This window comes from Siphateles boraxobius, unplaced genomic scaffold, assembly GCF_051911475.1.
Source record: "Siphateles boraxobius isolate OS27281-9 unplaced genomic scaffold, OSU_SipBor_1 49, whole genome shotgun sequence".
In the NCBI taxonomy this organism is placed as follows: domain Eukaryota; kingdom Metazoa; phylum Chordata; class Actinopteri; order Cypriniformes; family Leuciscidae; genus Siphateles; species Siphateles boraxobius.
The window spans coordinates 4,434,699-4,506,787 of record NW_027509130.1 but is presented as its reverse complement, the minus strand read 5'-3'; the positions used below and the strand labels follow the sequence as shown (position 1 = coordinate 4,506,787).

At 39.6% G+C, this 72,089-nt stretch overlaps 1 protein-coding gene across 1 annotated transcript; it reads right to left on the bottom strand.

Annotated features, from left to right (window-relative positions):
* Positions 1-13,015: 13,015 nt before the first annotated feature.
* LOC143710920 (phospholipase A2 inhibitor gamma subunit B) lies at positions 13,016-64,958 on the bottom strand. The gene is made up of 5 exons (XM_077202163.1): positions 64,821-64,958; positions 64,622-64,738; positions 63,949-64,092; positions 13,530-13,637; positions 13,016-13,336 (listed from the first exon to the last, which is right to left on the bottom strand). The coding sequence occupies exons 1-5, from the start codon at positions 64,867-64,869 to the stop codon at positions 13,143-13,145; spliced, it is 612 nt and encodes a 203-aa protein (XP_077058278.1). The 5' UTR covers positions 64,870-64,958; the 3' UTR covers positions 13,016-13,142.
* Between the last annotated feature and the right edge of the window lie 7,131 nt (positions 64,959-72,089).

Genomic DNA, 72,089 nt, shown 5'->3' with positions numbered 1-72,089 from the left:
AGCTGACTGCTATTATTATCAAAGTGGAAATAAAAAAATAAAATAAATAAATAAAGTAAGTAATCAAAACAGCGGTAATGATCTGAATGTGAGAATAATCAGTAGCACTAGTGACTAAACTTTGGATTTGCCTGGGCCAACACTCCATAGTGGGTTACAGCGGTTGCGTGTTCAAGACCACACTGTGTGTGTCCCTCCAAAGGTTTAGTCAACATGCTGATGGAAATTCTCATTACTATACAAATTCTTCTCTAGCTACACAGTTTACATGTAGTTAAACTTAAGTTTAATTGACAGGGCATCTGCAAATTTAGCCTACAGCGCTCAGCCAGGACTATGCCTAACTAGTGAAGGCGAAATTTAGCTGAGAAGAATTGAAAGTACGGAAAGTGAAGAATTAGAAACCCTAACTGGGTTTAAAGAAAGTATTCTAGAATACTTTGCACTGTGTAAACAAAAGCTGTAATTAAGGCTTCAAGTGAATGATGCTAACTGCTAACTGTAGAAGTTATTATTTAGCTTAGCCTAAGCTGGATGAATGCTAGGTTAGGTTAGCTTAGCCTAAGCTGGATGGACGCTAGGTTAGCTTAGCTTAGCCACCTAGGCTGGTTTGTTTATAAAGTGACATCACAAGTTAGCACTTCCTGTGACCAGTTGTTGTCATGGGAACCAGAGCATGTCAGAACAATTCAACAGTACCTGAAGAATGTCTACACATTTTACTGAGTTATGCATGTTTAAACGGGTTAAAAGGGGGCGCCTATACTTTAAGTCTTTCAAGAACTTGATGTTACATTCAGTAAAATGCAAATGTGTTTTGGCATTTGCTAATTTTACTCATGGAACTCTTCTCTTTACTTTACACAACTTATTGTATTTGTTTACAGAGTAAGGAAATAGATTTGCAATTTTAGCAATACTGCAATTTGGATTTCTTTAACCAAAGCAGGATAGATATCGGTACAGTTTACAAGCTGCTGAGATGACATTCCTTTGTCAAACAGACTTACGCTTTAATACTGAACTTACTGATACCAGTTGGAAATCTAAGACTCTTTCACTTACAGTAGAGATGTAAATTCCAGCTTTCGTTTTATCTGCATTTAGACAAGCCAGCAACCAGTGTTCAAAATGCGTATCGCATGTCGTGTTCCAGTTGGACCGCAATGGTCAAATGCACGCCTGTAGGTTAACAGTAGTTTAAAGCTCAGGTGGTTTTCCTACACTCTGGCATCAAGGTGACGTAAGCCCTATTTGGAGCTAGTGTTTCCTGTAACCCTTCATTGTCATGGAAACTAATGTTTAGCAGTGCCAATTCAACCAGCATGTAGCAAATGTTTGTTTCAAAAGAGTCGTGCATAGTCTGTTGGCAGGTGAGGCTTACACGTCCATTCAAGATTTTCTTTATATCAGTAAAATTCTATTTTTACTAATGCAGAGTCTTGCTGCTCTTTGAGCACCCATTTTCATCTACTTTAAAATGTCCTATGCTGACCAGGGACTTTTTTAGCAGAGTCTTGCATTGTGTTCATGCTGTGTGCCTTCTGGTTTTGCAGTTCAGGATCAATGGGGTCTTAGGAACCCTTTCTGGGGAGGCCTTCTGTGTTAGAGGCCTTCTGCATCAGGTCACGCATCGTTGAGTGGGCATTGCGTGGGGGCAGGTGAAAATATGCTGACTAACTGGTTTTGGAGGAAAAGTTTTTTGAAGCTGGTGTCCTCCTCCGTCACAGGTTCGTTGTAAGTTCCACAGAAAACTCATTCGGAGTTGGTGGTGGTAGCAAAGGCCCTTCTAGGTCTGTCCTGCTTGGTGTATGGGCAGGGCCCAGCTGGGCTGGGTGTGTCCAGATCAGATGGAGTCTGTCTCGGTGTGCCACACCGGTTGGAGACTGCAGGTGAAAATCAATGTCTCGTAGATTGGCAGGGATGTTTCTGACCTTTCACTTGAGATTGTTGAGTGTCACTTCATGTGCCATTTCAGGGTTTGTCTGAGTTACCTTTTCCTCCTGCAGCTGCAGGGGCTCTCAGGACACTGACTGGTGAAGTGTTAAGCCGAGGGCTTTGGCTCCTCCCCCCTTTGTGCAGGGCTGGGGAAGCTTACGCTGCTAATGTGAAGGTAAGCAGGGTCCATCTTTCTTGTGTGGTCCATTTGCAGTGGGTTGGACTGTTGCAGCTCTCTTTGGACCACATGGAGTGCGTCAATAATGTTACAGCATCGCTAAGTCAGTGTTCGGACTTCCGCTGCACATTGATGGCTTTAGCTCTCTTTGAGTTCAACCATTTCTTTAAGTTCTTTGAGTGAAACAGTTCTTTACCCGTCGGTTTGCAGGTGCTCAGAGCTGTCGTCCGCCTGAAAACTGATGATCTCTTTCAGTTGCTCTGCTCTGTCAGGGTCCTTGCATCTGTCCTGTGCCTTCTCCCGTTGAGCAGGGTTCGTTCTCTGTGGAGTCCTGTGGCTGGCAGCATTAGTTCATTTACCTCCTGTTTGAGGCCTGCGGGAGCATGGCCAAGGAGAAGATAATGCTGGTCAGCTCTTGGTGGCTCAGGCTGGGTGTCAGACGTCTGCTTTCGTTGTTGCCTAACTGTTCCTTCCTCTGCCGTGGCAGGTCGTTGCCTGCTTCAGGCTGAAGGATGTCCATGACACTGCTCTGCCGGGTCTTCAGGTGGTCCTGGTGGCAGGGCTGGGTGTCTGAGGCCTACTGGAACACTTGTGGGAACACGAGAGAGAAATGGCAAAGGCAAATGCAAGTTTCTACAGAGGTGGTGAGCTATCTGTGTGGGAGAATGGCTATGTGGAGCAGCTAAAATTTAGTGTTGGTGAGCACACACAACAAAAAAAAAAGTTTTGAGTATCTTAGTTGACGTGCTTTAAGCAGCATCGACTGATGACTGGGCTCTTACATGTCATAACCTATTACTCAAAAATGCTGATGGTTCTTCTCACATGTTGTGCTACGAGAGTAACAGATAGAGCAAAACCAAAATAAAACGATAGGATGAAACCAGAAAAGAAGAGGAAGAAAGGAGTGTTTTACCTATTTAGGTTTAGCTAGGAGACATAGGTAAACAGGAGTCACTTATGCTGCTGTTAGACTAAGCTACCAGGGACACATCAGACATCTCAAGGTCCAAAAGAAGAAGAAGAAACAATGGGAAGTGTTTCCAGTTCTGTCTGGGGCCTACTGTGCGTTTGTGTTTAGCCGTACTTCATGTACTTAGCTTGGTGCTAAGGAGTGAGGATGGGTAAAACACAGACAGGAAGTAGGATATTAATGACCTGTGTAATCCTATAGAGAGAGAGAAGATGAGGATAGTGACTAGTGATCTAAAATAAGGTAAAGGTAAAGTTAGAACGTCCTTATAGCTCTGAGAAACTAAAAGGAAAGGGAAGCAAGTAATTTAATTAAATTTCAAATTTAGTTACGCTCTATTTAGCTGAATATGAGAATTCAGGTCGAAGCAAAGGTAAATAAATTGAAATAAAATCAAAATAAAAAGGTAAACATCGAGTGTTCTCATAGCTCTGGTAACTAGCGTGGAAATTGAATAAGCAAATTGATTTAATTAAATCCCAAATTCAATTAAATTCAACTTAACCGAATAGGAATATTCAGGCTCAACAGGTGTGAAGACACAGAATACGCTAGGGGTAGGTTTAGGTCGAAATAAAAGAAACACAAATGAAAACCACAGTATCTGGGTTTCAATCTGAAAGTGAAACCAAGAGGAAGGGGTCGAGAGAGAGAAAGAGAGAGAAAAGAGGGTGGTTTAACCCTCTTATGAGACGTGCTTCGTGAAGCTCTGACACCAGGGTGAATCATTCGTCTCAAATCATTCGGAGTGTATCACTGCTAAGGTCACGTAGTTTTATTAAACTGGGCTTCGTTACGCGTCATAGCTGTTTCGAAATTGTTTTAAATTTCAACGGTTCGTGAACCAGTGTGTATCTGGTCTCTATGTGATCTCGTATCACTTTATAGATTTGTGCACATTTAATGACGCATTTGATAAAGGGTCTGATTGACTTTCAAGTCAAGCTTTCATAAAACGAGCCCTACAGTTTACTAAGATATTGTGCCTTGAAAGACACCTCATATTAAACGATATTAGGTAGCTCGCGGATTGCCATTACCTGATTACACCTTTTGATAAAACCTTTGCGATTGGTTTGTAAAAGGTGTTCCGTTGATTTCTGTTTCCGCTACACTTCCACTGTTTTGACCAGCAGGGGTCGCCAGCGAGGGCGCTTCAAACAAAGAATCATTTGTGACGTAGTTGACTCCTTTGATTCAAAGCCTCGAAGAGCTTTGACTCTCATTACTCGTGTTCAAATCACTCAGTTCAAATCACGCAAAATCTATAGTCTTTGGTTTAAGGTTACACTTTACGCTCTAACGTGTCTAAGTTTTTAGGCGGTGCTAAAACTATCACTCGAGGTAGAGGGTTTTACTTGTAAGTTATGCGTGTAAGTTAGGATTGAGGGAGCTATTGGCTACAACCGTCGCTTGTTTACACGAGGGTCTGTGAGATTGGTGCTGTTGTCAGAAAAACTAGATAGGAACGCCTGCTCGCGTTCCGGACGCAATGCCAACCAGCAACACAGATCGGCCGGAGCAGCGGACGAGCTGTGCTGAAAGTTTGCACTGAGTCTCTCGCTTAGGCACATGACGTTGCATGTGAGTGACTCTTTCACAAATCAAACAGCACCGTTCTTTCCCAGACAATGGCAAATTACTAGTTAGCTAGGCTAGAATTTATACCACTAATTTGACGCGATTGTTTCATATGAGCGCTTCGGCGGTTTAATATGAATACAATGACGTAACGAACAACAAGGCCTTGATTGGTGACTGAGGAGCATCGCTCAGATCACCTTCAAAATGCTGAGAATGGAGTTTTCTTCGTCCATAATCAGATTAATTTGTTGTGGTACCATTTATATGCGCGGCTAATCTGGGATTTCTTCGTCAGAGAAGGCTTAACGTACGCTCGACTTCTATCTGAAATTAGGATTTCTTCGCTAATATCAGGAGTTTCTTATCGTACGATTTAAATATGCATTATAGCATTTGAGAAACTTTCTGCCATTCGTAGGAAGGCATATTCAGGCTATAGTTTTGCTGATTTCAGATACTTGTGCGTGTGTATGAGATGTATGAGATGTTAATAACAACTTATGGGACAACATATGATTGATTACTGTCTGCTTGCATACAATGTTTTATACGATGCCCTAAAATTCTCCACCAATATGTAAGGAACTCAGCTTTTTGGAAATATTAATAATCAATAATATCTTGTTATTATTAATTATAAATATTTGGGTCAGTTAATTGGATTAACTTGATGTGGCTGAATTAATATTACAATCAATTAATCAGTTCGTCCAACGAACTCTTTTGATTATTAATTTATTCTAAGAAAAGGGTATCTTCCAGGGCCACAGAAGAATAATTATTTCTTCGCCTGTACAGCACTTTGAGCCAGTAGCAAAAACCGTGATCGTAAAGTGACTTGTATTGCAAACAAAACAGAACCAAATACATATTATGTACAAGTTTTATTAATTAAATATAGATATTTATATGAATATAAATAAACTAAACAACATACACACATGAATACATAAATAGGTTAGTGATAGGATGAAATTGGAAACCGGAAGAGGGTCTATGAGAAGAACCATCAGAATTTCATTTTCACATTTCATTGAATTGAATACTTGCATTTGTAATGGGAACAATTCTTGAAGTTGTTGAAAATTGAAGTCGTTGATGGTTCCGGCAGTGTCAAGTGGAAGTTGGTTGAGCGTTCTCTTTCTCCAGGAACGCATGGCTGGTTTGGTCAAGGCCTGGGTCCCTGTTGAGGCCATGCCGAGCACCCAGGAGAAGTGAGGAAGTCGGAAGGATGGGTGATTGGAGTCGTTGTTGGTTGGAGTCTTTGTTCCAAAACTCTTGAGATTGTCCTTGGTTCTTTGTGAGAGAGTCTCCTCTCTTTTCCATGAGGCCGGATCTGGTTGGGATCCAGGCCTGCTGGGAGGCCTCTGAACCCCCATGGAGGGGGGAGGGGGGGTTTCCCCGTATCACCCGAAACAGTGTTTGCGGCAGGATGGAAACTACCAAGAGCGGGCGGTCACTGTTGCCTGCCTCTGATATAGCCTGAGAAAGAACCAACCCCTAAGGTTTGAATGGACCTATGAGTAAGGTGACATGTCCGAGAGGGGAAGCGGCTCTTAGTTGATTTATGGTCTTTGTCCCCAGCGTGCTTAGACTGTTCATTCAAGCTCAAATAGACATAACAAATTCACATTGCATTCTAAGAGAAGGTGATGTACATCAAAGCGTGTGTCATTAAATGAGGATTAATTAGGTAGGAAGCATGATACAGGTGAGGTTATATTGACCGTTGGGTGGTTGTTCAACCACATACACCCCAATCAAACATACCATGTTGTTATACCTAATAGTACACGAGACAGTAAATCATCACAGTTTCTGTGAGGCATGTTCCTTCATAAATCAGAGTAACACCGCAAAGTTTATTTAATTAAAGATTGTCTCTCTCTCTTAAGCATGTGGCGCATGTGGCCACATTCCTTTGAGGTCGTAAAAGTCTGTTATCAGTCTTAAAGTGTTCTGTAACCGGACACCCGGCTGACAAAGTAACTTCATTTGTGAGGTTAGTTTTGGGGGAGAGTTTCATAGACCTTTATATTCATTAAATATAGTGAATATGAATAATTAGTGTGTGTCTGATTGGTCCAGACCCTACACCATGATGTTGAAAACGCCGTGCGTGCTGGGATCCAACACCAAAGTCCCAAGGGTGGTAGCCCGGGGCTCATATACACTGTAAACCCTAACACTCAAAATAATGAATATGTTTGAGTAGGACAAACTTAAATTAAACTAATTAGTTCAGTCAAATTAACTTTTATGAGTAATTAGCACTTTCTTTTTCTTTCAAGTTCACAGAACAGATATATTTGCCTTTGTTGTGAACTATTTTCTTCTAAAGTTTAGGAACTCAGAAGTGAAGAACCAGGAGACTCGGGGTTGTATCTTTATGCAGGATTCTTTATTTGCTGTAGTCTGCTTCGTTCAAAATCTTACCCAAGTCTAACTAAGGCAGTATACATTTTAGTTCATATACCCTTTCAGGGGGAGGAGTTACATAAAGGTGGAGACACTCTGAAACAAAAGCATGTAAATGATGTAAACCGGTTTGGGAACTTGCCCTAGACTGAGAGTGTTACCAATCCTAATCCAATCAGCATAACTATTCAAACAGTGAGACTACCAAAGTTTCAGTACTCTGCTTACAATAGAGAGAAACAGGAAATATCAGGCTGGATAGAGCCAGATACAGAAAAACAGGATTTGCTGGACTCTCTTGCTGGAAAACTGTTTCACAGCAAATATCATCATCATCATCATAACCTTAAATGCTGCATTCAGTATACGAAACTGTCTCAGTTTATATACTATTGAATTGGAACCTAAATGAAAACATTTTAATAAATTTGTAACTCTACACCTTAATAGGAATGCCTTAATAGTTCAATGACAGCAGTAGCAGACATGATTTTCTCAGCTATAATCTATTAAATAAACATATATGTTACATTGTTTTGAGTTTTATGAAATTATTTCTTTTAATTTAGATGAACTTGAATTTAGATGAAACGGGTGGGATGTCTATTTCCCAGCATGCTTTGCCGATGGCACTTGAAATGGAGAGTAAATGCTAAAATTAAGTGTAATATAATGTTTTTTTTGTGTGCAAGATTAATATTAAGTGGCTTATCTGGTATAGTGATTAATGTTTTGTTATGCTAATTTAGAAGAATTTCTGTTAATGTTGGTTTTAGGATAGTTACCATCATGGTGACAAGTGGTGCATGCAGCTTGATTTGAGAGCAAATAAATACTTTATATTGCTACACTCATACAGCAAGTGTTACTGTATAACAAACTATTGTTTACATGTTAACAGCTTAGTATGTTAGCAAACTTGCTTGTTAAAGCTAGCTAAGTTTATATGAATAAAAGTGTTCACATTGAGATTACATGAAAGTTTTAAGATAAATGTATGAATTAGTGTACTCAAACATTTCAATTTAAGAACAATTAAAATGTACAAGTACAAAATAAAAATCTGCCAGTTCGGATTCCTTAAAGGGGTCATATAATGGTACATGCACTTTTTCAAGTTGATTGTACTGAAATGTGTGTTGGCAGTGCCTGTACACAACCATCATATAATGATAAAAATCTATCCAGTGTTTTTGTTTTAATCTCCTTATATGTTTTCCCCTGCCTCAAATTGAGCCGTTCGATTTTGTGACGTCACTAAATCGGACGCCCCTCCCACGATTGTTGATTGACAGCAGCGTTTCAACAGATCCCTGCCCTGAGCGAGCTGTCAGTCATCATAGTCCGTCATTGTTGATACGCTGGAGCAGAATGGCGTCTAAGCGATTGTGGTGTTCTGTTCTTGGGTGTAATAACGAACACAGCAGTAATTTTGATGTTCCTAAATCCGAACCGCTGAAGACACAGTGGCTGAGTTTTGTTTTCGAAGGGAATATTCCCCACGAGCAACGTCAATGCTTTCATGTTTGCGCGATTCGCAAATCTTTTCTCACCAGACTGCTTTATTAATGAAGGAAGTAACTTATAAAGCTGATTTTGATAAGAAGCTGCTCCTGAAAAAAGAATCGTTACCAACTATTCATGTCTCCCTGCTGAACCTCCAGAAAAAGTAAGTGTAAAATTTTATTAACCTTTATATTAATCTTTGCAAATCGCTTCACGATGAATGCGGCTAAGGTTTACACTCAGGGTACATACAGCATGTTTTCTATGTACGACGTTCTCAATATAATTCATAATCCCACGTTTATAATGAACAGCGCGTTATGGTTATTGTGTTATTACAAACTGAGTACGTATAACTTACATCAGTAAACACATAGCGTTCGTACATCTCACTAAGTTACTCTACCCTGCCAGTACACAAAGATAGATCAAAGTGACAATATAATAACCAACCATTCAGAAACGTCATGTTCGAGCCTTAATTGTCGAACTTCTTCGGGCCGTCATCTTGTTCCGACTCCGGTTCAAACTGATACGGTTGCACAGATGTGTCCTCCTCAGAGACTCCCGCTGCCATTTTTTTCCTATACCCTCAACTGTTGTCAAGGAAACACTCCATGTGCGGTGTGGTCATAACGCTGTTATGAACGCCCGCAGAACAGAGGGGCGGAGTGAGCGAAGCTCATTATCATGATATGCACTGAAATGGCGTGCTGAAAACAGAGCTGTTTTTGACCAGGTAAAATTAGTGTTTTCTTACAATACTAACGAAAATTTTTAATTAAAGTATATTACAACTTTTCATTTAGACCCTAAAGAATCAAATTAACTTGTATGAAAATGGCATTATATGACCCCTTTAAACTTTAAATTTTTTAACTTAAAAAATTTGAGGCAACTGATTGCCTTACATTTTTTGACTCACAGAGAGTCTGAGAAGAGAGGCTAGAAGCGTCATTCCCAATAAGTAGCATCTAGGGCTGGGCGACATATCGCATCACATTGTTATGCGCATCTCGTCAGTAAAGCCGGTTCCTTGATTAGTAGTAAATCGCCTTCACCTGCTTTCAGATGGAGCGGCATTTACTACAAAGAGCCGTAGTTAACTGACAAGCTGAGCCATATCGCATTAATATCACGGACGTATCGCCAGCGATAATTAATGCGATATGGCTCAGCTTGTTAGTTAACTACGGCTCTTTGTACACATTAAAAACTCCAGTGTTAAATTAACACTCCTGAGAGTGTATATGAGTCCACACTCAAGAGTGTTAAAGTTAATGAGATAATTAAGTGATTAATTGAGCATTATTGAAGACACCTAAAGCAGAATCACTGAAGGAGAAAATCTAAAATTGTAAGCCACCGTTATGGCGATCATTGTTTGCTTTAGTTGGGCTCTTGACCCTTATATTATTAACTTTAGATTTTGTTTGGCTGTTGTATCTGAGTTATAACTGCCAGATGAACAAAGAAAAAAAGTGATCTAATGGTGTTGGTTATGTTATGACAATCATCATTTGAACTTTATGTTTGTGATTTAAGCTGTACAGCATAACTGTGGTTCTGCATAAATATCCAGAATTTTAGATATAATATAAAGGATTTCTTAAAAGTTGTTTAAAAAAATCTTTCCTTTAGTCACACACAGACGTCAAGATTCAGTCAATGCATCTCAACAATGGCGACGAGCAGAATATTCAATTAGGAAAAGTAAATTACATAGACAATTCAGATCATAATTTATTCATACCGCAATGCATGATGGGAGCCATTTATGAGTTGTGATTGGTGGCAGCCACTGCAACATGCATTATTATTGTCACCATTGTTGAGATTCACAGGCTGATTATTGATGTCTGTGTTTCTAAATAAATTCAATTGAAAATGTTTTGATCAGAACAATGTTTATTAAATATTTTGGATTATAAAAAAAATACTGATAATCATATGCTGTAGAATCACAAAGCTATTGCTAACAAGTTAATCCAAGCTGTCTCAATAAGTTTCATTTTTCAGATCACAGCATGATCATGCCTAAACATAACCAACACTTTCAGATCACACTTTTCTTTGTTCATTTGACTGTTATAAATCAATAACAGCAGACAAACATAATTTAAATTGAAAGTATAAGGGTCAAGAGTCCAACTAAAGCAAACACTGATCACCATAACGGTGGCTTACAATTTGTGATTTTCTCCTTCAGTGATTCTGCTTGTTAACACCAGGTGTCTTCAATAATGCTCAATCATCACTAAATTAATCACTTAATTATCTCATTAACTTTAACACTCTTGAGTGTTAATTTAACACTCATATCTGCATCATATCTTATGATAGAATGAGATCTGAGCTCTGGCTGCAACAGTGTCGACTGGAGAGCTCCGGTGTGCTGTAACGTAAACACTGTGTTTGCAGCGTCTGAGGCAGGGGGCGCTGATCACAGCGGGCAGCCTGGCCGCGCTCGATTTCTCTATGGCAGGTTGTGGAGAGAGAGCGAGCGGGACAAAACCCCGTGGGGTTCAACATGTATGTGAGAGAATGTGGGCGCGGGACAGCGGGCACATTTTCTGCACTGAAAACACCGTCGGCCTGAGCTGACTGAATGTGTGTGCTGGTTTCGTTTTTACAGAAACCGTGGGACATGCATTGTGTAGTGTTTGTGGCCACTGAGTTGTGGGCACATTCACTACATGTAATGCACAATCGACATGAGTCGCTGGCCGCGCTCGATTTCTCTATGGCAGTTTGCGGAGAGAGAGCGAGCGGGACAAAACCCTGTGGGGTTCAACATTTCTGTGAGAGAATGTGGGCGCGGGACAGCGGGCACATTTACTGCACTGAAAACACCGTCCCACATAGCAACATTGTTTCGGCCCAGATCCGGCCCACATCTGGCACTTGTGGAATACTGATCTGGCCCACATGCAACATGGAATGACGGCCCTTGGGCGGGACAATTTGCCAATTTGTGGCAATATCAATTTGCCACATCTGGGCCACAAGCAGGCCATAGCAATGCCACATGTCAGCCAAGAGCAAAGAAATAAACCAGAACTGCACCTTATCTGAGCCACAAAGTCTGTGTATATTAAATATGGAGTCATCTCAGCCTTAATAAGCCTGTTGACAAGCAGAATCAATGAAGAGAATAAGAGAACAGAAAAAGAGACGAGCAGAAACACAAGAACTACAACTGACTTCAAACACAGCCTTAGATGAAATCAACTGAAGAGAAAAGAAGACATTAAATCTGTGAAGATCTCAGCAGAGGAGGAATAAACAACTCCACAAACAGCATTACCAGCTTCACTCATTACTAACCAGACTGACTTTATTTCTGTCAGATGTCTACAAAAGTTTTATTGAGAATTAACTGAGGTTTAACTCTAATGTGTGTCACCATAACAGTGATTGGTGTTTCCATTACTTGGGCTCTTAACTCTTATTTGATCTTTTGCCTCGGGGTCTATCTCAATCCTCGGCCGGGGCCCACGCGGAGGGGGGCGGCGGCTGGCAGAGCGAGAGCGCACGAGAGTGGTATCCTCTGTCTTTTGCACCGTCCACCACGGAGAATGCTGTTGAGACAGAAGGTGCGCACTCTGGCTGAGAAGGGGGGCGTTTCCAGGACTGTGCGCCTTCTTCATGAAGCTCAGGAAGAAAAAGCAGGAAACACCCGTCCAGCCGGTTGTGCGCGGGCTGCGCTGGTGCCTTCCACTCAAGGCCGAGACTCGCCGCGGCCTGTGAGAGCAGATGTATCAGCTCGGATTCGATGCTGGCCCGCTTCCCTGACGACTCGCGAGCAGAGGGGGGAGGTCCACAGGGCTCGCCCAATCCTCACTGTCCGACGCCAGGATATAGCAGCTGGCTTTCTCTACAGATGCAGCTATCTCGTCGTCATCAATGGCGGAAGCGGCGGCGGACGGCGGACGGCGGCCGCTGTCCGTCGGTGAGTGACTCGAGTGAAGCTGGCGAAGCTTCACTCTAAGCTTATTTATTTGGCTTTATTTAAAATAAATCCTTATTTTATTACTGATTTATTTCTATTTTTCTTTGAGAAATATACAGGTGAAACTCGAAAAATTTGAATATCGGGCACAAGTTATAATTTTGATGGTTATGGCTTACAGCTTATGAAACCCCAAATTCAAAGTCTCAGAAAATTAGAATATTACATGAAATCAATAAAAGAAGGATATTAAATACAGAAATGTCGGTCCTCTGAAAAGTATAATCATGCATATGTATCTAGTTATGTTAGTTTCACCTTTTAATTTGAATTACTGAAATACACAAACTTATACAGGATATTCTTATTTTTCGAGTTTCACCTGTAGGCTATCTTGATTCTGCTATTGACTGTCTAAAGACTTTTATTTTGACATTTTTATCTGCCGCAAAAGTTGAATTTGGTGTGTCAAAAGTTGAACCCCCAAATTCTTAAACTCTTATAAATAAAAATTATGTTCAGTGTATTTTCATGGTTAAGTGAAAAAAGCGTGGTAATGTGGCTGCTGTGGGGTCTTTCTGTAGAATCTGACATCAGTTCAGGAGAAAGTAAAATATCAGAGAACAGCAGAGAAACAAGAAGCTCTGAGAGATTCTCTGTACAGCGTTACACAGATTCCCCTCACAACATGTGACATTAGCATGAGGTGGTAACATGTGTCTTGACAACCCGCATGCAAATTCAGATGCACATCCTTTCATAATCATTGATGAGGGTGGAAAAAAATCTGTAAAAAAACAGAAGTTGAATCATTAACGGAAGACAACCTGAAGTGTCGTAGCTACACATTTAAACTGGCTTTGTCTTGTCTGGAATCATTGAATAAAGTAAAGTGTCCAATATATAGACATAAATCATATTTGATGGCAAAACAGAATAAACTACTATTTAATTTTCTTCATCCATCACTAACTTCTTACCGTTTGCAGTAAAGCAGTGATTCTCATTCTTCATACAATTTACTTTCTGTGAGCAGCTTTCCAAGTTACAAGAGTAACATTTCTTCCCATTGAGTTGAGAGTTCAAGTCTGTGAAAGAAACAAAAGAACATTTTCATGTTTCTGTGAATTATTGGAATCAAACAACAATTTCTCAGCTGTGGATCATGAATGGGAATTACAATAGAAAATAAACAATGTGAAAGTACAAAGGCAGCGTTCTAGAAGAGTTAAAAATATTAAATTACAATACAATACAATACAATTTGTATAGCACATTTAAAAACAACTGGTGTTGACCAAAGTGCTTAACAAGGCCAAAAAGACAAACAATACAAATAAAAATATAAACATAAAACACACATATCAAGATATATTAAAAGCTATTGAGAAGAAATGCGTTTTCAAAGTAGATTTAAAAATTGACAAAGTTTGGACAGATCTAATTTAAGCCGGTAGGCTATTCCATAGCTTAGGTCATTTTGGACTAATTGTAAATGAGTGATGCATTTCTGACCCACTGAGCAAAATGATGTCTAAAATATGTCTTTTCAACGTCTTTGTCACAAAAGTCGAACGTTGAAAAGACATCCACTGAGAAGCCAGTGTAGGGTATTCACCAATCAGACACATACTAATTATTCATTATACACAAAGGTTTATGAAACTCCTCACACAGCCCAAATGAACAAACACAAGGGCAGAAACAGTGTCATGTTACAGGGCATGATAAGGAGATTTTACGACCTCCGAGGAATGTGGCCACATACTCAAAGAAAGAGACTATGAAACAGAAACCCTCTTTAAAACAGACTTTGCTGCATTAATCATAGACTAACTGATCTATAAATGAACATGCATAAAACTGTGAAAGAAACAGTGTAAATGGTTTATTGTCTCGTGTATTATTAGGTATATATTATGGTATGTATCCTGGTATACAACCAACTAACGATCAATGTAACCTCACCTGTATCATGCTTCCTACCAAATTAATTCTCATTTAATGACACACACTTTGATGTACATCACCTTCTCTTAGAATGCAATGTGAATTTGTTATGTCTATTTGAGCTTGAATGAACAGTCTAAGCATGCTGGGGACAAAGACCATAAATCAACTAAGAGCCGCTTCCCCTCTCGGACAGGTCACCTTACTGATAGGTCCATTCAAACCATAGGGGTTGGTTCTCTCTCAGGGTATATCAGAGGCTGGCAACATAGACCGCCCTCTCTTAGTTCTTTCATCCAGCCGCAACACTGTTTCGGGTGATACGGGGAAACCCCCCCCCCCCTCCCCCCTCCATGGGGGTTCAGAGGCCTCCCAGCAGGCCTGGATCCCAACCAGATCAGGCAGGAGAGAGAAAACTCTCTCACAAAGAACCAAGGACAATCTCAGGAGTTTTGGAACAAAGACTCCAACCAACAACGACTCCAATCACCCATCCTTTTGACTTCCTCACTTCTCCTGGGTGCTCGGCGTGGCCTCAACAGAGTCCCAGGCCTTGACCAAACCAATCATGCGTTCCTGGAGAAAGAGAACGCTCAACCAACTTCCACTTGACGCTGCCGGAACCATCAACGACTTCAATTTTCAACAACTTCAAGAATTGTTCCCATTACAAATGCAAGTATTCAATTCAATGAAATGTGAAAATGAAATTCTGATGGTTCTCCTCATAGACCCTCTTCCGGTTTCCAATTTCATCCTATCACTAACCTATTTATGTATTCATGTGTGTATGTTGTTTAGTTTATTTATATTCATATAAATATCTATATTTAGTTAATAAAACTTGTACATAATATGTATTTGGTTCTGTTTTGTTTGCAATACAAGTCACTTTACGATCACGGTTTTTGCTACTGGCTCAAAGTGCTGTACAGGCGAAGAAATAATTATTCTTCTGTGGCCATGGAAGATACCCTTTTCTTAGAATAAATTAATAATCAAAATAGTTCTTTGGACGAACTGATTAATTGATTGTAATATTAATTCAGCCACATCAAGTTAATCCAATTAACTGACCCAAATATTTATAATTAATAATAACAAGATATTATTGATTATTAATATTTCCAAAAAGCTGAGTTCCTTAGAAAATGGTGGAGAATGCAGGCATCGTATTAAACATTGTATGCAAGCAGACAGTAATCAATCATATGTTGTCCCATAAGTTTTTATTAACATCTCATACATGCACGCACAAGCATCTGAAATCAGCAAAACTATAGCCAGAATATGCCTTCCTACGAAGGGCAGAAAGTTTCTCAAATGCTATAATGCATATTTAAATCGTACGATAAGAAACTCCTGATATTAGCGAAGAAATCCTAATTTCAGATAGAAGTCGAGGGTACGTTAAGCCTTCTCTGACGAAGAAATCTCAGATCAACCGCGCGTAAATGGTACCAGAACAAATTAATCTGATTATGGACGAAGAAAACTCCATTCTCAGCATTTTGAAGGTGATCTGAGCGATGCTCCTCAGTCACCAATCAAGGCCTTGTTGTTCGTTACGTCATTGTATTCATTTTAAACCGCTGAAGCGCTCATTTGAAACAATCGCGTCGGATTAGTGGTATAAATTCTAGCCTAAGCTAACTAGTAATTTGCCATTGTCTGTGAAAGAACAGTGCTGTTTTGATTTGTTAAAAAACAGTCACTCACACGCAACGTCGTGTCTAAGTGAGAGACTCAGTGCAAACTGTCAGCACAGCTGGCATTGTGTCCAGAACGCGAGCAGGCGTTCCTATCTAGTTTTTCTGACAACAGCACCAATCTCACAGACCCTCGTGTAAACAAGCGACGGTTGTAGCCAATAGCTCCCTCAATCCTAACTTGCACGCATAACTTACAAGTAAAACCCTCTACCTCGAGTGATAGTTCTAGCACCGCCTAAAACTTAGACACGTTAGAGCGTAAAGTGTAACCTTAAACCAAAGACTATAGATTTTGCGTGATTTGAACCGAGTGATTTGAACACGAGTAATGAGAGTCAAAGCTCTTCGAGGCTTTGAATCAAAAGGAGTCAACTGCGTCACAAATGATTCTTTGTTTGAAACGCCCTCGCTGGCGACCCCTGCTGGTCAAAACAGTGGAAGTGTAGCGGAAACTCAAATCAACTGAACACCTTTTACAAACCAATCGCAAAGGTTTTATCAAAAAAAAAAATGTAATCAGGTAATGGCAATCCGCGAGCTACCTAATATCGTTTAATATGAGGTGTCTTTCAAGGCACAATATCTTAGTAAACCGTAGGGCTCGTTTTATGAAAGCTTGACTTGAAAGTCAATCAGACCCTTTATCAAATGCGTCATTAAATGTGTACGAATCTATAAAGTGATACGAGATCACATAGAGACCAGATACACAATGGTTCACGAACCGTTGAAATTTAAAACAATTTCGAAACAGCTATGACGCGTAACGAAGCCCAGTTTAATAAAATCACGTGACCTTAGCAGTGATACACTCCGAATGACTTGAGACGAATGATTCACCCTGGCGTCAGAGCTTCTCGAAGCACGTCTCATAAGAGTGTTAAACCACCCTCTTCTCTCTCTCTTTCTCTCTCTCGACCCCTTCCTCTTGGTTTCAGATTGAAACCCAGATACTTTGGGTTTTTATTTGTGTTTCTTTTATTTTTACTTAAATCTACCCCTATTTTATTTGGTGTATTTACACCTGTTGAGCCTGAATAGTCCTATTCAGTTAAATTGAATTTAATTAAATTGGGAATTTAATTAAATCAATTTGCTTAGTCAAGTTCCCCTCTAGTTACCAGAGCTATGAGAACACACAATGTTTACATAATTATTTTTTTTGATTTTATTTCAATTTCAGTTATTTACTTTTGTTTCAGCCTGAATTCTTATATTCAGCTAAAGAAAAAAAAAAGGGCTTAACTAAATTTGAAATTTAATTAAATTACTTGATACGCTTCCCTTTGCTTTTAGTTTTCTTAGAGCTATAAGGACGTTCTAACTTTACCTTTACCTTATTTTAGATCACTAGTCACTATCCTCATCTTCTCTCTCTCTATAGGATTACAATATCTAGCGACTGTTGTTTCCATAGAGAGTTACACAGGTCATTAATATCCTACTTCCTGTCTGTGTTTTACCCATCCTCACTCCTTAGCACCAAGCTAAGTACATGAAGTACGGCTAAACACAAACACACAGTAGGCCCCAGACAGAACTGGAAACACTTCCCATTGTTTCTTCTTCTTCTTTTGGACCTTGAGATGTCTGATGTGTCCCTGGTAGCTTAGTCTAACAGCAGCATAACCCATAAGTGACTCCTGTTTACCTGTGTCTCCTAGATAAACCTAAATAGGTAAAACACTCCTTTCTTCCTCTTCTTTTCTGGTTTCATCCTATTGTTTTATTTTGTTTTTGCTCTATCTGTTACTCTCGTGGCACAACATGTGAGAAGAACCATCAGCATTTTTGAGTAATAGGTTATGACATGTAAGAGCCCAGTCATCAGTCGATGCTGCTTAAAGCACGTCAACTAAGATACTCAAAACCTTTTTTTTTTGTTGTGTGTGCTCACCAACACTAAATTTTAGCTGCTCCACATAGCCATTCTCCCACACAGATAGCTCACCACCTCTGTAGAAACTTGCATTTGCCTTTGCCATTTCTCTCTCGTGTTCCCACAAGTGTGCCAGTAGGCCTCAGACACCCAGCCCTGCCACCAGGACCACCTGAAGACCCGGCAGAGCAGTGTCATGGACATCCTTCAGCCTGAAGCAGGCAACGACCTGCCACGGCAGAGGAAGGAACAGTTAGGCAACAACGAAAGCAGATGTCTGACACCCAGCCTGAGCCACCAAGAGCTGACCAGCATTCTCTTCTCCTTGGCCATGCTCCCGCAGGCCTCAAACAGGAGGTAAATGAACTAACGCTGCCAGCCACAGGACTCCACAGAGAACGAACGCTGCTCAACGGGAGAAGGCACAGGACAGATGCAAGGACCCTGACAGAGCAGAGCAACTGAAAGAGATCATCAGTTTTCAGGCGGACGACAGCTCTGAGCACCTGCAAACCGACGGGTAAAGAACTGTTTCACTCAAAGAACTTAAAGAAATGGTTGAACTCAAAGAGAGCTAAAGCCATCAATGTGCAGCGGAAGTCCGAACACTGACTTAGCGATGCTGTAACATTATTGACGCACTCCATGTGGTCCAAAGAGAGCTGCAACAGTCCAACCCACTACAAATGGACCACACAAGAAAGATGGACCCTGCTGACCTTCACATTAGCAGCGTAAGCTTCCCCAGCCCTGCACAAAGGGGGGAGGAGCCAAAGCCCTCGGCTTAACACTTCACCAGACAGTGCCCTGAGAGCCCCTGCAGCTGCAGGAGGGAAAGGTAAATCAGACAAACCCTGAAATGGCACATGAAGTGACACTCAACAATCTCAAGTGAAAGGTCAGAAACATCCCTGCCAATCTACGAGACATTGATTTTCACCTGCAGTCTCCAACCGGTATGGCACACCGAGACAGACTCCATCTGATCTGGACACATCCAGCCCAGCTGGGCCCTGCCCAGACACCAAGCAGGACAGACCTAGAAAGCCTTGTGCTACCACCACCGACTCCGAACGAGTTGTCTGTGGAACTTACAACGAACCTGTGACGGAGGAGGACACCAGCTTCAAGAAACTTTTCCTCCATAACCAGTTAGTCACCATATTTTCACCTGCCCCCACGCAATGCCCACTCAACGATGTGTGACCTGATGCGGAAGGCCTCTAACACAGAAGGCCTCCCCAGAAAGGGTTCCTAAGACCCCATTGATCCTGAACTGCAAAACCAGAAGCCACACAGCATGAACACAATGCAAGACTCTGCTAAAAAGTCCCTGGTCAGCATAGGACATAAAACTTTTAAAGTAGATGAAAATGGGTGCTCAAAGAGTAGCAAGACTCTGCATTAGTAAAAATAGGATTTTACTGATATAAAGAAAATCTTGAATGGACGTGTAAGCCTCACCTGCCAACAGACTATGCACAACTCTTTTGAAACAAACATTTGCTACATGCTGGTTGAATTGGCACTGCTACATTAGTTTCCATGACAATGAAGGGTTACAGGAAACACTAGCTCCAAATAGCTTATACCTTGACGCCATAGTGTAGGAAAACCACCTGAGTTTTAAACTACTGTTAACCTACAGGCGTGCATTTGACCATTGCGGTCCAACTGGAACACAACATGCGATACGCATTTTGATCACTGGTTGCTGGCTTGTCTAAATGCAGATAAAACGATATGGGGAATTGACATCTCTACTGTAAGTGAAAGAGTCTTAGATTTCCAACTGGTATCAGTAAGTTCAGCATTAAAGCGTAAGTCTGTTTGACAAAGGAATCTCATCTCAGCAGCTTGTAAACTGTACCGATATCTATCCTGCTTTGGTTAAAGAAATCCAAATTGCAGTATTGCTAAACCTGTTTCTGAAAAAGAAAGCTCAGGACAGTGTTATATATACGTAGACCTGGGTGATGCTCCCCTTTCTACAATGTAAAGGCCTTACAAATTATTGTTAGATTGATGTAATTCACCTAAATTTTTAGCTGCATCCACAAGCAGAGAGCTACCTAGCGATCAAAACTGTTCACTCGCTGAAAAGTCAGCATTTATGCATGAGAGGGACGTAACTATATAGGCTTACACAAGCTTTGACTTACAGCAAATCTATTTCCTTACTTTGTAAACAAATAGAATAAGTTGTGTAAAGTAAAGAGAAGAGTTCCATGAGTAAAATTAGCAAATGCCAAAACACATTAGCATTTTACTGAATGTAACATCAAGTTCTTGAAAGACTTAAAGTATAGGCGCCCCCTTTTAACCCGTTTAAACATGCATAACTCAGTAAAATGTGTAGACATTCTTCAGGTACTGTTGAATTGTTCTGACATGCACTGGTTCCCATGACAACGACTTGTCACAGGAAGTGCTAACTCGTGACATCATTTTGTAAACAAACCAGCCTAGGTGGCTAAGCTAACTTAACCTAGCGTCCATCCAGCTTAGGCTAAGCTAAGCTAACCTAGCATCCATCCAGCTTAGGCTAAGCTACATAATAACTTCTACAGTTAGCGGTTAGCATCATTTACTTGAAGCCTTAATTACAGCTTTTATGTATACAGCGCAAAGTATTCTAAAATACTTTCTTTAACCCCATTTAGGGTTTCTAATTTTTCTCTTTCCTTACTTTCAATTCTTCTCAGCTGAATTTCACCTTCACTAGTTTAGGCATAGTCCTTGCTGAGCGCTGTAGGCTAAATTTGCAGATGCCATGTGAATTAAACCCAAGTTTAATTACATGTAAGCTGTGTAGCTAGAGAAGAATTATTATAGTTATGAGAATTTTCATCAGCATATTGACTAAACCTTTGGAGGGACACACACGGTGTGGTCTTAAACACGCAACAGCTGTGACCCACTAGGGAGTGTTGGTCCAGGCAAATCTAAAGGTTAGTCACTAGTGCTATTGATTATTCTCAATTTCAGATCATTACCGCTGTTTTGATTACTTACTTTATTTTTTTTTTATTTTTTTTTTTTATTTCCACTTTGATAATAATAGCAGTCAGCTATTCCCTTGTCTATTCGGTCATCTATATGATTTAATTCCATTTCCTCTCTTGTTCGAATGTGGTTCTATTTCCCATTGGGCCCAGAAAGGAAACAGAGACACCTTTATTTGTGATTGTGTTTATTTTCAACAAGTGCACTCATTTTTGTGACCCTGCAACACAAGTAATTTCAACAATTACTAGGGCATAACTATAGTCCTGAGGATTGATAATAAGCATAATTTGAATAGGAAAGCTGTCCCTTTTCCTCCTATCCTTCACTTCGTCAAGCCGCAGTGAACCACCATTTAAGTCCAGAGAAATAATTTAGTCATAAGAACCATCTTAAGTCATTTATTTCATCTCGGCTATGCCCTTTCCAGGAAATACTCTAGGAACCACACAAGTCTTAGCCTCCTAACATCCACAGCTAAGATGATAAAGATACAAGAGACACATCACTAGCTAGATACACATGAAACACCTAACTTTATGCTACATATCTAGCGAACCCATTAAACAGTGGTTCTGAACTTTTAGGGTCATGAATTTGTCTCTCACCACAAGTGTGCCAAAATGTCACAGAGCCTCTGCTTAACCTGACCCCAACCTTCCAGCTTACCAAAGACTATGACAAACCAATGGACACTATGAGAAACCACCTCTAACCCCTCCAACCACCCACGAACGCCGTCTGCACCCACCGACAACCGGTGCCCCAGACAACTGAAATCAACAAGCACACGCTGCGTGCACAGGACAACACTCTGTGTTATGCACCTGATGACATCGCTGCGCCAAAGCTTGTGGTGCCACAGTGCAAAAGGGGGGTTCATGCCAGTGTATGCCCATGACGCAGCATGTGCTGCACACCGCAGCACCAGAACACCGAAGCAAGTGGCATACCGGCGTCCTCGAAGCAGAAAGACTGTCCTAGCCAACAAAGGACGACAGTCGCTGAGATCTTTCCTCCCTTTCTCTCTCCCTCTCCCCTTTGTCTGTTCCAGGATGCTGCTGTGGTTAGTCTTCCTGTGCCTCCAGCCAACCAGAGGACAGCCGCAGTCGGTCATCTCACCAGGTCCGGTATCAGGCAGCGTCCCGAAGGAACAACCGGGACTCCTTATCACCAACTGCAGGACCCACACCTAGAGAGTGTATGTTCGACTCCACTCCCTCGCCCACGCTGAGGCCAATGTCGAACACATGCTCAACCAACTTGAAAAAAAAAACTGTCACACAAGCAGAGCCAGATGGACACAACCGCCACGGCCGTCGGAACTCTGTTAACATTGGCATGTCCAGTGTCAACGCACTGAACCTAGCCACCGTGAGACAACGTGTGGCTGAAATTCAAACTGAAATCCCACAGCTAAAAGGGCAACTCACAACACAGAGTGCCTCCCTGCCGTCCATCGGCAAGACATCGAAGGGAACTGTGGTAATTCTCAACACCCACAGCGTTCGGCTGAACCAGACAGTGAACTCCATGAAACAGCTGTTTACGGTCTTCCAGAATGACTTTACTCAAACTCAGCTGGTCTGCAGTCTCTGATCCAAGACACACGCTGCCCTGCTGAGGCCAAACCTGAATCAAAGCTGGAAACCTCATCCTTCTTCAAGAACCACAATTTCACCCTAACTCCAGTATGACAGGTGATACCCAGTCAAGGCACCTTCTGCCCCAACACCTGCTGCAGAGACCTGTACTGGGCTACTGTCCACATCAACCGCCGTGGAACGACCACCACTCCAGAAGACGCGAGCAACCAGAGGCCACCATGGCCTTCCAGCCTTCTATGACAAAGGTGTGTCTGATCTCTCGGCACTTTCAACTTCGATCATGGTTGTCCTTAAGGGGGACAACAACGATCGAAAGGGGGGATCTGTAGGGTATTCACCAATCAGACACATACTAATTATTCATTATACACAAAGGTTTATGAAACTCCTCACACAGCCCAAATGAACAAACACAAGGGCAGAAACAGTGTCATGTTACAGGGCATGATAAGGAGATTTTACGACCTCCGAGGAATGTGGCCACATACTCAAAGAAAGAGACTATGAAACAGAAACCCTCTTTAAAACAGACTTTGCTGCATTAATCATAGACTAACTGATCTATAAATGAACATGCATAAAACTGTGAAAGAAACAGTGTAAATGGTTTATTGTCTCGTGTATTATTAGGTATATATTATGGTATGTATCCTGGTATACAACCAACTAACGATCAATGTAACCTCACCTGTATCATGCTTCCTACCAAATTAATTCTCATTTAATGACACACACTTTGATGTACATCACCTTCTCTTAGAATGCAATGTGAATTTGTTATGTCTATTTGAGCTTGAATGAACAGTCTAAGCATGCTGGGGACAAAGACCATAAATCAACTAAGAGCCGCTTCCCCTCTCGGACAGGTCACCTTACTGATAGGTCCATTCAAACCATAGGGGTTGGTTCTCTCTCAGGGTATATCAGAGGCTGGCAACATAGACCGCCCTCTCTTAGTTCTTTCATCCAGCCGCAACACTGTTTCGGGTGATACGGGGAAACCCCCCCCCCCCCCCCTCCCCCCTCCATGGGGGTTCAGAGGCCTCCCAGCAGGCCTGGATCCCAACCAGATCAGGCAGGAGAGAGAAAACTCTCTCACAAAGAACCAAGGACAATCTCAGGAGTTTTGGAACAAAGACTCCAACCAACAACGACTCCAATCACCCATCCTTTTGACTTCCTCACTTCTCCTGGGTGCTCGGCGTGGCCTCAACAGAGTCCCAGGCCTTGACCAAACCAATCATGCGTTCCTGGAGAAAGAGAACACTCAACCAACTTCCACTTGACGCTGCCGGAACCATCAACAACTTCAATTTTCAACAACTTCAAGAATTGTTCCCATTACAAATGCAAGTATTCAATTCAATGAAATGTGAAAATGAAATTCTGATGGTTCTCCTCATAGACCCTCTTCCGGTTTCCAATTTCATCCTATCACTAACCTATTTATGTATTCATGTGTGTATGTTGTTTAGTTTATTTATATTCATATAAATATCTATATTTAGTTAATAAAACTTGTACATAATATGTATTTGGTTCTGTTTTGTTTGCAATACAAGTCACTTTACGATCACGGTTTTTGCTACTGGCTCAAAGTGCTGTACAGGCGAAGAAATAATTATTCTTCTGTGGCCATGGAAGATACCCTTTTCTTAGAATAAATTTATAATCAAAATAGTTCTTTGGACGAACTGATTAATTGATTGTAATATTAATTCAGCCACATCAAGTTAATCCAATTAACTGACCCAAATATTTATAATTAATAATAACAAGATATTATTGATTATTAATATTTCCAAAAAGCTGAGTTCCTTACACCAGAATGAACGTTTTTATGACGTCTTTTTTTGACGTGTTCTGCACGCCTGATATAAACGTTCATGGACCCTCTTCGTACAATGTTAAAAACTAGTTCAAATGTGGCCATTGTGGACATATTTTCAACATCATTTATGGCCTCATTTATATATAATTTATACTGTTTCTGGACCAAATAAACACTCTAAGGATGCATAAAAACTCAAGTTTATTTCAATGCAATTGCTAAGCAACTCAAAGACAGTTTCACAGACTGGTCTCATTTCACATCAGCTTTCTTTGCTGTTGCAAATGTGTTTAACAACCACAATGTCACCGCAGCCAAAAAAACACAAAAGATGTAATGAGAGTTAAGAGTTTAAATTAAGGAAACACTAATCACTGTTATGGTGACTTCAAATGAAACAGAGTTAAACCTCTGCTAATTCTCAATAAAAACTTCTGTAGATGTTCATCAATGACTCAATTCACTCACTTATTTTCATTCAAGTGGACCATATTAGAGAATTAATGTAGGGAATATTGAATGAGGGTATAGGGTGTAATTGTAATTATTTTTTTGCTCTTGGCTGACATGTGGCATTGCTATGCAGAGGTGTAAAGTCCAGGTTCAGAAAGTAAAAGTCCTCCTCAATATTTTGTTCCATCACCTGGATTTGCTAATTTAGACAGGAGAGAGAACTAATTAGTGAAATCAGCTGACTGAGTTCATGGGTGGAATAAAACATATGGCAGGACTTTTACTCTCTGACCCCTGGACTTTCCACCTCTGATTATTACTAACCAGACAGACTGTTTTTACTCAATATAGTGAAGTTTCAGCTATATAAAGTATTTAAATGCAGTGTGAAGTTGAATTGTGTATTAAGAAATATCATTGTTTTAGTGGACTCAATTAAAAATATTTTACTATATTAAAACTATATTAAAAATAAGCCGGTGGCACCGCAACCCCGGTTCCTTTAGTTACCTAAAGGCACCGGGGTGGTGGTGCCGCCGGCTTTGGCCCTTCATCGCTGCTCGCAGCTATATTTATATGTATATATATATATAAAAAGAAGCCGGTGGCACCGCCTTTAGGGTTATTGTGCACGACGTTATTGTGCACGACGTGCAAAAACGTAACCCTGCTTTGACTGTCGAAAAGAAGTGTGCTGTAGAGCTTGCATCAGTGTGGCCTCTGCAAAAGTGTGCATCGAGGGCACATATCAACCACAAAGTATGCGTGAGCAACCTTCTGAAACCTAAAATGAAAAATGAGATGCCCTACGGTCTCATGGATTTAACGGACACATGAAATAAGTACACAAGACCGAGTATTCATATGAAGTGTGCCATTTGGGACAGGGCCTATGATCGTGAACCACAATAGCCACATATATGAGATAATTTAAATATAGAATAATTTTTAATGTCATAGGATGTCATAGCTCAATATGTTTTGCAGCACTTAAATGTGTAAATATAGAAGCCCAGTATTTATCTGGAGGTCTTTGTACAGGTTTATTAATGTAATTATATTTTACGCTTATGTGTTCTATGATATGCAATGGAAGTAAATTTTAATTTTTAACATGGGTGTATTCACAACACATAGCATACGATATAATATCTTAAGATTATTCATCATTATGTTGTCTCTGCCTTTTCTGTTTTAATGATATTCAGAACAGAAAAACTAAATGTTCCTTAATTTTAATTAACACTAACTTTATTCTCATCTGAATTATAAATAATTGATTGTGATACTCCCATATACTACAAAAATAATACTACCATTAAAAACACATTTGATTTTCTTTTTTAATCAATGTAGAATGTAACTTAAAAATAAACAGATTAGTGCTCCTACTCTGAGGACAGGAAATGAAAACCAATGCGACATGATGAATGTCCAAAAGATGGCACCCACAGACTGTTTTGAAATAGGGTTGGATAAATATATTTTGCTTTTAAAACAGTGTGTGTGTGTGTGTGTGTGTGTGTGTGTGTGTGTGTGTGTGTGTGTGTGTGTGTGTGTGTGTGTGTGTGTGTGTGTGTGTGTGTGTGTGTGTGTGTGTGTGTGTGTGTGTGTGTGTGTGTGTGTGTGTGTGTGTGTGTTTTTGGTTGGGTGACAGTTGTAGGTTACAGTTTGACAAGAGACTGTGACAAAAGCACAATGTTGTGTTTTATTGCGGGTGTACACAAATATAAGTAAACAATTTGCAGTTTGAATCATTTTCTTTTATAAAAAAAAAAAATGACGGAGTATGTTTTTATGTTTCCACTGTTCGATAGCGCCCGCGTCTCTCTCACTCTCTCTCTCTCTCTCTCTCTCTCTCTCTCTCTCTCTCTCTCTCTCTCTCTCTCTCTCTCTCACACACAGTTCGATCGCGCCCGCGGCTCTCTCTCTCTCTCTCTCTCTCTCTCTCTCACACACACACACACACACACAGTTCAAACGCGCCCGCGCCTCTCTCTCTCTCTCTCTCTCTCTCTCTCTCTCTCTCTCTCTCTCTCTCTCTCTCTCTCTCTCTCTCTCTCACACACACACACACAGTTCGATCGCGCCCGAGCCTCTCTCTCTCTCTCTCTGGATAAAGGGCTAAGCTTGGAGGAACTCACCATAGCCGTTAATCAGCTGACCTCAGGGCGCTCACCTGGAATAGACGGACTCAGCATAGACTTTTTTCAGCACTTCTGGGGGACTATAGGATCTGATGTTCATGAGGTCCTGATGAGCTCTTTTGAACAAAGCTTGCTTCCAACATCTTGTAGAAGAGCTGTTTTAACATTCCTAAAAAAGGAGATTTATCCCATCTTAAGAACTGGAGGCCTGTTGCGCTTTTATGTACTGAATACAAAGTGCTTTCTAGAGCTCTGTCTAATAGGCTGAAGCCTTATATTGGCTTACTTGTGCACATGGGTCAGACCTATTGTATCCCAGATCGGACTATAATGGACAATTTATTTTTAATGAGAGATGTATTACACTGTAAAACCCAACAAGTTAAGCTAACTCATTTCATTTGAGGAAACCGATTGCCTCAATTCATATAAGTTTATAAAAAACAATAGTTATGAGTACTCTGAACTTATTTTAATCGAGTTCACTAAAACAATGATATTTCTTGAAACAAAATTAAACTTTACACTGCATTTAATACTGTATATAGCTGAAACTTTACTTTATTGAGTAAAAACAGTGAAATGACAAACTTTAAATGAACTCAGAGCACTTGCAGTTACGGCTAGCTCACAATATCACACACAAAGTCAACTCCAATGAGTTAAGCTAACTCATTACATTTGAGGAAACCGATTGCCTCAATTCATATAAGTTTATAAAAAACAATAGTTATGAGTACTCTGAAATTATTTCAGTTGAGTTCACTAAAAGTGGATATTGCAGTCAAGAAATTAAGTGATTAATTAAGTGATTACTGAGCATTAATGATGAACACCTGCTGTTAACATGCAGAATCACTGAAGGAAAGAGAAACACAAGAACTACAACTGACTTCCAACCACAACATTAGACAAAATCAACTGAAGATAAAATATGTTTAAATCTGTGAAGATCTCAGCAGAGGAGGATTGAACAACTCCACAAACAGCATTACCAGGTTCACTTATTACTAAACAGTTTGACTTTTATCATGCGTCTACAGAAGTTGTTATTGTGAATGAACTGAGGTTCAGATGAAGTTGATTTATTGAGTTTTATTTAAAGACACCATGATAGTGGTCAGTGTTTGCTTTAGTTGGGTTCTTGACCCTAGACTTTATAACAACAGTTTTTCCTATGGCTGCTGTAACTGAGTGTTTATATAACACATTTGTTATGGCACAAAAGCCAAAAGAAAATTTGAGCATGTGGTTGTGTTTTGATGATGATTTATGGAATGATGAATCATCATTTGGTGTCTTGATTCTCTGATCTTTTCTAGAGAATAATCTCTGATTAAACAGGTGATATATAACTTGTATTATTCATTATAAAAGAACTGTGATTCTGCTGTAAGGCCCAATCAGATTTTAAAAACGTCTATGGTATCATGCTGACTTACACAGACATCAAGAATCAGTATATGAATCTCAACAATGGTGACCATTAAAAAAACGATTCATGCTGCAATGCATGCTGGGAGCCATGGATAAGGTTTGTATTATGGTAGTACCCAGCATGCATTGCAGTATGAATAGTTTTTTAGTGGTCACCATTGTTGAGATTCATATGCTGATTCTTGATATCTGTGTTAGTTTTGGTAATGAACCACATTTTCTGTAAAATTCTTCATACTATCTCATAGGCATAACATTGCTAGTTCTTATGTTGTAGAATCTTAGTTTCGAATACAACTAATAATATAATCAGAGATTAGACTCTGAATGAGATCAGTGAATCAAATCATTAAGAGATGATTGTCATCATCAAACCTTGACCATCATCACCCGGACATACTTTTTCTTGAATTTTGTGCCATAACAAATGTTTCATAAACACTCAATTACAACAGCCAAAGAAAAAACTAGTACTCAAACGTCAAGGGTCAAGAGCACAAATAAAGCAAACGCTGATCTCCATCATGGTGACCTTAAACCTTGTATTTCTTGTGTTTCTCTTTCCTTCAGTGATTCTGCTTGTTAACAGCAGGTGTTCATCACTAATGATCAATCATCACTTAATTGATGATTAATTAACTTAACTATATAATTATTATTCAATTATCATTCTGGGATCTAGAAATGTTCTATAACTCATTCAGTTTGAGTTCTGTTTCAGTCATTCAAGACACTTCAAGTTTCGGTATTATTTAAGTGCAGTGAACTCAATTTAATTGAGTGAATATTACTGTTAGGTTTTACAGTGGATGTGTGCAAGGAGTATGATCAGAATGTCGGACTTTTATCCCTGGATCAAGAGAAAGCTTTTGACAGGATTGATCACAGGTTTTTGTTTTCTGTTTTAAAAGCTTTCGGTTTTGGAGAGAGATTTATAGCCTGGATAAGTCTCCTTTATAATGGAGCATCATGTATGGTCAAAGTAGGGAGGGGACTTAGTCGACCAATACCAGTGGAGAGGGGAATAAGGCAAGGTTGTCCTATTTCAGGACAGCTGTATTCACTGGTTATTGAACCCCTTTTGTGCATGTTAAGGAACAACTTGAATGGGTTTAGGTTACCAAATTGTGATTTTGAGTCCCCTTTAGTGGTGTCAGCATATGCTGACGACATTAATATATTCATCAAAAATGACAATGATATATGTACAACAGTAAAAGCTTTGGAGTGTTATGAGAGGGCTTCCTCGTCAAAAGTTAATTGGGATAAAAGTGAAGCTTTACAAGTGGGGAAGTGGGAAAATGAAAAGCTGCCTTGTTTACCTGGAGGTTTAAAGTGGGGAAAAAATGGATTAAAAGTGTTGGGTATTTTCTTTGGCACACAGCAATTTCAAGAAAAGAATTGGGAGGGAATAATGGAGAAGGTGTGTGCAAAAATGTCCAGGTGGAGGTGGTTGCTGCCCCAGATGTCGTACAGAGGACGTGTTTTAGTAATGAATAACTTAGTGGCGTCCATGTTTTGGCATAAATTCATGGTGTTAAATCCATCAAAAGCACTGATTGAAAGTTTACAGAGGAAAATTTTAGATTTCTTTTGGTCAGGCTGTCATTGGATTAGAGCTGCAGCCCTTTATCTTCCTCTTTGTGAGGGGGGTCAGGGACTTGTTCATTTATCTTCACGGATTGCGACTTTTAGACTAAAATCTGCACAGAGATATTTATATGGGAATGGGTTGAGGTGGCATGAAACTGCAAAGCTGCTTCTACAGAAGGTAGGGAGGTTGGGGTACAGTAAGCAACTTTTTCTGTTAACTGAAGAAGTAGATTTTGGAGATTTAACATCTTTCTATGAATCAGTTGTTCATGCATGGCAGATTTTGAAGTTCTCAAGAGATTTTACTGCGATGCCTGGAATGTGGCTCTTTGAAGAACCTCTGTTTTATAATGATTTTATTTGCGTAAGGTCATTAAAGTCTGCCAGTTTACGCTCAGCACTGAGAGAGGCAGGATGCACAAAGTTAGGCCATCTCTTTAGAGCCATGCGCTCACCCCTAGTGGAACTGGGTCAGTTGGCCAATATAAGATCTGAGAGATTAATTAAAAAATAGTGGATGAGGTCTGTGAGTCATTGCCACAGTCACTGAAAGCTTTTGCAAGTGATAGTGATGTGTTGGGTCAGTGGGAGGACGGGTGTGAATATGGGTTCCCCAACCTTGATATATCTCTAACAGTGCAAGAAGGGCTTGGCATAGAGAATAGTTTTCTTTCATTTTTAAATGTGCAGCTGGGGTCATTTGAAGAGCTGGGCAAGGAAAGAATGTATATTCTGTGTGTGAAAATGCTCCATATGAGAGCTTTGGAGGGAATGAAACCATCAAGGTGGTTTGATTATTTTGGCCCAGATCAGTCTGTGAAAGGCTGTTGGAGAGCTCTGTATAAGCTACTGTTGTGGCAAAAACAATAATTAAACAAAGAGCATCACAGCGTAAGAGACATCAGATTCCAAATTGTATTTTAAAAGATTTATTCTTGCAAGAAGTTCCCAGTCCATCCACAGTCCAGCTGCAGGCGGAGTGAGACAAGCAGCAAGATTCTGGCTAGCAGCCTTATACTGTTCTCTTCAAAGCAATCTCTTGTCAATTGTTATTTAGATAAGAGGAACAAAAGAACTTTACGACTGTCCCTAAGACCAGGGGGTCTTCTCACCTCTGAAGTCAGAGGTCACTTGCTCTCTGCATGCTGCATATCTCACACACACCCTCTAGCTGTATTAACATAACAATATAATACAAGGCTCTCTGTTCTCGTGCTCAGGAATACAGAGATCATATGGTATTTCAATGCAATGTTCATTATTAATCAGCCAATATTAAAATTTCCACTACAATTCCTCCCTTTTTTATAATTCAGATTATCTAATCATAATAATAAAATCAATAGAGCAAATTTTAAGTTGTATTATCAGAATAACACATTAACATTAATCCACGTCCATCTCTTCATGTCTGATTTTCGTATACCTGATCACTTTATTTAATGCCCTATTTAATAAAACCTTTCCAGAAAAGTTTTATAATCTTATTCAATCTTCTAACCAATGTAATTGTTCAAAATGATCTCTAATATTTCCATTACGGACCGTCTTTTTTTTAGCTTATTACCGTACTTCACCACAATTAAATAGATTTTCTACTTTCCCTGAAAACATTTGAACCAATCAAATCATTAGATCTATATCAATACTAAGCCCTAGTTTGACTCAATCAAATAAAAATCATCACAGAAACAGATTCTTCTGCTAAACTTAAACATTAGTTGGTCCTCATCTTCCTCCAGGTGTGATGATCATCTCGTTCGCCCATGGACATTCCATCTTCACCATTTTGACACTTTGCGTGACGTAGCAATGGTCTTCCCTCGTCGGGAAGGAGGCTGTTACTAGCACAAGCCTTTGATCCCTCACTTTTTGTTCTGATGGTTGATTTGAGGCTTGTCGGCGTAGTCTAAGGTGAGATGCTTAGACCCAGGTCTAACACTCTCCAATCATTTTCAAATCCTTACAAGATTTTCCCTTAGATCACGATTGCAGCCCCACTGGAATAAACCATTTACTGTCTGCTGTCACCTGCGAAATGGAGACCTTAAGTGATTTTGTTAGTGACCGCTTGTCTCGCCGGTCGTCCCTTTTGGTGTGACCTGTGGAATTTTCAACCTGAAACATATTATCATCGGATAATATCTTGCTCATTGAATGGCACTCAGGGTTCTTTTGTCTCTTCAAAAACACTCAACCCACTTTTGCTTATGCTAACAAGACAATATTTATACATTTGGAACAGAATCAGTTCTGTTTGATGCAATCTATCCTGACATCCTGCAAAAGAAAAATTTTAAGTTAGGCGCTGCGCAGGTGTGGCACCTTTCTTTCTGCCACAAAAATAACCCAGGCCAGGATATCTAGCCAAATTCATCCATGGCTATTATTTTATTGGGCACATTCTGCCCTGCCCGTTCACTCCTGTATGACAAGATCAGCTGGTTTTAGACAAATGGTCCTTCTAACCCCCCTCTGGGCTTTCCTGTCCTTCTGACCCCCCTGAAGAGTTGAAAGGCTCTTATCTGACCATTTGTTCATGTGTGTGTGTGTGTCTTTGCTCATGCCATGTGCGCAAAAGTCTGCATCTTCTGTAAAGAAAAAAAAACAAATGTTGAGGTTATTGTCACATAGTTTTCTTTTGTCTGCTGTGCTGCCGCATCTGCCCTGGCGTTTCCTGCCGAAACAATCTTTGTTATTAGCACACTTACAGACAGAAATTTTGTAGACTGGCTTTATGCAGGGCTGTTACTCAATTAAAGCCGGTGTTCTCTCAACATTTATTGTTCCCCCTGTGCGATGGCTTTCAGCAAATCTCAAACCAAACCATCCCCCTTTTGATGCATGAATCCACTCTTGCATCAATTTAACACAATGATGCCCTCTCATCAGATATTTACTTAGCCTACGTGTTTGTTGCTGTCAAATCTATAACATTTTCTCAACACATGACTGACGGCTATCTACGAATTCACAATTCTAATTTACACATCAATACTTAAACCTGTCCAGAAAGTAATTCAAATCTACTGCACATCATAAATGACCAAAACAATAATTAACAGACAGAGCTCAATGATCAATCAACTTAAAGCTCGTCCTATGTTCTGTGTTGCCTTCTCATCAGATTGACTCAAATTTCTCAGTTTATTTTCGAATTTGTTATTTGCCTTAACCCATCTATAATGCTAAAACACTCTTTCCAGAGGTTAATGACACACACACTATTCAGACAGAATAGCTCCTCCCTAAACTCGCACTTACCAAGACATAAAATGCAGTCACCATCAAACACACACACATACACACGCACATACATCTGACTATGAACCGCGCAAATTTCTTATTCATATCTTTTCTCTAAAAAGATTTTATATTTTAAATGATATTTTAAACCTTGCATTTTCCTGTAACTTTTATCTAATTTTGTTAAATGGCCTCTTAACCAGTTTCAAAACGTGTCTGTTAACTTATTCATTTGATTTTAGAAAAGTCAGCTGTGTTGCTTTGGTTCATTATCATTACTTTGCTTCAGTTTGCTTTGACTGACTGATAACAGAAATGCAGAGTACCATCCCCCTTCCTTCACTCAGACAGTCTCTCTCTCTTTCTCTCTTGAACAAACTAATAATATTTATAATCAGCCTCCTAAGACTGTATTTTAGACAGAATGTAAATTCCTTACACTAAACTTTGACCATTGTTATTCAGACTTTTCTCAGATCTACAAAGCTGTCTTCATCTTTAGCCACCACCATGTCCAACGACCTTCAGGAGTTAAAACTATGTTACAGACATATTCGCTCAAAATCAACACTTCTATATATTTTCTTGCCTATAAGGCAACCAATATCACAAAAAGTTTTGCTACTGTAGCTGTGGTCTGTATGTTAATGAAGTTTAGACACCCCACTGGCTGATAAGGTTCTCTGTGTCCCACACCCAGTCCCATTCTACAATTGACTAACATTTGCTCAGGATGTGATCAACCCAAATGGTGAAGAAACAATATAACTTCACTTCCTTCATCTCTATGATAATTAAGCCATTTTGGGGATGAGCTCCTCATTCTAAAGTATATTTGGGAGTGGACTCTGGGTCGAGGCAGACTACAATTTCTTATAGTCCCCTCTCTGATGCTCTTGGCCCAAAGTAGCATCACATCCACTCCCTTCGCACAGATCACACCTCCCACCTGGTGGGCAGGTGCCCCAGTGGCGATGCCGCCCTGGCTTAGGTTGTCCTCCTATGGCCATCGGAGAATCATACCCGTCTCTGGGTCGACACCTCATCCACACTGGTTACAGCTCCATCCAATTGGGCAGAATTATCAAAGAGACTCTTCTAAAATTTGGCAATATGATATACAAACTTCTTTCTTGGGTGTGGGTGAGAAGACATTCAAGAATCATCACAGTCAGTAGGAGTGTCCTAAAACAACAACAACAGTATTTAATCACTTAAATCCATTAAACCTAAAATAAACTAGTCAAAATATCTTCTATCATTCAAGTTCCGTATTATTATTATTATTATTTTAAAGACTTATTTAAAATCATTCAGTTTTGCTCCTAAAGCATTTACAAATTGTCCTCTGAATTGATCAAATCTGAACTGCCTCTAACATGATTTCTTTTAGCATTTCCATATCTATGGTTTTCAACTGAAACACTGTGCTTTACTATCAATAGCTTATTATCAGTTATGACACAGGCTCAGATAACAGCTTTTAGCTGACATTGAATGAGAGAGACTCTGAGGCATTTAGGACTTGGTACTTTTGCACTTTCATAAATTCTAACTTCAGACTTTATCTGTCATCTTTTTTAACTCTAGCCCAGCTTAAGGCATGTTTTCCATGAATTACATGTATTTTCAATACAAGCATAATTTTTTATAGTTTTCTCTTGCCCATGCAGGGAATTTAGACATTACAAATTTCAACTCAGATAGAGTATATGTCGTGCTGGCAGTTTCAGCCTCAGCACACACAGATTCAGATATGCAAATTGTTTCAGCCAAACCACAAGCTTATCTTCTAAAATCAACATATCAACTACTAGTTCTTTCTTGGTCAACACTAACAAGCTCTTGTTTAAACAAATGCCTTTTTTAACGCATTTTACATCTAGCAACTGTTAATCCCCTAACACTGCTGAGCCTATATTATCTTTATAAAAATAATGTTTCAAATTTCATCTAAATTTTAGTTGTCAGGTTCTCAATTACCATAGTTTAATACCCGACTTCAATGTTTTCTCTAGGAGTTTATCAATCTGCTTCTATGATTAATACTAACTTTTGAGGCTGCGCTCTCTGCTTGTGATAAATTTTTTATTATCACTATAAATCATTCGTTAGATTTGTCTCTCTATATCATCTAAAACCTTATCAAAGCGTTTCATTCAAAACACAATCATCCTTTTATTTGCCGGTACCTTTAAAATACTTTACAACTCATTTAGTCTTATCTGTAATTTTACGTCAACCGGCACTTTTTATAATTCTTTCCTTTCAAAAGGAATTCCTTACACTTAAATCTTTCAATCTTCTTACAACTTTCAAAAGTTCCATCTCAGAACAAAACTTCAATATTGTCATTTAAATACGGTTGTACTTTCAAACCCACATCAATACACCTACCGAGTGGGCATTTACAGTCACTGCAAAATGACCCCCACTGACCGCAATAAAACACTCTCTGTTATCCTGCCTATTGTTTGATCACGTGAGCTTGCAAAACAGCTCCAGCTTACTTCACACCCCGGAAGCAGTGTGTCCTACTCAGGAAATGCAAACAGAGCCACTGACAGTTCTCTGCATTTTTCCCCCACTGTCCCAGCTGCAAATACAATTACAATAGCCGAATCATGGTCTTCATCATATTAACCTTAATCTACTTTCTAACTCATATTAACACAGAATTGTCTTCAAATTTGTATCATTTTGGCACTTTCTTTGTTTTGATCTTTCCAATCAGAATCAAACTTTTACAAAAGCATCATATCCAACATTGTTCATTATTGATTTTCCATAATCTTTAGACATAGCTGTCTTTACATCTTACTAATTTTGTATTATCATCAACACTAATTACAGAACAATCATAAGTACACTCTCAGAAAATAAAGTACATAATTGTACCTTTAGGGGTACAATGGCTTGTCACTGGGGCTGTACCCTCAAGGGTACAATATTGTACCCTTGGCATAGGGTACATATTTGTACCCTTGTGATTTGTACCCTAAGAGACCAGTCTTGTACCTGTGGTGACAATTTTGTACCTTTATTTAACAGTACAAAAATGGACCCTTCAAAAATGGTACAAAATTGGCTTTGACAGGGTACAATTGTTGACTATAATGAGATTTATATACATATATTACACACACGCTGAATTAAACTCAGAATTTATTAAATCCTTTTAATTTTCAAATTTTCCAACATTTAATTTTAAACTCAATGTCTAACTGTGACATATGAAAGATTATCATCTGAGTAAGAGTCATTTGCCTGAAAGTCCATTTCATCTCCTTTCATCTCGACGTCGGTTACTTCTATGCCTGCTTCTGATATTTTCTGAAGGACCTCCTCGGTTGAAAGCCCTGTAAGAACCATGAGTAACCGTGCTATGACTTCTTCTCCACCGATGGCCAAAAGAAAGAAAGACCACGAACTGGATGTTCTTTTAAATTGAGATTCAAGCAGCCAATCAGGGCTGGCTCTACATACAGTCTCAGAAAATAAAGTACATAATTGTACCTTTAGGGGTACAATGGCTTGTCACTGGGGCTGTACCCTCAAGGGTACAATATTGTACCTTAACCTTTAAAAGAAACGGTACATATATGTACCTTTTAATGCTTTTTGACCCTCAAAAAGGTACATATATGTACCTTGTGGTCCAACAGCAAAAACTCCAGTGTTAATTTAACTCTCCTAAGTTTATATGACTCCAGACTCAAGAGTGTAAAGTGTTAAAATATGAGTGTTCAATTAACACTCAAGAGTGTTAAAGTTAATGATCTAATTACGTGATTCACTGAGTGATGATTGACCATTATTGAAGACACCTGATGTTAACAAGCAGAATCACTGAAGGAGAAAATATCATTTTTTAAGACACCGTTATGGTGATCAGTGTTTGCTTTAGTTGGGCTCTTGACCCTTAAATCATTCATTTTAGATTTTGTTTGGCTGTTGTATCTGAGCTATAACTGCCAGATGAACAAAGAGAAAAGGTGATCAGGTCGTGTTGGTTATGTTTTGACATAATCATAATTTGCCTGAATCACTGAACTCATTTAGAATCTAATCTCAGACTTAAATGTATATTGTTGATTACAGCAGCCTGTGATTCTACAGCAAACGATTTCCAGCATTTTCAATATAAACCAAAATATTTCTTAAAAGTTGTTCTGATCAAAAGACTTATATAAATATATAAAAAATATAAAAAATATAAAATAAACATAAAAAAATATATATTTTATGTAGACACACTGACATCAATAATCAGCCTGTGAATCTCAACAATGGTGACAATAATAAAGCATGTTGCAGTGCATTCTGGGTGCTACCAATCAAAACTCATTCATGGCTCCCATCATGCATTGCGGTATGAATAAATTATGATCAGAATTGTTTTACAAATTTCCTTTCCCTAATTGAATATTCTTTTTGTCACCATTGTTGAGATTCATACACTGATTCTTGATGTCTTTTAAGAAATTCTTACGATTAGAAAATTCTGGATTTTATTCTGTAGAATCACAGGTTGCTGTAGTCAACAATATACATTTAAGTCAGCGATTAGACTTTAAATGAATTCAGTGATTCAGGTCAAATTATGATTATGTGAAAACATAACCAATACCACCTGATCAACTTTTCTCTTTGTTCATCTAGCAGTTATAACTCAGATACAACAGAGAAACACAATTTAATGTTAACAGTTTAAGGGTCAAGAGCCCAACTAAAGCAAACTCTGATCACCATAACGGTGTCTTAATTTTTTTTATTTTCTCCTTCAGTGATTCTGCTTGTTAACATCAGGTGTCTTCAATAATGGTAAATCATCCCTCAATGAATCACTTAATTAGCTCATTAACTTTAACAATCTTGATTGTTAATTTAACATTCATATTTTAACACTTTAACACTCTTGAGTCTGGAGCCATATAAACTCCCAGGAGAGTTCATTTAACACTGGAGTTTTTGCTGTTATAATGATTTAATATCAGTAAATTGACTTACAAAACTTTTATTTCCTTTATTTCACGACTACTTAAATATAGTGATAAGTTAAAATCTACCTTAAATGATTAAGGTATCCTTAAAACCTTAAAAAAAACTTTTTTTTTTTACAAAAAAAATGTACTTAGCAGAGGCTGTCTTTTGATATTGTACCTTAACCTTTAAAAGAAACGGTATATATATGTACCTTTTAATGCTTGGGGACATATATGTACCTTTTTGAACCTCAAAAAGGTACATATATGTACCTTGGGGGACAGAAATGGACTCCTACTGTACCCCTATTTCTGACAGTGTACCAGGATATATGCATTCGTTTTTATTTTGATAAAACTATAGTTTCCAATTCCTTTTATAATAAATGAAGGTTGATATTTAATCCATCTTTTCACTACCCCCACTATAGACCCTTTAGGTTCAAAAACACAATGGTTATCAAACTAAAACTAAACATCATCAGCAAATCTCTTTAAAGTGAGAGCTTCAGAGCAGAGCTGCTTACAGCATTTGCTCTCTTCTGTCTCACAATTTATAACATGACGGTTCAGTTACTCTTCATACAGTATAAAGAAATTTAGCATGTCATTAATTTCATTAATATTAGTTTAAAAGCTTATTCTTCTATCAAATGGTAAGTCTGCAGATTCAACTTAACATTGTCATTATTCCTCAGTCCCAACATTACACAGACAGCTATCATAGCCGCTTACACCTTCAACTAAAAAATATGGCAATCTATTCTTCAATATCCTTGTTTTTATAATATTAATACAATAAAGCACATTCACATCATTATTTCAATCATTATTTTATCATTAAAAATATAGAATTTTCCCCGTTTTGTTTAATGAAACATTCCTTATCTTCATATCACTGTTAATCATATTCAATGCCTTATTTTTATTCTGAAACTCACTTTTCATACCATTTCAACTTAATTTGACTTAACTGACGCTCATAAATAGTTCCATAAATTCTATCAGATATTTTATTTTCCTTACATATAGTTTTCTACTATATTTCTTCCCAATCTTTCCCTACATGCCAGTTCCTTCATTATCTAACCAGTACATGATTGTTTGCATACAATCCCCAAACACATTTCTCACAACAACCTTTTGTTTCTCACTGCCCTGTTCAACTGATTCCCGCACTACTTTTAATCTTGTAGCGCTCAATGTTCCCTCACCGTGGAAAATCATGATCTTTGATTAAACTTTTTTAATACCCTGCATGCATTTTCTCCCCGTAATTCTTCCAGCATTTGACAGAAAATCGGTATATCAAATTTGGCAAGCTTGTTTTGAGATTTCCCCATACTGGCTATTTTCTATTTCTGTGGATTTACCGTTCGACGCTCGTCTAATAATCTGTCAGACGTCTCCGACAGATCCGATTTTTAACCTAAAATCGGCCAGGGGTCGTTAAATATGGTTTACCCAAAATCAGTATTTCAGTTAGCCTTAATTAACTTTTGTTGTGGCAAAATCTCTTGACCTGTTCGTAGGTCTCAATTTCCCACTTTTGGTGTGGCAAAACCTCTTGACCTGTTTAAAGGTCTCAATTTCCCACTTTTGCGAGAGCTCAATCCTCGGTCAAAACTTCTTGACTCAGCCTCAGTTTAGAAAATCTCTTGACCCGTTTAAGGGTCTCAATTTCTTGGTCGAGGACCTCTTGCCTCAGTCTATGCCTTAAATCTCTTGATCTCGCACCATAGAAAACAGTCTCAGCCAGTATAGTTCGCTCACTCTTATACCAAAAGAAAAATATTTTACCCCAAAAGAAAACATTTTAGCCGTCTCTTACCCGAGATGCTTCTACTGCCACCGGATTCTTTCAGATCTCAGTCGAGTCCCTCCTGGCCCTGAAAGCAGTTTGGCTCTTCTCTCTCAATTTTCGAGGTAAGACCAGAGCCTGGTGCTTTGGGATGATCAGTCGTCAAATTCGTCTTCAGGACCAGAAAGGAACTGCCGTGAGATCCCACTTCTGACACCAATTGTTGTGGCAAAAACAATAATTAAACAAAGAGCATCACAGCGTAAGAGACATCAGATTCCAAATTGTATTTTAAAAGATTTATTCTTGCAAGAAGTTCCCAGTCCATCCACAGTCCAGCTGCAGGCGGAGTGAGACAAGCAGCAAGATTCTGGCTAGCAGCCTTATACTGTTCTCTTCAAAGCAATCTCTTGTCAATTGTTATTTAGATAAGAGGAACAAAAGAACTTTACGACTATCCCTAAGACCAGGGGGTCTTCTCAACTCTGAAGTCAGAGGTCACTTGCTCTCTGCATGCTGCATATCTCACACACACCCTCTAGCTGTATTAACATAACAATAGAATACAAGGCTCTCTGTTCTCGTGCTCAGGAATACAGAGATCATATGGTATTTCAATGCAATGTTCATTATTAATCAGCCAATATTAAAATTTCCACTACACTACCAATTGATAAACGAACAGGAGATCTCCAGTGGAGGATAATACATGGGGCTATAGCCACCAATAAACATGTAGCCCATTTAGATCCCAGTCAAGGTGTGGAATGTCCCTTTTGCACCCAAGATGAAACTTTGGTTCATTTGTTTTGTGGATGTTGTAGGCTAGGAGAGTTGTTTCATTTATTAGAACAGTGGTGTTTGAGTTGGGGAGAATGTTTTTCTTTTTCTTTGTTTATTTTTGGACCAAAGTATTCGGTAAAGAAAAAACAAACACAAGTTTTGATGAACTATGTGTTTGGAGTGGCTAAACTTTCCATATGGCTTTCAAGGAAACATATGATTCAGAAAGAAGGGTCAAAAGAAGTGATTGGGGTGTTTTTAGGATTATTAGCAGCTCGCATTAGAATTGAATATGCTTATCACAAGCTGACAAACAATTTACAGTGTTTTGCTGAAAAATGGTCTGTTGCAAATGTTCTTTGTGATGTTGATGATGATGGAGAGATGGTTTTGTCTTTTTAAAATTATAAAGTGTGTGTGTAAGATTAATGTAATAATGTTGAATTGAATGTTAAATTATGAATTAAACGATACTTTTCAATCTCTCTCTCTCTCTCTCACACACACACACACACACACACACAGTTCGATCGCGCCTCTCTCTCTCTCTCTCACACACACACACACACACACACACACACACACACACAGTTCGATCGCGCCCGCGTCTCTCTCTCTCTCTCTCTCTCTCTCTCTCACACACACACACACAGTTCGATCGCGCCCGCGCCTCTCTCTCTCTCACACTCACTCACACACACACACACACACACACACACACACACACACACACACACACACACACACACACACACACACACACACAGTTCGATCCACAAGAGGGCAGTATGGCCCTATGTATGATTTTGTGTTTAAATTAAACCATCACTCGAAGAGCCCCTCCCCCCTCCCCACACAGACAGACACACACACACACACACACACACCCACACACACACACACACACACACACACACACACACACACACACACACACACACACACACAGAATGGCAGGGTGCATTCTCTCTGTCAGAGAGAGACAGAGGGAGAGAAAATGCTCAGAATCCACATTCAAACCAATATATCTGACTTCATGTTGGTCGGAGCTAATGACTGTAAATTAGAAAGTTGTTCGGCTTGAAGAGAACAATATACACGCCAAGTTTTGTAACTGTAGGTAAAACTTACTAAGTTATAACACACTTTATCTGTCCTTTTTTAGTCATAAATTCATTTCCTTGCCACGGCCAAACCGTTCGAAATATCAAAAATCTGCTGGCAATTTATCATCCTCAATGTCTTGACTTCATGCTGACCGAGTTTATTGGCAATCCGATCAATTCCCAAGGAGAAGTATATCGAATTCCAGGGGCATACGTTTCCAAACAAACCATAATAGCCAACTTCCTGTTGGGCTGGCGTAAAACTTAGAGCACGAAAGTTGTTCAACCCGATGAGATCTATATGTGTACCGAGTTTCATATTATTACATGCAAGTGTGTTTGATTTATGGACAAGTGTTCAAATCCCATTCCAGGGGGCGCTGTCGAGCCCCTCTGCCACGCCCGGGTACCAGCTTCAGCCCGGCCCTAATGGCTGCGGGTTCTGACCCGTGTGCAAAGTTTCAAGAGTTTTCGAGCACGTTAAGGACCCCAAAACCTTGAAAAACAAAAATAAAAGCATTCTCACTCAGCAGACAAATCCCCCTCCCCTCAAACACACGGAGAGACGTAGGGTCAGAGAGAGAGGAAGAGAAAATTCTCCAAAACATCCACATTCAAACCAAAATATCTGACTTCCTGTTGGTCTGAGCTAATGACTTTAAATTAGAAAGTTGTCCGGCTTGAAGAGTACAATATACATACCGAGTTTTGTTACTGTAGATAAAACTAACCCCCCCCACTTTTGTCAAAAGGGGGCACTACTGAGCCCCTGTACCACGCCCGTTTCTGAAACTTTGCACATGTCTACTAGGTAATAAATGAGATGTGTCTGTCGAGTTTCATGCAATTTGAAGAATGTTAAGAGTCTCAAAAGCATCCAAAAAGAATATTAAAGTTTGATGCGTTGCCATGGCAACAGTATTTAAGATATCAATAATCCTTTCACAAGTCTACATCTGGCGTGTGTTTACATTATACATATGAAGTTTGAAGCAAATCGGGTAAAAATAAGAGGGTGAATTCAAAGCATTTTGAAAGTGACACACTTCCTGCTGCCAGTTGGTGGCGCTATAACTTTGACTCACAATAGTCACATCCATGTGATCGGCCTCTTACAACGAACACACTGCTGAAGTTTCATCAAGATCAGTTAATGTATGCTGAAGTTATAACACACTTCCTGTTTCACGTTTCTCGCCATAATTTCGTTTCCTCGCCACGGCCAAACCGTTCGAGATATCAAAAATCCCCTGGCAATTTTTCATCCTCAATGTATTGACTTCATGCTGACCGAGTTTTGTGCCATTTCTTTGAATTCTCTAGGAGAAGTACTTTAAATTCCATTGCATGCGTTTTACAAACAACCCTAAATAGCCGACTTCCTGTTGGGCTGGGGTAAAAAGTAAGAGTATGAAGTATATATGAACCAATGAGATCTATATGTGTACCGAGTTTCATATTCTTACATGCAAGCGTGTTTGATTTATGGACCAAGTTTTCGGACCCCGTTCCAGGGGGCGCTGTCTAGCCCCCCTGCCACGCCCGGGTACCATCTTCAGCCCGACCCTGATGGCCGCGGGTTCTGACCCGCGTGCAAAGTTTCAAGAGTTTTCGGGCACGTTAAGGGCCCCAAAAGAGCCCGAATAGTCGTAAGAAAAAAAAAAGAAAAAAGAAAAAGAAAAATATAGCTGCGAGCAGCGATTACGGGCCCAAGCCGGTGGCACCGCAACCCCGGTGCCTTTAGTTACCTAAAGGCACCGGGATGGTGGTGCCACCGGCTTTGGCCCTTCATCGCTGCTCGCAGCTATATTTATATATATATATAAATATATATATATATATATATATATATATATATATAAACAAGCCGCCACCCCGGTGCCTTTAGGGTTATTGTGCACGACGTGCAAAAACATAACCCTGCTTTGACTGTTGTGTGCTGTAGAGCTTGCATCAGTGTGGGCTCTGCAAAAGTGCGCATCGAGGGCATATATCAACCACAAAGTATGCGTGAAAAACCTTCTAAAACCTAAAATGAAAAATGAGACACCCTACGGTCTCATGGATTTAACGGACACATGAAATAACTACACAAGACCGAAAATTCATATGAAGTGTGCCATTTGGGACAGGGCCTATGATCGTGAACCACAATAGCCACATATATGAGATAATTTAAATATAGAATAATTTTTTATGTCGTAGGATGTCATAGCTCAATATGTTTTGCAGCACTTAAATGTGTAAATATAGAAGCCCAGTATTTATCTGGAGGTCTATGTACAGGTTTATTAATGTAATTATATTTTACACTTATGTGTTCTATGATATGCAATGGAAGTAAATTTTAATGTTTAACATGGGTGTATTCACAACACATAGCATACAATATAATATCTTAAGATTATTTATCATTATGTTGTCTCTGCCTTTTCTGTTTTAATGATATTCAGAACAGAAAAACTAAATGTTCCTTAATTTTAATTAACACTAACTTTATTCTCATCTGAATTATAAATAATTGATTTCCGTATAAAATGATTTCTGCGCCTCTCTCTCTCTCTCTCTCTCTCTCTCTCACACACACAGTTCGATCGCACCCGCGCCTCTCTCTCTCTCTCTCTCTCTCTCTCTCTCTCTCTCACACACACACACACAGTTCCATCGCGCCAGCGCGCCTCTCTCTCGCGCACACACACACTCCAGCTTAAGAGAGAGGCGCGCGCCATCAAACTGTGTGTGTGTGTGTGTGTGTGAGAGAGAGAGGCGCGGGCGCGATCGAACTGTGTGTGTGTGTGTGTGTGTGTGTGTGTGTGTGTGTGTGTGTGTGTGTGTGTGTGTGTGTGTGTGTGTGTGCGCGCGTGTGTGAGAGAGAGAGGCGCGGGCGCGATCGAACTGTGTGTGTGTGTGAACAGTGGAAACATACTCCGTCATTTTTTTCATACAGGACATCATTCAGACTGCAAACTGTTTACTTATATTTGTGTACACTCGCAATAAAACACAACATCCTCAGTCACATATGTAATATCACCCGAAGAGACCCCCCCCCCCTCCTTCTCACCCTCCCTACACAGACACACACACACACACAGAGAATGGCAGGGAACACTCTCTCTGTCAGAGAGAGGGAGAGAAAATTCTCAGAATCCACATTCAAACCACAATATCTGACTTTCTGTTGGTCAGAGCTAATAACTGTAAATTAGAAAGTTGTTCGGCTTGAAGAGAACAATATACACGCCAAGTTTTGTAACTGTAGGTAAAACTAACTAAGTTATAACACACTTTATGTGTCCTTTTTTAGTCATAAATTCATTTCCTCGCCACGGCCAAACCGTTCGAGATATCAAAAATCCGTTGGCAATTTATCATCCTCAATGTCTTGACTTCATGCTGACCGAGTTTCGTGGTGTTTGGATTAATTTTCTAGGAGAAGTATATAAAAAATAAAAGCATGCATTTTCCAAACAACCCATAATAGCTGACTTCCTGTTGTGCTGTCGTTAAACTTAGAGCACGAAAGTTGTTCGGCCCGATGAGATCTAAATATGTACCGAGTTTCATATTATTACATGCAAGCATGTTTGATATATGGACAAGTGTTTGAATCGCATTCCAGGGGGCGCTGTCGAGCCCCCCTGCCACGCCTGGGTACCAGCTTCAGCCCGGCCCTGATGGCCGTGGGTTCTGACCTGTGTGCAAAGTTTCAAGAGTTTTCAAGCACGTTAAGGGCCCCAAAACCTTGAAAAACAAAAATAAAAGCATTCTCACTCAGCAGACAAATCCCCCTCCCCTCAAACACACGGAGAGACGTAGGGTCAGAGAGAGAGGAAGAGAAAATTCTCCAAAACATCCACATTCAAACCAAAATATCTGACTTCCTGTTGGTCTGAGCTAATGACTTTAAATTAGAAAGTTGTCCGGCTTGAAGAGTACAATATACATACCGAGTTTTGTTACTGTAGATAAAACTAACCCCCCCCACTTTTGTCAAAAGGGGGCGCTACTGAGCCCCTGTACCATGCCCGTTTCTGAAACTTTGCACAAGTCTACTAGGTAATAAATGAGATGTGTCTGTCGAGTTTCACGCAATTTGAAGAATGTTAAGAGTCTCAAAACCATCCAAAAAGAATATTAAAGTTTGATGCGTTGCCATGGCAACAGTATTTAAGATATCAATAATCCTTTCACAAGTCTACATCTGGCGTGTGTTTACATTATACACATAACTTTTGAAGCAAATCGGGTAAAAATAAGAGGGTGACTTCAAAGCATTTTGAAAGTGACACACTTCCTGCTGCCAGTTGGTGGCGCTATGACTTTGACTCACAATAGTCACATCCATGTGATCGGCCTCTTACAACTGAAGTTTCATCAAGATCAGTTAATGTATGCTGAAGTTATAACACACTTCCTGTTTCACGTTTCTCGCCATAATTTCGTTTCCTCGCCACGGCCAAACCGTTCGAGATATCAAAAATCCCCTGGCAATTTTTCATCCTCAATGTATTGACTTCATGCTGACCGAGTTTTGTGCCATTTCTTTGAATTCTCTAGGAGAAGTACTTTAAATTCCATTGCATGCGTTTTACAGACAACCCTAAATAGCCGACTTCCTGTTGGGCTGGGGTAAAAAGTAAGAGTATGAAGTATATATGAACCGATGAGATCTATATGTGTACCGAGTTTCATATTCTTACATGCAAGCGTGTTTGATTTATGGACCAAGTTTTCGGACCCCGTTCCAGGGGGCGCTGTCTAGCCCCCCTGCCACGCCCGGGTACCATCTTCAGCCCGACCCTGATGGCCGCGGGTTCAGACCCGCGTGCAAAGTTTCAAGAGTTTTCGGGCACGTTAAGGGCCCCAAAAGTGCCCGAATAGTCGTAAGAAAAATAAAAGAAAAAAAAAAAATATATATATATATATATATAAATATAGCTGCGAGCAGCGATTACGGGCCCAAGCCGGTGGCACCGCAACCCCGGTGCCTTTAGTTACCTAAAGGCACCGGGATGGTGGTGCCACCGGCTTTGGCCCTTCATCGCTGCTCGCAGCTATATTTATATATATATATATATATATATATATATATATATATATATATATATATATAAACAAGCCGCCACCCCGGTGCCTTTAGGGTTATTGTGCACGACGTGCAAAAACATAACCCTGCTTTGACTGTTGTGTGCTGTAGAGCTTGCATCAGTGTGGGCTCTGCAAAAGTGCGCATCGAGGGCATATATCAACCACAAAGTATGCGTGAAAAACCTTCTAAAACCTAAAATGAAAAATGAGACACCCTACAGTCTCATGGATTTAACGGACACATGAAATAACTACACAAGACCGAAAATTCATATGAAGTGTGCCATTTGGGACAGGGCCTATGATCGTGAACCACAATAGCTACATATATGAGATAATTTAAATATAGAATAATTTTTAATGTCGTAGGATGTCATAGCTCAATATGTTTTGCAGCACTTAAATGTGTAAATATAGAAGCCCAGTATTTATCTGGAGGTCTTTGTACAGGTTTATTAATGTAATTATATTTTACGCTTATGAGTTCTACGATATGCAATGGAAGTAAATTTTAATGTTTAACATGGGTGTATTCACAACACAAAGCATACGATATAATATCTTAAGATTATTTATCATTATGTTGTATCTGCCTTTTCTTTTTTAATGATATTCAGAACAGAAAAACTAAATGTTCCTTAATTTTAATTAACACTAACTCTATTCTCATCTGAATTATAAATAATTGATTTCCGTATAAAATGATTTCAGCGCCTCTCTCTCTCTCTCTCTCTCTCTCTCTCTCTCTCTCTCTCTCACACACACAGTTCGATCGCACCCGCGCCTCTCTCTCTCTCTCTCTCTCTCTCTCTCTCTCTCTCTCACACACACACACAGTTCGATCGCGCCAGCGCGCCTCTCTCGCGCGCACACACACACACTCCAGCTTAAGAGAGAGGCGCGCGCCATCAAACTGTGTGTGTGTGTGTGAGAGAGAGGCGCGGGCGCGATCGAACTGTGTGTGTGTGTGTGTGCGCGCGTGTGTGAGAGAGAGAGGCGCGGGCGCGATCCAACTGTGTGTGTGTGTGTGAACAGTGGAAACATACTCCGTCATTTTTTTCATACAGGACATCATTCAGACTGCAAACTGTTTACTTATATTTGTGTACACTCGCAATAAAACACAACATCCTCAGTCACATATGTAATATCACCCGAAGAGACCACCCCCCCCCCCCCTTCTCACCCTCCCTACACAGACACACACACACACACACACACACAGAGAATGGCAGGGAACACTCTCTCTGTCAGAGAGAGGGAGAGAAAATTCTCAGAATCCACATTCAAACCACAATATCTGACTTTCTGTTGGTCAGAGCTAATAACTGTAAATTAGAAAGTTGTTCGGCTTGAAGAGAACAATTTACACGCCAAGTTTTGTAACTGTAGGTAAAACTAACTAAGTTATAACACACTTTATGTGTCCTTTTTTAGTCATAAATGCATTTCCTCGCCACGGCCAAACCGTTCGAGATATCAAAAATCCGCTGGCAATTTATCATCCTCAATGTCTTGACTTCATGCTGACCGAGTTTCGTGGTGTTTGGATTAATTTTCTAGGAGAAGTATATAAAAAATAAAAGCATGCATTTTCCAAACAACCCATAATAGCTGACTTCCTGTTGAGCTGTCGTTAAACTTAGAGCACGAAAGTTGTTCGGCCCGATGAGCTCTAAATATGTACCGAGTTTCATATTATTACATGCAAGCACGTTTGATATATGGACAAGTGTTTGAATCGCATTCCAGGGGGCGCTGTCGAGCCCCCCTGCCACGCCCGGGTACCAGCTTCAGCCCGGCCCTGATGGCCGCGGGTTCTGACCTGTGTGCAAAGTTTCAAGAGTTTTCAAGCACGTTAAGGGCCCCAAAACCTTGAAAAACAAAAATAAAAGCATTCTCACTCAGCAGACAAATCCCCCTCCCCTCAAACACACGGAGAGACGTAGGGTCAGAGAGAGAGGAAGAGAAAATTCTCCAAAACATCCACATTCAAACCAAAATATCTGACTTCCTGTTGGTCTGAGCTAATGACTTTAAATTAGAAAGTTGTCCGGCTTGAAGAGTACAATATACATACCGAGTTTTGTTACTGTAGATAAAACTAACCCCCCCACTTTTGTCAAAAGGGGGCGCTACTGAGCCCCTGTACCACGCCCGTTTCTGAAACTTTGCACAAGTCTACTAGGTAATAAATGAGATGTGTCTGTCGAGTTTCACGCAATTTGAAGAATGTTAAGAGTCTCAAAACCATCCAAAAAGAATATTAAAGTTTGATGCGTTGCCATGGCAACAGTATTTAAGATATCAATAATCCTTTCACAAGTCTACATCTGGCGTGTGTTTACATTATACACATAACTTTTGAAGCAAATCGGGTAAAAATAAGAGGGTGATTTCAAAGCATTTTGAAAGTGACACACTTCCTGCTGCCAGTTGGTGGCGCTATAACTTTGACTCACAATAGTCACATCCATGTGATCGGCCTCTTACAATGAACACACTGCTGAAGGTTCATCAAGATCAATTAATGTATGCAGAAGTTATAACACACTTCCTGTCTCACTTTACTCGCCATAATTTCGTTTCATCGCCACGGCCAAACCGTTCGAGATATCAAAAATCTGCTGGCAATTTTTCATCCTCAATGTATTGACTTCATGCTGACCGGGTTTTGTGCCATTTCTTTGAATTCTCTAGGAGAAGTACTTTAAATTCCATTGCATGCGTTTTACAAACAACCCTAAATAGCCGACTTCCTGTTGGGCTGGGGTAAAAAGTAAGAGTATGAAGTATATATGAACCGATGAGATCTATATGTGTACCGAGTTTCATATTCTTACATGCAAGCGTGTTTGATTTATGGACCAAGTTTTCGGACCCCGTTCCAGGGGGCGCTGTCTAGCCCCCCTGCCACGCCCAGGTACCATCTTCAGCCCGACTCTGATGGCCGCGGGTTCTGACCCGCGTGCAAAGTTTCAAGAGTTTTCGGGCACGTTAAGGGCCCCAAAAGTGCCCGAATAGTCGTAAGAAAAATATATATATATATATATATAGCTGCGAGCAGCGATTACGGGCCCAAGCCGGTGGCACCGGCTTTGGCCCTTCATCGCTGCTCGCAGCTATATATATATATATATATATATATATATATATATATATATATATATATATATATATATATATATATAAACAAGCCGCCACCCCGGTGCCTTTAGGGTTATTGTGCACGACATGCAAAATCATAACCCTGCTTTGACTGTTGTGTGCCGTAGATCTTGCATCAGTGTGGGCTCTGCAAAAGTGCGCATCGAGGGCATATATCAACCACAAAGTATGCGTGAAAAACCTTCTAAAACCTAAAATGAAAAATGAGACACCCTACAGTCTCATGGATTTAACGGACACATGAAATGACTACACAAGACCGAAAATTCATATGAAGTGTTCCATTTGGGACAGGGCCTATGATCGTGAACCACAATAGCCACATATATGAGATAATTTAAATATAGAATAATTTTTAATGTCGTAGGATGTCATAGCTCAATATGTTTTGCAGCACTTAAATGTGTAAATATAGAAGCCCAGTATTTATCTGGAGGTCTTTGTACAGGTTTATTAATGTAATTATATTTTACACTTATGTGTTCTATGATATGCAATGGAAGTAAATTTTAATGTTTAACATGGGTGTATTCACAACACATAGCATACAATATAATATCTTAAGATTATTTATCATTATGTTGTCTCTTCCTTTTCTGTTTTAATGATATTCAGAACAGAAAAACTAAATGTTCCTTAATTTTAATTAACACTAACTTTATTCTCATCTGAATTATAAATAATTGATTTCCGTATAAAATGATTTCTGCGCCTCTCTCTCTCTCTCTCTCTCTCTCTCTCACACACAGTTCGATCGCACCCCCGCCTCTCTCTCTCTCTCTCTCTCTCTCTCTCTCTCTCTCTCTCTCTCTCTCTCTCACACACACACACTCACAGTTCGATCGCGCCAGCGCGCCTCCCTCCCGCGCACACACACACTCCAGCTTAAGAGAGAGGCGCGCGCCATCAAACTGTGTGTGTGAGAGAGAGAGGCGCGGGCGCGATCGAACTGTGTGTGTGTGTGCGCGCGTGTGTGAGAGAGAGAGGCGCGGGCGCGATCGAACTGTGTGTGTGTGTGAACAGTGGAAACATACTCCGTCATTTTTTTCATACAGGACATCATTCAGACTGCAAACTGTTTACTTATATTTGTGTACACTCGCAATAAAACACAACATCCTCAGGCACATAATTTCACCCGAAGAGACCACCCCCCCCCTCCTTCTCACCCTCACTACACAGACACACACACACACACACACACAGAGAATGGCAGGGAACACTCTCTCTGTCAGAGAGAGGGAGAGAAAATTCTCAGAATCCACATTCAAACCACAATATCTGACTTTCTGTTGGTCAGAGCTAATAACTGTGAATTAGAAAGTTGTTCGGCTTGAAGAGAACAATATACACGGCAAGTTTTGTAACTGTAGCTAAAACTAACTAAGTTATAACACACTTTATATGTCCTTTTTTAGTCATGAAAATTCATTTCCTCGCCGCAGCCAAACCGTTCGAGATATCAAAAATCTGTCCGCAATTTATCATCCTCAATGTCTTGACTTCATGCACACCGAGTTTGGCGATGATTGAATGAATTGCCTAGGAGTAGTACTTCAAATTCCACAGCAAGCGTTTTCCAAACAACCCATAATAGCCGATTTCCTGTTGGGCTGGCGTAAAACTTGACCGGGGGAAAGATGTTCGGCCCGATGAGATCTATATGTGTACTGAGTTTCATATTAATTCATGCAAGCGTGTTGGATATATGGACCAAATTGTCGGACCCCTTTCAAGGGGGCGCTGTTGAGCCCCCCTGCCACGCCCGGGTACCAGCTTCAGCCCGGCCCTGATGGCCTTAGGTTCTGACCTGTGTGCAAAATTTCAAGAGTTTTTGAGCACGTTAAGAGCCCCAAAAGCCCCTGAAACCTTGAAATCCATTAAAAGCAATAGACAAATCCCTCACACACAGAGACGGAGAGAGAGGGAGAGAGAATTCTAAGAAACATCCACATTCAAACTAAAATATCTGACTTCCTCTTGGTCTGAGCTAATGACAGTTAATTAGAAAGTTGTCCGGCTTGATCTGAACAATATGCGTACCGAGTTTTATGATTGTAGGTAAAACTATAAAAATAACAAAAGGTCAAAAGGTGGCGCTACTGAGCCCCTGCACCACGCCCGTTTCTGAAACTTTGCACATGTCTACTGGCTAATAAATGTGATGTGTCTATCGAGTTTCATGCAATTTCAAGCATGCTAAGAGTCTCAAAAGCATCAAACAAGAATATTAAAGTTTGATGCGTTGCCATGGCAACATTATCTTAGATATTAAATAATCCTTTCACAGGTGTACATCTGCCGTGTATTTACATTATACAGATGAAGTTTGAAGCAAATCGGGTAAAAATAAGAGGGTGATTTCAAAGCATTTTGAAAGTGACACACTTCCTGCTGCCAGTTGGTGGCGCTATGACTTTAACTCACAATAGTCACATCCATGTGATCGGCCTCTTACAGCGAACACACTGCTGAAGTTTCATCAAGATCAGTTCATGTATGCTGAAGTTATAACACACTTCCTGTTTCACGTTTCTCGCCATAATTTCGTTTCCTCGCCACGGCCAAACCGTTCGAGGTATCAAAAATCCCCTGGCAATTTTTCATCCTCAATGTATTGACTTCATGCTGACCGAGTTTTGTGCCATTTCTTTGAATTCTCTAGGAGAAGTACTTTAAATTCCATTGCATGCGTTTTACAAACAACCCTAAATAGCCGACTTCCTGTTGGGCTGGGGTAAAAAGTAAGAGTATGAAGTATATATGAACCGATGAGATCTATATGTGTACCGAGTTTCATATTCTTACATGCAAGCGTGTTTGATTTATGGACCAAGTTTTCGGACCCCGTTCCAGGGGGCGCTGTCTAGCCCTCCTGCCACGCCCGGGTACCATCTTCAGCCCGACCCTGATGGCCGCGGGTTCTGACCCGCGTGCAAAGTTTCAAGAGTTTTCGGGCACGTTAAGGGCCCCAAAAGTGCTCGAATAGTCGTAAGAAAAATAAAAGAAAAAAATAATAATAATCCTAAGGAAAACAATAGGGCTCTTCGCCCTTTCAGGGCTTGGGCCCTAATAATCCTAAGGAAAACAATAGGGCTCTTCGCCCTTTCAGGGCTTGGGCCCTAATAATAATCCTAAGGAAAACAATAGGGCTCTGCGCCCTTACAGGGCTTGGGCCCTAATAATCCTAAGGAAAACAATAGGGCTCTTCGCCCTTTCAGGGCTTGGGCCCTAAATATAAGTAGATAATAGCCTATACCATGTGTCAAAATGATTTATGACCCTATGATTGACAGGTGGGCGTGGCTTTCCTTTGATCTTCCCCCGCCCCTTCCTGTCCCCGCCCCTTATCCCGTCCCTTCCGGTTCCTCCCCTTCCTGTTACCTTTGACCTAGTTTCCGCCCCTTCCGGTTACAGCTTCTGTCAAAATGATGGATGGTTACCTTTGACCTAGTTCCGCCCCTTCCGGTTACAGCTTCTGTCAAAATGATGGATGTGTGACAGTTAGTTTGGTCGTTTGATCAAGAAAAGGGAGGTATTGGCCTTTGATGTTAACATAAGCTTTGATGTTACAGTTACAAAGTGATGTGACAGTTAGTTTGAGATGTGATTGTTTGAAGTTGGTGTTTTGGTCACCGCATCCCTGAGCTTTATCAAGGGGAGCTGTGAAAGTGATAAGAAAAAAAAATTACAACTATTCACTGGACCAAGCATTTCAGTTGATAAAATGGTGAAAGTTTATCTGTTATGTAAAAAAGAATATAAAATAAAATCTCACACAAAAAGTTGAAATAAATGTACAACTATTCACTGAACCAAGCATTTCAGTTTAAATAAAATGGTGAAAGTTTATCTGTTCTTTAAAAGAATATAAAATAAAATCTCTCACAAAAAGTTTGAATAAAATGGAGCCACAAAAAATTGCAAACAGTTAAAAATGTATTAGAGAGTTGAAGAAACAAAGCGAGCGAGCGTCTATGTGTGTGTGTGTGTGTGTGTGTGTGTCAAAGGAGGAATTTCCCCTCCCTCCGCATTGCTGAGGACCTTGGAAGTTTATCTCTAACAGAAGTTGAAAAAGCATTATGTTCATTTAAATGAAATGATTATAAAATTTACATTTAGTCATTCACAAATATTTGACACTGACTCAAGTTGAAAAACCATGCTGTTCAATTAAAAGTATATAAATTAAACAAAAATAAAATCATCTTACTGTTTCACCATGGTTGAAAAAAACCCACAAGTGTTTCCCCTGAAGTCTTTTCTCTCTGTCACACCAGCGTGTGGCTGGCCTGGTATCTGTTTTTGTGACACGTTCCTGAGCACATTGAAAAGCATTGTGTTCCTTTAAAAGTGTATAAATTAAAATATATCATATATAAAATAAATAGTTTACTAATTGTTGTTCATTTAAAATCTTACTAAATTACTGAAGTTGAAGATCATGCCGTTCATTAAAAAATCTTACTAAATTACTGAAGTTGAAAAGCATTCTGTTCATTTAAAATAAATATTTTACAAATTTACTGTACCAGTTATGTTAGATTTAGATTAAAATAAAATCATCTTACATTTTCACCACACTCTCAGAAAATCAAGTACATAATTGTACCTTTAGGGGTACAATGGCTTGTCACTGGGGCTGTACCCTCAAGGGTACAATATTGTACCCTTGGCATAGGGTACATATTTGTATTCTTGTGATTTGTACCTTAAGAGACCAGTCTTGTACTTGTGGTGACAATTTTGTACCTTTATTTAACATTACAAAAATGGGCCCTTCAAAAAGGGTACAAAATTGGCTTTGACGGTACAATCGTTGACTATAATGAGATTTATATATATATCACACACACACTGAAATAAAATCAGAATTTATTAAATCCTTTTCATTTTCACATTTTCCAACATTTCATTTTCACATTTTCCAACATTTCATTTTAAACTCAATGTCTAACTGTGACATATAAACAATTATCATCTGAGTAAGAGTCATTTGCCTGAAAGTCCATTTCATCTCCTTTCATCTCGACATTGGTTACTTCTATGCCTGCTTCTGATATTTTCTGAAGGACCTCCTCGATTGAAAGCCCTGTAAGAACCATGAGTAACCGTGCTATGACTTCTTCTCCACCGATGGCCAAAAGAAGTAAAGACCGCAAACTGGACGTTCTTTTAAATTGAGATTCAAGCAGCCAATCAGGGCTGGCCCTACATACAGTCTCAGAAAATAAAGTACATAATTGTACCTTTAGGGGTACAATGGCTTGTCACTGGGGCTGTACCCTCAAGGGTACAATATTGTACCTTAACCTTTAAAAGAAACGGTACATATATGTACCTTTTAATGCTTTTTGACCCTCAAAAAGGTACATATATGTACCTTGAGGTCCAACAGCAAAAACTCCAGTGTTAATTGAACTCTCCTGGGAGTTTATATGACTCCAGACTCAAGAGTGTTAAAGTGATAAAATATGAGTGTTCAATTAACACTCAAGAGTGTTAAAGTTAATGATCTAATTACGTGATTCATTGAGTGATGATTGACCATTATTGAAGACACCTGATGTTAACAAGCAGAATCACTGAAGGAGAAAATATCATTTTTTAAGACACCGTTATGGTGATCAGTGTTTCCTTTAGTTGGGCTCTTGACCCTTAAATCATTAATTTTAGATTTTGTTTGGTTGTTGTATCTGAGCTATAACTGCCAGATGAACAAAGAAAAAGGTGATCAGGTGGTGTTGGTTATATTTTGACATCATAATTTGCCTGAATCACTGAACTCATTTAGAATCTAATCTCAGACTTAAATGTATATTGTTGATTACAGCAGCCTGTGATTCTACAGTAAATGATGTCCAGCATTTTCAATATGATCCAAAATATTTCTTAAAAGTTGTTCTGATCAAAAAACTTTAAAAAAAATTATTTTATGTAGACACACTGACATCAATAATCAGCCTGTGAATCTCAACAATGGTGACAATAATAAAGCATGTTGCAGTGCATTCTGGGTGCTACCAATCAAAACTCATTCATGGCTCCCATCATGCATTGCGGTATGAATAAATTATGATCCGAATTGTTTTACTAATTTCCTTTCCCTAATTGAATATACTTTTTGTCACCATTGTTGAGAATCATACACTGATTCGTGATGTCTGTGTGTGCCTAAAAGAAAGATTTGTTTTATCAGAAAAACTTTTAAGAAATCCTTACGATTAGAAAATTCTGGATCTTATTGTGTAGAATCACAGTGACGCTGTAATCAACAATATACATTTAAGTCAGAGATTAGACTTTAAGTGAGTTCAGTGATTCAGGTCAAATTATGGTTATGTCAAAACATAACCAACACCACCTGGTCAACTTTTCTCTTTGTTCATCTGGCAGTTATATCTCATATACAACAGAGAAACAAAAACTAATGTTAACAGTTAAAGGGTCAAGAGCCCACTAAAGCAAACACTGATCACCATAACGGTGTCTTGTTTATTTGTATTTTCTACTTCAGTGATTCTGCTTGTTAACATCAGGTGTCTTCAATAATGGTCAATCATCACTCAATGAATCACTTAATTAGCTCATTAACTTTAACAATCTTGATTGTTAATTTAACATTCATATTTTAACACTTTAACACTCTTGAGTCTGGAGTCATATAAACTCCCAGGAGAGTTCATTTAACACTGTTAAATGTTTTTGCTGTGTTATAATGATTTAATATCAGTAAATTGACTTACAAAACTTTTATTTCATTTATTTCAAGGCTACTCAAATATAGTGATAAGTTAAAATCTACCTTAAATGATTAAGGTATCCTTAAAACCTTAAAAAAAAACGATTTTTTTTTTCAAAAAAAAAATTTACTTAGCAGAGGCTGTCTTTTGATATTGTACCTTAACCTTTAAAAGAAACGGTATATATATGTACCTTTTAATGCTTGGGGACATATATGTACCTTTTTGACCCTCAAAAAGGTACATAAATGTACCTTGGGGGACAGAAATGGACTCCTACTGTACCCCTATTTCTGAGAGTGTACAGTAAATTTGTAAAATATTTATTTTAAATGAACAGAATGCTTTTCAACTTCAGTAATTTAGTAAGATTTTTTAATGAACGGCATGATCTTCGACTTCAGTAATTTAGTAAGATTTTAAATGAACAACAATTAGTAAACTATTTATTTTATATATGATATATTTTAATTTATACACTTTTAAAGGAACACAATGCTTTTCAATGTGCTCAGGAACGTGTCACAAAAACAGATACCAGGCCAGCCACACGCTGGTGTGACAGAGAGAAAAGACTTCAGGGGAAACACTTGTGGGTTTTTTTCAACCATGGTGAAACAGTAAGATGATTTTATTTTTGTTTAATTTATATACTTTTAATTGAACAGCATGGTTTTTCAACTTGAGTCAGTGTCAAATATTTGTGAATGACTAAATGTAAATTTTATAATCATTTCATTTAAATGAACATAATGCTTTTTCAACTTCTGTTAGAGATAAACTTCCAAGGTCCTCAGCAATGCGGAGGGAGGGGAAATTCCTCCTTTGACACACACACACACACACACACACACACACATAGACGCTCGCTCGCTTTGTTTCTTCAACTATCTAATACATTTTTAACTGTTTGCAATTTTTTGTGGCTCCATTTTATTCAAACTTTTTGTGTGAGATTTTATTTTATATTCTTTTAAAGAACAGATAAACTTTCACCATTTTATTTAAACTGAAATGCTTGGTTCAGTGAATAGTTGTACATTTATTTCAACTTTTTGTGTGAGATTTTATTTTATATTCTTTTTTACATAACAGATAAACTTTCACCATTTTATCAACTGAAATGCTTGGTCCAGTGAATAGTTGTAATTTTTTTTTCTTATCACTTTCACAGCTCCCCTTGATAAAGCTCAGGGATGCGGTGACCAAAACACCAACTTCAAACAATCACATCTCAAACTAACTGTCACATCACTTTGTAACTGTAACATCAAAGCTTATGTTAACATCAAAGGCCAATACCTCCCTTTTCTTGATCAAACGACCAAACTAACTGTCACACATCCATCATTTTGACAGAAGCTGTAACCGGAAGGGGCGGAACTAGGTCAAAGGTAACCATCCATCATTTTGACAGAAGCTGTAACCGGAAGGGGCGGAACTAGGTCAAAGGTAACAGGAAGGGGCGGAACTAGGTCAAAGGAAACAGGAAGGGGAGGAACCGGAAGGGACGGGATAAGGGGCGGGACAGGAAGGGGAGGAACCGGAAGGGGCGGGGGAAGATCAAAGGAAAGCCACGCCCACCTGTCAATCATAGGGTCATAAATCATTTTGACACATGGTATAGGCTATTAACTACTAATATAGCTGCGAGCAGCGATTACGGGCCCAAGCCGGTGGCACCGCTACCCCGGTTCCTTTAGTTACCTAAAGGCACCGGGATGGTGGTGCCACCGGCTTTGGCCCTTCATCGCTGCTCGCAGCTATATTTATATATATATATATATAAACAAGCCGCCACCCCGGTGCCTTTAGGGTTATTGTGCACGACATGCAAAAACATAACCCTGCTTTGACTGTTGTGTGCCGTAGAGCTTGCATCAGTGTGGGCTCTGCAAAAGTGCGCATCGAGGGCATATATCAACCACAAAGTATGCGTGAAAAACCTTCTAAAACCTAAAATGAAAAATGAGACACCCTACAGTCTCATGGATTTAACGGACACATGAAATAACTACACAAGACCGAAAATTCATATGAAGTGTGCCATTTGGGACAGGGCCTATGATCGTGAACCACAATAGCTACATATATGAGATAATTTAAATATAGAATAATTTTTTATGTCATAGGATGTCATAGCTCAATATGTTTTGCAGCACTTAAATGTGTAAATATAGAAGCCCAGTATTTATCTGGAGGTCTATGTACAGGTTTATTAATGTAATTATATTTTACGCTTATGAGTTCTATGATATGCAATGGAAGTAAATTTTAATGTTTAACATGGGTGTATTCACAACACATAGCATACGATATAATATCTTAAGATTATTTATCATTATGTTGTCTCTGCCTTTTCTTTTTTAATGATATTCAGAACAGAAAAACTAAATGTTCCTTAATTTTAATTAACACTAACTTTATTCTCATCTGAATTATAAATAATTGATTTCCGTATAAAATGATTTCAGCGCCTCTCTCTCTCTCTCTCTCTCTCTCTCTCTCTCTCACACACAGTTCGATCACACCCCCGCCTCTCTCTCTCTCTCTCTCTCTCTCTCTCACACACACACACACACACACAGTTCGATCGCGCCAGCGCGCCTCCCTCCCGCGCACACACACACTCCAGCTTAAGAGAGAGGCGCGCGCCATCAAACTGTGTGTGTGAGAGAGAGAGGCGCGGGCGCGATCGAACTGTGTGTGTGTGTGCGCGCGTGTGTGAGAGGGAGAGGCGTGGGCGCGATCGAACTGTGTGTGTGTGTGAACAGTGGAAACATACTCCGTCATTTTTTTCATACAGGACATCATTCAGACTGCAAACTGTTTACTTATATTTGTGTACACTCGCAATAAAACACAACATCCTCAGTCACATATGTAATTTCACCCGAAGAGACCACCCCCCCCCCCTCCTTCTCACCCTCCCTACATAGACACACACACACACACACACACACAGAGAGAGAGAATGGCAGGGAACACTCTCTCTGTCAGAGAGAGGGAGAGAAAATTCTCAGAATCCACATTCAAACAACAATATCTGACTTTCTGTTGGTCAGAGCTAATAACTGTGAATTAGAAAGTTGTTCGGCTTGAAGAGAACAATATACACGCCAAGTTTTGTAACTGTAGCTAAAACTAACTAAGTTATAACACACTTTATATGTCCTTTTTTAGTCATGAAAATTCATTTCCTCGCCGCGGCCAAACCGTTCGAGATATCAAAAATCTGTCCACAATTTATCATCCTCAATGTCTTGACTTCATGCACACCGAGTTTGGCGATGATTGAATGAATTGCCTAGGAGTAGTACTTCAAATTCCACAGCAAGCGTTTTCCAAACAACCCATAATAGCCGATTTCCTGTTGGGCTGGCGTAAAACTTGACCGGGGGAAAGATGTTCGGCCCGATGAGATCTATATGTGTACTGAGTTTCATATTAATTCATGCAAGCGTGTTGGATATATGGACCAAATTGTCGGACCCCTTTCAAGGGGGCGCTGTTGAGCCCCCCTGCCACGCCCGGGTACCAGCTTCAGCCCGGCCCTGATGGCCTTAGGTTCTGACCTGTGTGCAAAATTTCAAGAGTTTTTGAGCACGTTAAGAGCCCCAAAAGCCCCTGAAACCTTGAAATCCATTAAAAGCAATAGACAAATCCCTCACACACAGAGACGGAGAGAGAGGGAGAGAGAATTCTAAGAAACATCCACATTCAAACTAAAATATCTGACTTCCTCTTGGTCTGAGCTAATGACAGTTAATTAGAAAGTTGTCCGGCTTGATCTGAACAATATGCGTACCGAGTTTTATGATTGTAGGTAAAACTATAAAAATAACAAAAGGTCAAAAGGTGGCGCTACTGAGCCCCTGCACCACGCCCGTTTCTGAAACTTTGCACATGTCTACTGGCTAATAAATGTGATGTGTCTATCGAGTTTCATGCAATTTCAAGCATGCTAAGAGTCTCAAAAGCATCAAACAAGAATATTAAAGTTTGATGCGTTGCCATGGCAACATTATCTTAGATATTAAATAATCCTTTCACAGGTCTACATCTGGCGTGTATTTACATTATACAGATGAAGTTTGAAGCAAATCGTGTAAAAATAAGAGGGTGATTTCAAAGCATTTTGAAAGTGACACACTTCCTGCTGCCAGTTGGTGGCGCTATGACTTTAACTCACAATAGTCACATCCATGTGATCGGCCTCTTACAGCGAACACACTGCTGAAGTTTCATCAAGATCAGTTCATGTATGCTGAAGTTATAACACACTTCCTGTTTCACGTTTCTCGCCATAATTTCGTTTCCTCGCCACGGCCAAACCGTTCGAGATATCAAAAATCCCCTGGCAATTTTTCATCCTCAATGTATTGACTTCATGCTGACCGAGTTTTGTGCCATTTCTTTGAATTCTCTAGGAGAAGTACTTTAAATTCCATTGCATGCGTTTTACAAACAACCCTAAATAGCCGACTTCCTGTTGGGCTGGGGTAAAAAGTAAGAGTATGAAGTATATATGAACCGATGAGATCTATATGTGTACCGAGTTTCATATTCTTACATGCAAGCGTGTTTGATTTATGGACCAAGATTTCGGACCCCGTTCCAGGGGGCGCTGTCTAGCCCCCCTGCCACGCCCGGGTATCATCTTCAGCCCGACCCTGATGGCCGCGGGTTCTGACCCGCGTGCAAAGTTTCAAGAGTTTTCGGGCACATTATGGGCCCCAAAAGTGCCCGAATAGTCGTAAGAAAAATAGAAAAAAAATAAATAAATAATCCTAAGGAAAACAATAGGGCTCTTCGCCCTTTCAGGGCTTGGGCCCTAATAATAATCCTAAGGAAAACAATAGGGCTCTTCGCCCTTTCAGGGCTTGGGCCCTAATAATAATCCTAAGGAAAACAATAGGGCTCTTCGCCCTTTCAGGGCTTGGGCCCTAATAATCCTAAGGAAAACAATAGGGCTCTTCGCCCTTTCAGGGCTTGGGCCCTAAAAAAAATAATCCTAAGGAAAACAATAGGGCTCTTCGCCCTTTCAGGGCTTGGGCCCTAATAATCCTAAGGAAAACAATAGGGCTCTTCGCCCTTTAAGGGCTTGGGCCCTAAAAATAATCCTAAGGAAAACAATAGGGCTCTTCGCCCTTTCAGGGCTTGGGCCCTAATAATCCTAAGGAAAACAATAGGGCTCTTCGCCCTTTCAGGGCTTGGGCCCTAATAATCCTTAGGAAAACAATAGGGCCTTCGCCTTTTCAAGGCTTGGGCCCTAATAAAAAGAAGAAGAAGAAGAAGAAGAAGAAGAAGAAGAAGAAGAATCCTTAGGAAAACAATAGGGCCTTCGCCTTTTCAAGGCTTGGGCCCTAATAATCCTAAGGAAAACAATAGGGCCTTCGCCTTTTCAAGGCTTGGGCCCTAATAATAATAATCCTAAGGAAAACAATAGGGCTCTGCGCCCTTTCAGGGCTTGGGCCCTAAAAAATAATCCTAAGGAAAACAATAGGGCTCTGCGCCCTTTCAGGGCTTGGGCCCTAATAATAATAATCCTTAGGAAAACAATAGGGCCTTCGCCTTTTCAAGGCTTGGGCCCTAATAATCCTAAGGAAAACAATAGGGCTCTGCGCCCTTTCAGGGCTTGGGCCCTAAAAATAATCCTAAGGAAAACAATAGGGCTCTGCGCCCTTTCAGGGCTTGGGCCCTAATAATAAAAAGAAGAAGAAGAAGAAGAAGAATCCTTAGGAAAACAATAGGGCCTTCGCCTTTTCAAGGCTTGGGCCCTAATAATCCTAAGGAAAACAATAGGGCTCTGCGCCCTTTCAGGGCTTGGGCCCTAAAAATAATCCTAAGGAAAACAATAGGGCTCTGCGCCCTTTCAGGGCTTGGGCCCTAATAATAAAAAGAAGAAGAAGAAGAAGAAGAATCCTTAGGAAAACAATAGGGCCTTCGCCTTTTCAAGGCTTGGGCCCTAATAATCCTAAGGAAAACAATAGGGCTCTGCGCCCTTTCAGGGCTTGGGCCCTAATAAAAAGAAGAAGAAGAAGAAGAAGAATCCTTAGGAAAACAATAGGGCCTTCGCCTTTTCAAGGCTTGGGCCCTAATAAAAAGAAGAAGAAGAAGAAGAAGAAGAAAAAGAAGAAGAAGAATCCTTAGGAAAACAATAGGGCCTTCGCCTTTTCAAGGCTTGGGCCCTAAAAAAAATTAATCCTAAGGAAAACAATAGGGCTCTGCGCCCTTTCAGGGCTTGGGCCCTATTAAAAAGAAGAAGAAGAAGAAGAAGAATCCTTAGGAAAACAATAGGGCCTTCGCCTTTTCAAGGCTTGGGCCCTAATAATCCTAAAGAAAACAATAGGGCTCTGCGCCCTTTCAGGGCTTGGGCCCTAATAATCCTAAGGAAAACAATAGGGCTCTGCGCCCTTTCAGGGCTTGGGCCCTAATAATAATAATCCTTAGGAAAACAATAGGGCCTTCGCCTTTTCAAGGCTTGGGCCCTAATAATCCTTAGGAAAACAATAGGGCCTTCGCCTTTTCAAGGCTTGGGCCCTAATAATCCTTAGGAAAAACAATAGGGCCTTCTCCTTTTCAAGGCTTGGGCCCTAATAAATAATCCTAAGGAAAACAATAGGGCCTTCGCCTTTTCAAGGCTTGGGCCCTAATAAGTTCAGAGTACTCATAACTATTGTTTTTAGAAACTTAATTGAATTGAGGCAATCGGTTTCCTCAAATGAAATGAGTTTGCATAACTTGTTGGGTTTTACAGTGTGGAAAGGTTTCTCAACCAATCAGATACAAGAATCAGAACCAGAGCTGCATATATACCTTTAAATGTGCATTAATTCATGGCTAAATAAAGAAGCATACCTGGGGCAGGTCTGTCGTTGCACATGTCGGTGTCGCAGCACTGGACAGAATATTCAAATCTGACGGGTGTTGCAGTAAAAGACCAGCTATTACATTCACTTGCTCTAACACAATCTTCTTCAATAGTTTCGTACTTTACACCACCTAAATACAAAACAGGAAACAAAAGAATGAAGTAACGGCTTGGGTTTAAACTGCATAAAATACAATTAACTTTTTTTATGTCAACAGGTTCCATGAATTAACTTTTTTATGTCAACAGGATGCACATAACTGGGTTACGTTAAACAAACATAATTTGTTCATGTAACTTCAACATCATGGAAGTAAGTCATCATTTTTTTCAGTGCAGTTTATATGCTGACTAGGATGAAATACACACACACACACACACACACACACACACACACACACACACACACACACACACACACACACACACACACACACACATATATATATATATATATATATATATATATATATATATATATATAATTGTGACAGGTTTTTATCACTTTACCTCTAAAATTTGTAACTAATGAAAATATTTTGTAAAAGCGTTGTTCGACATGACATGCAATACCTTCTAAAACTATTTTATATAAGATGTTGCAATAATTTTAGAAGTATTTTCAAGGTCAACAAAAGAAAATGTGCACTCTTGACTTACCCATATAAACTACTCGTCTTAAATTCGCACACCTGCTCTCTTCATAGGGACATCTCATTGTTTCGTTACATGTAACATCTGGTTCATCACGACAATGATAACATTCCAGAGAGAATCCTGAAATGACAATGAAAATTAAACATTCATTGACCTATTTACATCCCGAATATCTTCAATATACTGTATATGTTTTCTGTACCTCCAGTGAGAAGAATAAAGAGAAGAGCAATGAACACGTGCAGATACATCTTGTGATGAAAGATAAATGAAGAGATGAAGTTCAATCACCCTTGCTGAAATAAGTGTGTTTTCTGTCACAGCATTGACTGTCAGTGTCAGTAATGCTCCTCCTCCTTCACACACATTCTCCTCAACCGTCAGTCACTTCTGCACTGAGTTTGTGGTAAAGTCACAATGAGACACAAAATCACTTTCACATTCTCTGACTGAATCCACAAGATCTATGATTTATTCAGATCACAAATATGTGAATTGCAAATATAAGTATTATAGTAGATGCTTTACCAGTGGTTATACACAATTAACAACTTCTGAAATCCATCTTGACTGGTTAGTTTCAGCTGGTTTAAGTTGATATTTTTGTTTGGGCAGTGAGAAAAGAGGCAAAACCAACATAAAACCATCAAACTACCACCAGACAGATTTACAGGTTCATCGGGTTAGTTTACTAAATATTCCAAAACTATGGGAATTATGGTTAACTAATTTTCAAAGGACTTTCCTGATTCTAAGGTAAATGGTTTAGAAAAGTTCAAAATAAAAATAAAAGCTCAATAAAACCACTATCTATACAAAGTGATTGCGCAGATTAATATGATAAGTGTAAACAACTAGATTTAAATTCTTAATGATACAGTTCAGACTCTGATTTCAGTGATGTCCACCATCATACTGGATTAATACGGAGACCGGGAGGGGACATGTTCAGTTCACTTAGTTGTGTCGTGAGATCATTTTGTTGAGGTATCGACATTGCTATGTCCTGGCCACACAATGTAAAGTCATGGCCTCGAGATCCTATGTTGAAGGAACGATATATTTTCTCGTGGCCACGACTTCGTTATGTTGAGGGAACGACATCTATTTCTCATGACCACAAGTTAAAAGCGTAAACAACCTGCGCGACCATAGCAACCTGGAATTATCAGAAATGGGCAAGTCTATAATAATATTTATTTTTAGTTAAGAAAAAGTGCAAAATCAAGAAATTATTATATTAACATATTGCCATTTATGTTGTATTGCACGTGTGATGATGCCTAGACAGCATTAGAAAGAAGTTTACCAATACATTTTAAAAGAATATGCCTTGTTGTCTGGGAGCCTGTTTGATCAGCTTGGGATGTGTTTGTGTTGTGTCCATGTTTGTCTGAACCACATGACTGACACTTGTGATTGTGTTGTCATTCCATGTGCTCTGTGGTCTATTGTGACTCCGCCCCGTTACCTCATTATGGCTCACACCTGTTTTAGGTCGTTTGTTACCCTTTATATTCCCCTCTTGTTTTCTATCCTATGCCAGATCGAACCTCTGCTTTTCTGAGTTACCTGGCTCTGGCTGCCTTGACCTTGTATCATGTCATGTCTAATGTTAACCATTCTTCTCCACTAGATGGTGCTGTTTGCCATACTTTAGTTAAACTTCCATTAGAAAAAATGATATTTTTTTTATGCTTCATAGGGGCGGTTTCCCGGACAGGGTTTAAATTAAGCCTGGAGTAGGCCTTAATCTAGAATAGTTAATCGTGTCTTAAAAAATGTCTTTCTGTAACACAGATTAAGTACAGATTAGTTACACCTGGACTATGGAGTCCTGAACTAAAATAAACTTTAAAACCAACTGTACTAATCTGAATTAGCATGACAGGTTGCCTATAAAACATGGAATGAACCAAGAAAAGCTAAAAATTGCATGGAACTGAGAAGCAAATACAAGGAAAACAATGGCATCAGAAAAGTCTGCAATCAAAAAAAACGTTACTAAACAAGAGAAAATTATTTTTAAGCAAGCTAAATAAACATCAGCTATGGAAGAAAAGAAAAGAAATGCCTGGAAGTCTGTTTGTAATTTTATATATATATATACATTATGGGGAGGGTAATGACTCATAATGCCTGATGAGTTTGTAGAAAACTGACCAGAGATCAGAGACCATTCCTCCATACAGAATCTCTCCAGATCCTGCAGATTCACAAGTTCATGTTGGTGCTTCTCTTCAGTTCAGCCCACTCATTTTCTATAGGGTTCAGTTTGCAGTCAGGTTTTGATTTTTTATCTGTTGGTATTTGCTAGAATCAATAATACCATGTATCTGAACAAGATGTTCAGGACCTCCAGCAAAAAAAAATAGGCCGACAACATATCCAGCAGTATATTTAACCGTAGGCATGGGGTACTTTTTATCCCCGTGTATCGCTTGGAGAGTCTTTGGCCTCAAACATTCCTCCTCGCCGTGCATTAAGACAATATAGACACACGTCCTCTTCCTGGCAGATTCGTAACATCTTTAGTTGATTGGAACTTAATTATTGCCCTGAAGGTCAAAATGGGGATTTTCAATTCTTTAGCTATTTTCTTACAGCCACTTTCTATTTTGTGATGCTCAACAACCTTTTGATGCAGATCAGAACTATATTCTTTGGTTTTACTCATTGTGATGGATGATTAAGGGAATTTGGCCTTTGTGTTTCCTCATATTTAAACTCTTGTGAAACAAGAAGTCATTCTTGAAAAGTCAAGAAGACAATTTCATGTTCCTAGTCACCCTGGTGTGCTAAAAAAAAAGTAAAAATTAATGGAAATATACTTCAGAAATATTTCACTCGTAAAAAAAAATCTAGGGGTGCCAATAATTGTGGCCAACGTGCTTTGGAGAAAAACATTTATTTCATAATGTGATTTCCCCCCCACTTTCAATTATTTTACTTCAATGAAAGGTTAGATTTTAGATTTTTTTTTGTTATATATATATATATATATATATATATATATATATATATATATATATATATATATATATATATATATATATATATATATATATATATACTAGTAATAATACATGTGTCTTCTTTGAAACACAATGTTAATCTGAAGTTAAACCTGCCTCCTGGTAGGTTTAATTTAAGCCTCAATTTAGTCCTGGGGTAACTCAATCTTCCTCCAGGAAATCAGTTTATTAAACTCTGGACTAAACTAAATCTAGGACTATTTAAAGCCATGACAGAGAAAGCAGATTTCTGTAAATCTGGTTTAAAGGGCCATTTTAGTCTAGGACTAGGCTTAATCTCTGTCCGGGAAACCGCCCCATAGTGACAATCACGCAAAGCACAGCAGCCATTTTCCAGTTCTGCGCATCAGAGAGATCGCATGCTCTTTACACATGATTCCAGTTTGTCGTGTAAAGCCCCAGAGAAGCTTTGCTTGTAAGTTTATTGCATATAATTGTTATTTTATATACTTTGTGTCTGTATCTTATTAAGATGTATATATTAGACGCACGTTAGCGGTTCCACGTGCTTTGTACGGACATTTGGGCCAGAGCCATATCAATTCGAGCTCAAACTGCGGTCTCAACTCCCGCATCACGATCGGCATCCGATTATTCTTATATTCAGTCATTTTGAGGTCATTTTTTCCAGGATTATTATTACTATTACGTCCACTATATTTTGCTGCTATCCAGCAAATCGTTGTCGTCTTCTTGGCGCTGGCTAGGCAGAACTGCGGATCGTACCATGTACAAGACTTGTGGTCTTGTACATGACCATTCAGCACACATAGTTATAGGCGTCTAAAGATTTATATGCCCTCAGTTTCTTTTTACGCTCTGTTTCTCTATTGGATAGGTGTAGAAGTCAGGCCACTCAACCGGAGGTAGCCTAGCGTTAAGTTAACGTTAAAGGGGTGGTTCGGAATTTTGGACATCGGGCCTCATTTCCAAGTGAGCCTTAGTGTTATTTATCAGTAGAGACATTTTTTTAAAATTTTCATCCAGTCGTCCCAGTTGCATAGTTCGCTGGTGCTAGGCTAGCGCGAGTCAACGGTATCTTTTATCATGCCATTAAAAACAGTTTTACCCACTCCACAGTACACTAAAAGCAAATCAAATATAACGCCAGACTATCGATGTAAGTGTATGTTGAGAGAATAACGTTAGAAATCAAACTATCCTTTTCATCTTAATGATTGCATTACATTTACAGGAACTAGTTACTCAGCAGCGGCGGAATTTTACTTCGCTCCGGTTAGTAGTAACGTTACTGCGTCAAAAAGTAAACACAGAACAGAAGCGCGTGACAGTCGGGAGGTCTAGCTAGCTTAGTAATAATTGTTGAGGTAAACCAAGGCAACATGGTGATTCGGTGTGCATTTCACAATTGCAAAAACAAACCTAATAAATGTTCATCGCAAAGTTTTCACAAATTTCCTTTTGAAGATCCAGAAAGGATTCAACTTTGGATTATTTCTTCGGGCTTGGACAAGGAGACACCGGCAGAGACTCTAAAAAAAATTTAGGATTTGCAGTGACCATTTTAGACCAGACGACTTTAAAGAACCATTTAATCGAAACGGTCACAGGTTTATGACAAAGAATGCAGTTCAAGCCGTCTTTCCAGATGCACCAACAGCTACAGATGTACAGGTAATATATTTTGTTAGGCTACTCTAGCTAGCTAATGAAGCTAGCCCTTTCATAACTGATAGATCGACACTGACAACGTTAGTGGAGAATACGTAACAAACAGTTCAATGCATTGTGTAGAGTGACAGTGTAACTAAGTGTATAACTTACCGTAAAACTTCAAATAATAGCCGAGTCCCAAATAGACGCCTGTACACGCCGTTGAATAACACACATTCCTCGTCTTCAAAGTCCGAAACAATGGTATTGCTTTCAAACGTTGCCATATTCCTCTGTCTTGCTATTACATATATCATAAATTATACTCTGTTTCTGTAGTGATGAGTGTCAGCGGCAGGTAAATACACTTGCGTGATTGTCGTGTGGACCGGCTCTCTCGGTTGCCTAGGTAACATATCACTCCGCCGCTGCTGTAGACTGTGCTAATAAATATAGGTAAAACAATATAACTATTGCAATGCGATGAAAAGGATAGTTTGATTTCTAACATTATTCTCTCAACAGACACTTACATCGATAGTCTGGCGTTATAATTGATTTGCTTTTAGTGTACTGTGGAGTGGGTAAAACTGTTTTTAATGGCATGATAAAGATACCGTTGACTCGCGCTAGCTTAGCACCAGCGAACTATGCAACTGGGACGACTGGATGAAAATTTTTAAAAAATGTCTCTACTGATAAATAACACTAAGGCTCACTTGGAAATGAGGCCCTATGTCCAAAATTCCGAACCACCCCTTAACGTTAATCCTGTCAGATCATCCATCCATTGAGTGAGCGTGTACGGGTCAGTCAATCTGGTTCCGTCCGTTAAAATTAACTTTTGCAAATAACAATCGCGGTCCTGGACAGTGAGTGACCTTGCACATTAAGATAAAATCGTATTTTCTCCAGTCATTGTTAAAAAACAACCTAACAAAACTTGCAAACTAACGTTAGGGAAGCGGCCAGAGTGATCGTTCTGCCTCCACCTAAGCTCCGCCCACATAAAAACGTCACCATGTTTACTAACTGTAAAGGGGTCTATACATAGACATAATATAGAGACTAGATGCCCTATTGGCCGCTGTGGCAAAGAAATGCGGCCGCCATCTTAAACCGGTCATACTCCTATTTGCGTTGCATAGCAGCAGTAGATGCCAGAGTACTGTGCAGCATATTCCTGCTCAAATCGGCGGACCATCACTCGGGGATGACTTTACACAAGTAAGATTTAACATTTCACATTACCGTACTATTGGTTGTATTTTGTGAACAAAATATTCAATGTGTCCTGTATCGTAGCTACGTATGACCTTTGCAGCAAAAAAAAACGCGTGAAAATCAGTTCGGTATTCAGTGAGATATGATTAATTAAATGCGCTGGCAGCTCATTGCACCTGCCAAACAGATTACACTGAGCGGAGCGGATGACGGGTTTAAGATGGCGGCCCCACGGCTCGTCCGCGCCAATAGGCAGTAGCAGTCGATAGGGCGTCTATCTATATGATGTCTATGGGTCTATTCTCAAGGTCGGACATCCGGGACTTTTACTCCCATAATGCACTGCGCGCGCATAGCAACGCGGCGAAGGGTAAAACAAACAAGCGCCCGCCATTAAGCAACACGAAAGCGGAAGATAAACAAGCGCCGAGAATCATGCCTAAAAACTGTTGTGTTGTTAGTTGCACAAACAACAGCGTAAAGAGGAGTGACCTCTCATTTTACATGATACCTAGCGAGGCAACTGAGCCAGAAAGGAGAGAGAAATGGCTCCAGGCGATTGGACGAGGTGTTAGTTCACACAGCACAAAGCTATGGCGGCCTACATCAGATTACCATTACGTTTGCTCCTCTCATTTCCTGGAAGCTGTTGTCGTTAGACACTACATTCAATAAAATTTAATCTGATGACTGGTTAATGCAAAAAGTGAATATAGGGTATGCACATACCATTTTACTTTAAATCTAAATAGAAATGTAATCTCAAATGAATGGACAAATCAAAGAATAACAAAATAATACCACTGCAGAGATGGCCACTCAATTTTCTGTTGCTATGTTATGACATTGCTATGCATAATGGTCGGCAGCTCTACACTGATAAGCAACAATGAAATGCACTAGTTATGTGGGGAATAAGATACATTTATGCAGTTAGCCTTTATTGGCTTTTTTGAAAAAAATATGTCCCTCACTGACATTGTACAAGCTGTGCCACTGACAGACTGAGCTCATTACAGCCACTTTGTAACACAGTGCTTTTGAATGAACAGTTTTTTGTTTTTTTTAATAAATAAAAAATCGATTACATAATGTAATCGATGCTTGATGGGTATTTAAACATGACTGCAAGTGTAGGACACATGGTATGTACACATGGTGTTCATACCAGGGGATTTGATGAGGTAATTGTATATGTCTGGATACTCGAGCCTGGGCCATGCTTTTGGGTTGTTCTCCCAGGACTCAGCTGGATGCCGATAGGGACAAGATTGTAATGTTAAACCTACAAGCGACAGCTTTCTGTGGTACCTGGTCAATGCAGGCGCTAGGAGACTGTCTATATATATTGATAAGACATTCTGTAATAGAGGAAGAAGATCTGTATTCATATAGCTGCTAGCGCCTTTCACAGACATGTAAGGTTAGCTAGTCACAAAGCGCGTTACGTGAGTGTTTTATTACATTCACTTCAGTTCTCACAACCGACATACATTCGCATACACAGATATCATTCATCATTAATACAAAGTAATCCGTTAGTATCCATAACTGACATAATCCACAGCAAAACTTCTGTGAATAGATACCTTTTTGAT

Bases quoted from the DNA above. Each gene is read 5' to 3' on its own strand.
- LOC143710920 (XM_077202163.1), bottom strand. From the start codon at position 64,869: ATGTATCTGCACGTGTTCATTGCTCTTCTCTTTATTCTTCTCACTGGA. The intron at 64,739-64,820 runs GTACAGAAAACA...TTGTCATTTCAG, and splicing joins CTTTATTCTTCTCACTGGAG to GATTCTCTCTGGAATGTTAT. The intron at 64,093-64,621 runs GTAAGTCAAGAG...TTTTGTATTTAG, and splicing joins AAGACGAGTAGTTTATATGG to GTGGTGTAAAGTACGAAACT.